Source organism: Mercenaria mercenaria, unplaced genomic scaffold (assembly GCF_021730395.1).
Source record: "Mercenaria mercenaria strain notata unplaced genomic scaffold, MADL_Memer_1 contig_3930, whole genome shotgun sequence".
Taxonomy (NCBI): Eukaryota; Metazoa; Mollusca; class Bivalvia; order Venerida; family Veneridae; genus Mercenaria; species Mercenaria mercenaria.
The window spans coordinates 1-72,037 of NW_026462118.1; the positions used below are offsets into that span (position 1 = coordinate 1).

The following is a 72,037-nucleotide window of genomic DNA, read 5'->3' on the forward strand; positions in this document are numbered from 1 at the left end:
ATTCTAAAATAATTGACTGGAAAAGTTTTATTTAAAGTGTTCACTAACTAACGGACGATCACGAATACCCGAACCCATTCTATATGAATTCTATCAAAAATTCTGCTTGTATTTAACAAGAAAATGTGAACAGACAGAAACAAAATTCTGTTTTGAACCTTTTGTATTATATGTAATCAGGCTACTTTCATGTAATATGCATGACCTAACGCAGTTCTGTAAATAGCGCACACAAAACCTTCACCCATCGACAATCGTTGAAGATTTTTTTCGATAACAAATACACAAGCACAAAGGAGGTATATAATAAAAGGGTCATTACAACAGTAGCTAGATCTTGGATTTTGTATTCGGCTCACGTGGATTTTGTAGGGACGGATCACACTCGGCCGTTGCGCTCCTCGTAAAATCAGACCTTGCAAAATTCACTCGAGCTGAATATAGCATCCCAATTCGACCTACTATCATAATTACTCTATTATATTACCACAAAAGCCGGAAGTTTTTAAACAATCGACTGTTACTTTATGTCATTTGATTATGAATGTAGCCTTATATACACGCTCAATTAATTTATGTATTTAGTAATGTTAACCTTATTTGATGAAGAGTTTCTACATTCCTAGTAAATATCTAAATATAAAATATTTTGGTAAAGATAGCAATAGGATATCTTTAATGTTAAACTAAATTTTGACATTGAGTGAAATACCTCCCACATGGTTTATGTAATGACGCGAAGCTCGTTCAGTTGTGGTATTCAGTATGTTGGTCAAACTATACGATTTTCGAAAATTCGTTCCCACACGAACATTCATACACAATGGGAAATGGGAACAAGTTTACTACCTTCTTTATATCAACACTAGTAAATCTGGCCATGCCTTTGATCAGGTCACAAGTCAGTCATTAGTGCAAATCATATATGATATCAACTGCACTTCTAGTGTTAAAATGAAAGGCAGACTTTTAGCACAATTCAAATAGATAAAACAATAACAGTCACCGTTTCTGTTAAGATTAAATGATAATATATCAAGATGTTAATATCTCTAAAAACCTTGAATATTAGAAAACGTTAATCTAGGTCTCAGTGGTAATATCAAGCATAAATGTAGTCTAAAGTCACTATGTCTGTTGCAGACGTTAATTTAATTCTTCTAAAATCTGATAGACACTCAATGCTTTCTTGTCTCACATCTTTAGTTGTTTAGTCTAGTACGTTATTTAAACTGGTCCTTTGAACTGTATCATATCTTATTCAAAGTTACACACAACACATTCACAGTCCATATATTGACACCGAGTCTGACCATGACAGATATTTTGAAAGGGACCTCCGTGGCCGAGTTGTTCAGGCCACAGACTTCAATAAGGCCCGTCACGATGGGAGTTCGGGGCCTACTTGGGGCGTTTTTCTCAGGCGTTAAAGCCATCCATCTGGCTGACGGTAGGTTGGTGGTTCTACACAAGTGCCAACCGGTGATGAAATAATGCTTGGACAGTGCATCTGAGGTCTTCCTCCACCATCAAGGCTGGAAATCGCCATATGACCTATAATTGTGTCGGTGTGACGTTAAACCCAACAAAACAAACTTTTTCTTCAAATATTCTTAAAAAGTTTCATGAATACCGTGTTTGCTTTCATCGATGTACCCAGTATATTTTGGATAGACGTATCATTGACTCTGGTATAAGCTTAATGTAAGTTATATTAGATAGTCATAAATCGTTTCAGACCTAGATGAACAAACAAGTTCCCTAATTACAGTAAATGTAAACGTTTCTGTTCAGATACAGGTCATGTGATCACTGTAAGTTTGATATTATTAAAGACAAGTGTATTCTTAATTCATTATTTAAAGAGTTTAAATACAGAATTCCTTCGAATCTTTATTTTGATGCTTGTCACAGCCAGATTTTAATAAACTTTTTGTGTTAAATGGTTCCGTCGTGAGAATACTGATCCGAGTGCATTAACGTCTTGGAGAGGTTAAGCTTTAAACATTGTCGTTTCTCGTTTAAAAACAAATGAATACCTACTTTCACCTTAACCCAATTTTACTTTAAGACATCTGAAAAAGGGCAATCCAGAAACTGCATTCTAAGTATATTTTAGTTGCAGCATACAAGACGGCCACTAATATTATCACCATTTGACGCCTACATTATATATGCTTTACCAAACGAACTTAATACTACTAATATTTATACACTGAGTGCTTCTGTTGAACAACATTTGGTTACTGATCACATAACTGAAGTTTGTTTATTCGAAAGTTTGTATACAAGTACTGGATTCTTACATTACATAAACAATTATATATAGCTTGTTTTATTGCTGATTCAAGCTCTTGTACTATCAAAAGTATTTTTCAGTGAGAAACGTCATGCCTTACTGCCGTAAAAGCTCATGTGAAAATATATTGCGATAAAGTATACGAACATTTTGGTAAACACTTACTTTGGTCGTTAAAATATTCTCGCGAAATCCTAAATTAATAGTTACAAGGTGTCTTCCGTCAGTACATACAATCTTTTACTTTCTATACCACTTTATCAAATAATTAAATACATGACAAACTAACTGCTCTTATTCAAACGATTTTAAGCAGGAAGAATGCTACATTTCTCGCTTGCAAATTTGATACAGATCTGGTTGCATTGTTAAAAATCACACAATGTGGACATGCGACGAAGTTTGTAAAGCCCTTTCCTTTTCATTTAGCTATAGTTGTATCAGGTCGGGGATGCAAAGTTCAGACAATGAGACAATGAGAACAATTATGGCAGATTGTTTATACATTGCAGTGAAAGAGAATTTTTGTTGAACCTTTCTCAAGATGCGTCGGCAGACATCATAAGTGCATTTAATAGTACTTAATGCAATCTGGATGATATCTTTAATATGGATCATCCGTTTCTTATGCAATTGATGGATACTAGTTTACGCGGGACCACAAGTTAACAGGATGGGTGATTTTAATTAAAATATTGTAAATTTCCCCCATTTGGTTCGGGATGTACACTAGGCAGCATCTTATTGGATATATATTCTCAGTTAATTCGGTTTGCCAAAGCGGGTTCTTAATGAAAGTAATCATTATATTACAAGTAAGCTTCTTCGGCAATGTTATCGTTATCATAAATTACGTAAATACTTTGCTAAATGCTACTTTGGTTTTAAAATGTAATAGAAAATAAAAGACTCTGCTGCGAATAGGTTATATGGGGATGTACATAGTAATTTTCCAGATGTATTTAGTAAAGTTATAAAACTAGTGTTCAACCTTTAACAGTTGGACGCTTCGCTTTCTCTTTGAATACATCTGGTAGGAATTTGACCTGGTTTAAGCTATTTTGATTTCGGTCTTCTGGCTTGATTTTTTCGGGCCCTTAAGGATGTTCCCTTGTTTCTCTAGTGTGTATGTTTGGTTGTGTGCACGTCAGCATGCTAGGATGTGGTTTGGGGAGTCTGCGTTTTTGGAACGTAGCTTTCCTTGTAGCATATTCATCCTTGATTTTCGATCTTACCTTCCACGTTTGACTTCGTTACATGAATATTTTAAATTACGTCAACGTAATATACGTTGCCGTTTACAGTGTAAACTTCACAGAAATTATCTCTCATCGTTCCTGACCAAAAATGGCCCGCTTTCATTATAGGTTAAGGCTATTTGATTCAGAAGATAAACACACTTGCCTGCTTGATATAACTACATTTTACATAATGAATCTTTTTCTTTAGATGAAATCTTATTTCAGAATATCCGAGCTGGATTTAAAATTGTCTAAAAAGGAAAACGTTATAAAGGAACGAGAGGAAGCCCTGAAAAAAGAAAAACTGTTGAAAAAGAATGAGATAGAAAAACTGCAAACGAAATTCAGGAAGGAAATGGAAAATTCCCAGAAGAGGTTTGCTGTCAATTTACGCAATTTTGATGTATTTACATGTTGAAGTCTATACAAACTCACAAAAAAATCTGTAATTTGTTAGAATATCTAGACATTTTATTGAATTAAATATCTACTAATATCAATTTCAATCCCATTAGACGTTTTTCAAATCCTTTTATTAAAAATAAACACCAGGCAGTTACTGCGGTATGGGAGAGTCAACAAAGTTATACCAAATTGGATGCAATCTAGCGTTCCACTTTTGAATTCTTTACGTAAACGTTTTAAATTACGTCAACGTTTTATACGCTGGCGTTTTGCAACATAAATCACAACTTAACATTTTATCACTTGAATGACGGCTCTGTTCAGTAGTCTTTTCAGGTTTATACGACATACACGTATATTTATTTTTTCTGACGACCAAAATTATCAGTATATCCGATTAAAACGAATCCGGAGCTGCATGAGCGGTTGGCATACTTCTTGTAACACAGAAATGCGTTGCTTATTTTGCATACTTCATAAACATATATATTTAGAAGATCTTCAAAGATGTTTAGATAAGGCATTTTTGAAGTCCTGAAATACACATGTAGATTTTTTCCAGACCCTTTTTTACTTTAAATATCTCGTACATGTAAGAGAATTATTCAATTATAAAGGTATTTTGAACAGTAAAGCCAACCATCGGCATAGTACAAATACGACATGCATTAATGATGAGTTTAAAAATGCAGGTGCAAAATGATTTATTACACACTTGAGGTTATATTATCCCGAAACACATTTATATTCTACGGTGTGTATTTCTACTTAAGCTATATAAATACTTTAACGCTTCTTCAAAATCGTTCTACAAGTCGGAATATCACACATAACGATTTACTATCATATCAGTGACATTATATAAAATCTCCAAGTTCCAGGCATGTTTCAGTTAAATATTTTCGCACTATTTAGAGCAAGAATATGTGGTCACTATAATATCATTAATTCCGTCTTAAACAATTCAGCTTTGTCCTTTAATCCCTTAAATAGACAAACATTGACCAAAGAGTCATTAGGAACTATCAGAAGTTCATGTGACATTGATCACTTAATTTCATCATAAGTTTTAACGGAGACACCTGTTTATTAGGAACAATGTTTAATTCTAACCAGTAGTTTTGACTGCATGTGCCTTATTCCAATTGTAGATTTTACCGCTGATAAATGTTTAAAAATGTAACAAATCATTTAGATTCTGATTTTTAAATTAGTTAACTAATTTCGACACAATTATTAACTCTGTTTATCAGAGAATTTGTATAATTCGAAAATTGTTAGTGGTCTAGTAAGAAAATTCTTTACACATAGTACATAAGCATGGTATTATTAGGTATTTTCAGATCTATATTTTGTTTATGATGTGAATTGTCAGGATGTTATTAAGGTTAGCAGCATATCGCAAAACAATAGAAATTTTTGGTTAACCAACAGCTTCTTGATAAACAACTTATTTGTCCAATTCCTGTTTTATTTTTCTGTCCCATAGAGTTTGAAACTTAAAATATTCTAAAGGAGTTGTTCCCCTTTTAAAAAGAATGCAATTTGTAAAAAAATGAATGTAAATAATTGTCAAAAACGAAGTTTTACCTAGTTATGTTAAGTTTAAAACAGGTACGTTGCCGTAAATGCTTCAAAACGAAGACATGTAACAACTTCTTAAAAATGGTAAGTGTTTAAAGGAACTGTCCAGACGTTTTGCCCCTTCATGCAATCCTATTCCGGAATTCAATATATATATGAGTAAATTAAAAATATTTTTGTAGAATAATATAAATGTTTTATATGATATTAAATTTTCATATAAAACAATGCTTTCTTCTATGATTTTATGATGTTCGAACTTTTTCTCCGAAACTTGGATCTAACTCTTAACCATGGTTGCCATTTGTACTATAAAACCTAGATAGATATTGTTTTAAAGTGGGACAATAATTATAAAAAATATTCTGATATCAGATCGAAAATGCTATACTTTGATCACTATTAAACATGAATAAATGTGCTTTATTCAAACAACCGTTATTTCAATATTAAGCACTTGTGTACGAGAATTCTGAACATTTTAATTGCCTTCGTATCTATAGTCGTATACTATCGCAATGAACAGATAAAACTCAGCTCTATATTTGAAGTCCTAAATATGTTGATAATTTCGTGATATACTGAAATAACAATTATCGCTTAATTAACTTATTTCAGGGCAGACAAACTTAAACAACAGAAAGACGATATAACAAAACAGAGGGACAGGTGTGTATTTTGTATGTTACTAATTATAATAGCGCGTTTCGATAATTAGGCTATTTTGTACACACAGTATATGCAAACTATAACGTAGTAAAATATTATTTTGTATACACAGTATATTTCAAACTACGTGTGAGTTATACAGTGTTAATAAATACATTTCAAATAATATAATTCTGTTCTATGGCACTACTTGATAAATCAATGATAAGAAACAGTATATAGGCATTTTACAGCATTTTGGGAATGACACTTAATCAGTGGAATAAGGAAAATGTTCTTGAAAATTGTCTTAACTAGAAAAAAATTGAATATACATAATGTAAATGTATATATTAAATATTTTTCTCTGCCTTATGTATGCAACGATTGAATGGAATTTTGATAATTGTCCAACAATATATAATTACTGATATTTAATAAAAGCCCTAATGTTTAATAATTATTTGGAGATTTTAAGTGCAAAATTTGGAAAAAGTACACTTTATATTTTGTTTATTTTTGCTTTTGTGATTGCCTTTATTAAAGCGTTATAGGAGAAAATTCTTTGGAATAGACAACATCATTTTGAGTCTCTTGTGAGGGAATATTTGTTATCTAAGTAATAATGTTTTGGATGTTTATGAATATATAATCTTACTTCAGTTCATTTTTGACACATACTTTTACTTTACTTGCATTTGAAAAGGCAAAGGCATAGATTTGACTTTAACCGGTAATGACAGATTTGAAACGGAAACAGACTTCCTTTCTATTTCACTATTTCAAATTTACAACCACTAAGATACGAACTGGTAAGCAGTACACAAACTGTACTTTCTAATCCAAAAGATATACCTTTCAAAACTTCATCGACTCATATAAGTACTTTTTGGAACGAAATGCAGATAGAGATTTTTATTTAACGTGAAAGCAGTAGTGAAGTATGACCTTTCTAAATAAACATTGGGAATTTGAAGACTGCTTAGCAAGAGCATCTAACAGAAAACTTTAACATTTCAGTGAAATAAAGAACCTTAAGAAGCAGACAACTGACAATAAGGCTTACATAACATCACTGCAGGAAAAGTTATATGATATAACTGTCAAGATACTAGTTATATGACCCAGGAAAGTGCCTACGCCTTTAGTATCTTGAACAATGGTTTGGGTCCAATCGCTAAGGTGACTATGTCTTAGACTAGCTGACAAACGATGTAGAATGTCCTTTGTTAAAACGTAGAGCTGGTGAGACCAAGTATCTCATATATAGAATTTTTCTCTGGCTACCTTGCCTAAACGATTCGTGTACCAATGATTCGTAAATGATTTTAATTATGAGCTAGACAATTTCAGGGATCAGGCAAATCACTAAATGTTTCAAACTAACAATCTTTAATTAAAAATGATTAGCTCAAACTCCTATAGGCTGGAGACTCTATACTTGACTGGTCTTTTTGTTGAAGTTCCCGTCAGACAATGTCTTTGAATCAACAACATATGAGTCCTATCGCATAGATGCTCGGCCTCTGTCCTCTCAAACTCTATATGATTGCCCTGACTCCTGGATGCTCAGCGCCTATATGCTATCATATGTAGCATTCAACTACCATATAGGTATATCCCCAATGCCTTGGCTGTACTTCGCCAATAATGCTGAACCGTCTATAAGCTGGAACTCTCCTACTATCTCAGTAGATTACCAAACTCTGGGTCTCTGTCTCAGCTTCCCGATGCTCAGCCTATATATGCTATCGTCTATAGCATTCAATTACCTTTAAGGTAAAACCCCTATGCACTGGCCCTATAGCTCGAAACCTTATCGAAATTCTGCTACTCTTCTTTAGTCTAAGAACTTCCAAAGTCTTCTTTTTAATAATTTATCCGCCCTGACAGGGTAACTGCAATAGTCTCCTTCTCAAGGTACTGGGATAAATTATTAGTTGAATCATCGATGTCTTCTTCGACCGCTGGATACCGAATGAGCTCTCTGTCATCCATCTACGTATTTATACCCCAGCAGACGTGCTATTTTTAGAACTTGTTTCTGATTGGACCAAATTTAAACATAACGTTTTACAACGAGTACTTGCTCTGCCCAATATCTGGTTCCCTTTAACTTTTGTATATGACATATTGTGTGATGCTGGGATTCAACTATCTATATAATGAACCAAATCAGCGACAAATGATCCAAATTCTATTAATAACAGCAATTCAACAATAATTATAGCAATGACAACATGACAAGGGAGTCAAGCACTATCTGTGCTTATGTGTTACGTTATCAATATATTAAATATACAAATTATTCTGACAATAACTTCCCAGAAAGCGTGGGACGACCGTCAGCACAAGGAAGAAGTCAAAAAGCTGCAAGCACGTGTATCTGATGAAACAAAAATCTTTTTTGACTTAAATTATCAGTATAATCAGCTAATGCAGCAAAATCAATCGTTATCTGAGAATCTCCCACATGTTAACCAGTTAACCAGGAGAAAAAGGAAATGGAACGTGAAAAACAGGAATTATTGTTAAGGTATGTTGAAGAAAATAGATGCTATTTTGTCATATACGCAATTGTGTCTCCCTTGTATACTCTGTATTTTTAGTCTATTTTACATCCCAAAGGCGCAAAGTCAAACATTCTTTGCTACAATATTTTATTAACAGAGATATCGTTAAAGTAAATAAAAGTACAGTTCTACATTTCTGTATTAATGCAGACGTATGGTGACTTAACTTCATAAAATCGTGCTGTTTGTGTGAAAAGCATCAACTTTTGTGCAGATGTAAATGTGTATAATTTGAATTAAAAAAAACGAAATTAAGTTTCTGAAATATCTAAAATGGCTGACTGATCGGCCATTTTGAAAATGATTTTTTTTTCTCTGTTCATTTTCATCATAAAATACATAACATAAATTTTATTCGTCTTGAGCATGAAAAGCTTATTGACACAACGAAAAAATATAAACATAATATTTGGCATGCATCAGTATTTTCAGCATGCATCAATGGGAACATACCTCTATTCACTTTATTTATCTATCAAAACAGTGAAAAGTAGTGACATCACAAATAACAACATGATCAAAAAGATGTTTAATGCTCCCCTGTGGTAAGAGTCACGTCACCATATATTGCTACTAAATTGAAGCATATGAAAATTGAATAGACGAAGTTAGAACAACCATGACTGCTTCGACTTACCTAAGAACTTGAAATCAGTACTGATTCTTAAGGTATACAATTATACAGGTTGTATTAAAAAGCCTTAAGAGTTTATTGAAATTACATACATTGATAGAGGACATTAAGGGGAAATGTCATAACTACACTATGTGTCAGTCTTATTCCCCTTTGTTATTTTGGTCCCATGTGGCTAACATGAACAAAGCTTGAGGCGGAGGAAACATTTTACTTTGAGTGATCTTAACGTTTAAGTAAATAAGTGCTTATCCATAAAGACTTTCTTTGTAACATTTCTTTGGAATCTTATATTTTAGCTCCAATTTGCAAGTCTAATGTCAATGACTTTCCGTGACCGAGTGATTAGGCCGCTTACAGATGGTCGGTGGTTCTAATCTGGTATCCGCCTATGACAAAATTTAGAGTCCGGAGCGACACCTTGGATCGTCCTCCAGCATTAAAAGGTCTTAATTGTGTCGGTGTTACGTTTAACATAACAAAACTCTGTGCTATTTTAAAATCAGATGCTGTCGATAATTCATATTACTTCTATAGGGGATATTTCAACTGGCACAATGTATCCCATACGAAGCTTGCATACATACGTAGAGGGCATTATCGCCGCATTTGGGTACGCATGGTACATTAAAGGCTTTGCGAAGAACAATTTGCGTTTTATTAGAGCGATTTTCTATGGCTTACTCATATTGTTTTGGCAGGTTGAGTCAACTCTCAGAATCGAACTTGACATATAATAGGTTTAGTGACGATAAACGACCTACAAAACTTGCGGAAGAATTCTCTGAGCTGTTTAGTAATGAATGGACAGATGTTTTTGAAGACATGCCAATAGAAGATGCAAAAGAGAAAACCACTACAATGTTAGAATTGTTATATGTAAGTACCAAATGATTATAAAAAGATCCAGAGGGATAATAACATCATGATGAATTTATTCCGCAATCGCTTACACTGATGATGCTTCTTCTAGTTCATGAGTATTTTGAATTCCTGTGTCATTTTTATGTCCCCCACATATGGGTAATAGAGACCGCTTAGATTTATACCTTAACCATATGTCTGTCCGTCGTCGGTACGTCCGAACATGTGACGTGCTTATCCCAAAAAATGAGAAATATTAGTCATCAAACTTGCATTTGAAGTAATGGACCTGGTGTTTAACCTGAATTTTACATAGCCTCACCAGAGTTATGGCCCTTGACTTCGTAAAAATATGCATAAAAAAGGGTCTTAAGGCTCGTCTACACTATTCAAGAAAACTTGCACAAGATATAAATCACAGCAACTTGTATAGTGTAGACAGTACATTGTGTCCCCCATTAGTGTCTTTTTGAGTGGCAGTTTCCAGATAATTTTCGGCTACAAGATCTTGTAGCGTTTAGAACTCATCCTATTTTTCTTGGATGGTAGTGCTGTCAAATGCTCTGATAAAGGGTTTTTGATGAGGAGCACCTGCCCAGTATGGTATTTTGTTTCCATTTTTTTCATTAAATGTGTATTGAGATCTAATAAAATCATCATTGAATGTTTGGCTTTGATGATTTAACAATAAACATGGCAGTGTGGACAGCAGAAAGAAATGGTGTTTTAACTGAATGAAATGCTCAAAAGCCAAGTTTATATAATTCAATAATAAAATTATATCTAGTGCTCCAGTGGAAGAGTAACATCAGCAAGTTCGGTGTCCTCAAAAAGTATTTTTACATTATCAATGATGTTTCTCACAAGGTTACATATTAACAAAATAAGACTGTTTTATCATATTTCCTGAAATATTATCTTTTAAGTAGCTTTGTTCTTCAACTGGATATGTATCACTTCAACTAGAGCTTTTCTCAATCAATGTTTTCACCAATGATTCATTTTTAGCTCACCTGTCACAAAGTGACAAGGTGAGCTTTTGTGATCGCGCGGTGTCCGTCGTCCGTGCGTCCGTAAACTTTTGCTTGTGACCACTCTAGAGGTCACATTTTTTGTGGGATCTTTATGAAAGTTGGTCTGAATGTTCGTCTTGATAATATCTAGGTCAAGTTCGAAACTAGGTCACGTGCCATCAAAAACTAGGTCAGTAGGTCTAAAAATAGAAAAACCTTGTGACCTCTCTAGAGGCCATATACTTCATAAGATCTTCATGAAAATTGGTCAGAATGTTAACCTTGATAATATCTAGGTCAAGTTCGAAACTGGGTTACGTGCCATCAAAAACTAGGTCAGTAGGTCTAAAAATAGAAAAACCTTGTGACCTCTCTAGAGGCTATATATTTCACAAGATCTTCATGAAAATTGGTCAGAACGTTCACTTGATGATGTCTAGGTCAAGTTCGAAACTGGGTCATGTGCCGTCAAAAACTAGGTCAGTAGGTCAAATAATAGAAAAACCTTGTGACCTCTCTAAAGGCAATATTTTTCATGGGATCTGTATGAAAGTTGGTGAGAATGTTCATCTTGATGATATCTAGGTCAAGTTCGAAACTGGGTCACGTGCCTTCAAAAACTAGGTCAATAGGTCTAAAAATAGAAAAACCTTGTGACCTCTCTAGAGGCCATATATTTTAGGAAATCTTCATGAAAATTGGTCAGAATGTTCACCTTGATGATATCTAGGTCAAGTTCGAAAGTGAATTACGTGCCGTCAAAAACTAGGTCAGTAGGTCAAATAATATAAAAGCCTTGTGACCTCTCTAGAGGCCATACTTTTCATGGGATCTGTATGAAAGTTGGTCTGAATATTCATCTTGATGATATCTAGGTCAAGTTTGAAACTGGGTCAACTGCGATCAAAAACTAGGTCAGTAGGTCTAAAATTAGAAAAACATTGTGACCTCTCTAGAGGCCATATATTTCAGGAGATCTTCATGAAAATTGGTCAGAATGTTCACCTTGATGATATCTAGGTCACGTTCGAAAGTGGGTCACGTGCCATCAGAAACTAGGTCAGTAGGTCAAATAATAAAAAAAACCTTGTGACCTCTCTAGAGGCCATACTTTTCATGGGATCTGTATGAAAGTTGGTCTGAATATTCATCTTGATGATATCTAGGTCAAGTTTGAAACTGGGTCAACTGCAATCAAAAACTAGGTCAATAGATCTAAAATTAGAAAAATCTTTTGACCTCTCTAGAGACCTTATTTTTCAATGGATCTTCATGAAAATTGATCTGAATGTTCACCTTGATGATATCTAGGTCAGTTTTGAAACTGGGTCACGTGCAGTCAAAAACTAGGCCAGTAGGTATAAAAATGGAAAAACCTTGTGACCTCTCTAGAGGCCATATTTTTCACGAGATCTTCATGAAAATTAGTGAGAATGTTTACCTTGATGATATCTAGGTAAAATTTAAAACAGGGTCACGTACCTTCGAAAACTAGGTCAATAGGTCAAATAATAGAAAAACCTTGTGACCTCTCTAGAGACCATATTTTTCAATGGATCTTCATGAAAATTGGTCAGAATTTTTATCTTGATAATATCTAGGTCAAGTTCAAAACTGGGTGACATGAGCTCAAAAACTAGGTCACTATGTCAAATAATAGAAAAAAACGACGTCATACTCAAAACTGGGTCATGTGGGAAGAGGTGAGCGATTCAGGACCATCATGGTTCTCTTGTTTAAATGTACAAATATTTGATCTTTATAAACACTTTGTACCAGTATCATTTCGGCCATCTTTCTTATTTACCTGTCATGATTTCCCTCCATTTAAAATTAATGTGTCTTACAAGTTCAAGAAATATTGCAAAGCACTAATTGCTTGTACAAGAAATAAATTATCTAGTGATTTATGGTCCCTACAAGATTTTCTTGAATAGTGTAGACGAGCCTTTAAAGTTTGCGTCACTTAAAGAATATTATTCAGTGTATGAAATTATGCATCTGAGATTTCATCAGTCAGACCAGAGTTATGGCTCTTGAATTAGTCAAAAATATGCCTAAAAGTGAATAAAAGTTTAGTAATGTAATGCACATAAGTAAAATGCCTGCTAAGTTTGAGGGTGATTGGTCAAGGGTTTCTCAGATCGTTCAGCACGACTTTTATGTCGTGTTACTAGTACTGTTTAGTTTCTCAGCATGAACATTTTGGCCTGGGTGGTTCCAATACTCCCGCTTTCATAGCTTTGGGTATTGTTTAATCACCCCTTGGATATGGTGCCTGCTTTTTAATTTTGTCTTTTGGCAGTTTCTGTGATATGCAGGCTCCATAACCTCAGATCCCCTTTCTAAATTCCAGTTTGTTTAGTTCTGTTCATTGATTTCTCGTTTAGGGCAAACCCATTTTTTTAAGTGGGGACCATACGCCGCGTTTCATGGAATTACACATTAGTGTAGCATTGAAGGTTCCATGTGCACCGCCGTATGAACACATCTGCGGATGTCTCTAAATGTTTTTTTTTTTTTGTACTTTTAGCATGTGTAAATGTTGAGTTCTGCTCAACCCGGGGCTAGAGGGCGTGAACGGTAGCATGCATTTTAACTACCGTCCACGAACAGGCTCAATCAAACCGAGCCTGCAACATTTTCATTTTTGTTGTGTTGAGCGACCTGTGGAGTTTCCACTTTTTCTATGTTACCAAGATATAGAACGAAATTGGTTTGTGTCCCACCAATCACGGTGCTTTTGACATTTGAAACGTTGAAATAAAAATCAATAGGGGTCATCCACTATGCAGTGATTAATGTGCATATCAGGTTTGAGAATCATGATCAAGCGTTTTGAAGATATTGGAAATATTTTCGTACCGACAATCAATGTGACCTTGACCGACTGACATAAAAGTCAATTTAATCTAGAATCATTCATTGCGCTTTTGAAGTTGGAGGATCATAGGTCCAGACATTCTTAAAATATTAACAGTACAATGTTTTTCTTTACCAGCAGTCACTGTGACCTTGGGCCTTCAACCCATTCGGATGACTTCAGTTATATACAGCGTTCGTTATGATGCTGCGTTGATTGTGGTTCTGTATTTTATTGTATCTTCTCATGAACGGTATAGCTCAATGGTTTTACGACTCTTCTCGACATCTGCACTTTGTAGTTCTAAGTTTCTGTATTTTTGATTTCTAAAACTAACAAAACGATCTGCACCTCGTCGACGAGATCCCGGCATAGTCCACCGCTTCTGGCAACTGTCTTCTGGTCGTTGGCAAGTCCGATTAGTAAGCCCAAAGATGTTGCTCCGGTGTCGATTCGTGGAGGGCCGGGGTATCGGGGTTAATGTCAACAAGATCACAACACCTCGGTTGCTAGGGGAACGTTCAACGTCATGAATTCTTCGCCGAGCTTCACAACACTCAAGTAATTTCCGATTTTAGGGCCGCTCCGCCTGGTTTTTGTCTTCTAGTGTTTACTGTACGCCAGACCTAGTTAGGGCGCTGACCGAGTTAGCGCAAATTTTGTCTCTCTATGACAGGCACCTAGTTGAAGGCTAGGAGAAGTAAATGAATTCTTTGCCGGGTGTTATTCCTTAGCACTCCTTTGAGTGGCGTTTTTGATTTTTCGATGTCATTGAGTACATACATTTATGGTTCCACCAGTTTGAGTAATACATCTTTACATGGGCATATTTGTCTTTTAGGATTTGTTCCTGTTGGCACGTATGAAAGAATTATTTTCGAGGAGTAAGTTTTATTTAAATTGGTTTGTAATATAGAGGCATGATGAAGTCTTGTTGAAGTCTTGACACCAATGAATCGGTTTTATCTGTCTGAAGATAATGAAAAATTGGAAACTCCATAGGTTGCTCAACACGACAAAAACGAAAATGTTGCAGGCTCGGTTTGATTGAGCCTGTGCATGGACGTTAGTGGAAATGCATGCTGATGTGCACGCCCTCTAGCCGCAGGTTGAGCAGACCATTTACACATGCTAAAAGTACAAAAAATAATTGAGACATCCGCAGATGTGTTCGTTGTATGTCTTCGGGTTCCTTCCCACTCACCACACCCCCACTCCCACCCCGGCCCAATTTTGCCCCTTACCATTTCCTTCCCCTCCATCTATATTTAGCATAAATTAATTTGTACTTGTTGGATGTTTGAAGCAACCCTTCTGAAATATTTTTCCATTACAGTTTCTTTTTGTTGTGGGCCTACTATGCAAATGCGTGGCTCTGGGGCTGTGTTCTTGGTGCTCTGTGCTTCTGAGAAATCTACCCTTACCTATTATCTTTCATACGGCGGTGAATGACTATAGCCTGGTGTTCCTTCTACCTTTTTTATGCTTGTGGCTCTTTTTTATATGTGTCTGGTCATTTTTCTATTCATACTTTTGAGTATATATGAGTCCATTATTCCATCTTTAAATGTAGCCTTTCCTGTTAAGATTTTTATCTTTGTTTCTGATACATTTAAAACTTTATACAAAATTAATATACGTCACATCGTTGAATTGAACAAAAAAGGAGTGTTCGATTTAGTGACAGATACTTAACTTAATGCACATATAATTTTGTTAAGGGTTGAACTGTCGTAAACGGGACTTGATTCACAATTTGTTATAGAAATATATTGCGTAACGTTTTGTGTTCCTTTTTGTCATGCTCCGATTGATATTATGTTTGTTTTTTTTTTTCTGTTAGGTCTAGTACATACATACATGTTTTGGTTAAGGAGTAGTTAATTATCTTTTCTTTTTCGTAAATATCTATTTTGGTTAGGGACGCTGAGACAAGTTTATAGGCCCAACCATGTTTATGTATATGTGTTTATTTTTCCTGGGTATTTTTTTTTTTACATTTTCTCTAGAATAAAATCCTCACAACCAATAAACCAACCACAAATCTGTTTATATGAAATAATGAAAATTGCATCAACACTTCCGCGGTCTAGCACCGGCTTAAACGGAACACTTTTAAAATTACATTGAATTGAATTGAATATAGTCCTAAAGTACCAACCAATATAACAACACTAAGCAATTGTGACAGCTTCTACACGGTACTTGTGAACTGTTATTATGATAACTAATACTGTCTATAAAATAAGATCCTCTGGAAGTGTATTCTATGGAACGTCACCAAGCAAACCAAATGAAAGAAATATTACCAAACATAAAGTCCCCTCTTGGAAATCTATTCCAATGACAATGTGTGTACACGAATATATATACAGTCGACTACCGTTACCTCGATATTCAAGGGACTGTAAAAATTGTGTCGACGTATCTGAAGTTCGACGTAACGATACCGACTATCTGGGACTACTTTGTACTTGTGTTGGACGTCTATATTCAAATATTGTCATTATATCCAATGCTTTTTTCAGAGGGTTTGAAAGGGGAAAGAAATAATATAAAAAGTAAATACGATTTTAATTTTATTTACAAACAAAATATCTTAATTAAATACATACAAACAACTTTTTAATGTTTCAAAATATACATTTAAACATTAGCATTTTTATTCCTTCCCTAAACAAGTCTGAATGCAGCGGTAACGTTCCTAGTTGAGTAGTCATTTTGACTGTGCTTCAATAACAAAAATTTGCCAGTTAAATACGCATATTGTTACTCAATCTTAAATGGCAGATTTTTACTCCGTCAAACAGAAAATATTTCATCCAAATTAGTTGTTATATTTGGAAACAGCTTTCCTGCTTGCACGGTGTTTTATAACACTAATTATTTGGAATTAAATGCAAACTCCTGACATTTAAATTGGATAAAAGATTAAATAACAAACAAAACAAACACACAAACTAACTTGAATATGATTACTACATCGCCGGACAACAATAGGTTGATTTTCACACCTTACAAATAACATGGATATTTTTTGACATGTTGTGATATCGACGAAACCAGGTGTAAAAACAGTACAGGTAAATTGACTAAACAAAATATCTAGGTAATGATAAATAATTACATTAAGATAAATAGGGAAAATTCGGGACCGACTAAAACACATCGTGCTTACCGGAGTATCGAGCTAACCGATATCGAGGTAACGATATTCAACTATATATATATATATATATATATATATATATATATATATATATATATATATATATATATATTGCTCTTTTTCTGATGTTGTTTTATTTGGAGGAGCGGGTTCCGTGTTCAGACAGTGTTACCATTGCATCGAGTGCTGCGTCCGCTCTGTATGTCTACTGACATTAATCCCACATATATATAACCCCAATTACGGATTCGATGTATATTTGATGTCTTGAAACTTGGACATGATCAAATCATAGACAAAAAAAGTTGTTTGACACGAAAACTGAACAGCTTATGAAAAAGGTATATTATTCTAGAAACCGATTGTCAATTCATCGATAAATGCTTGAATTTCCGAATAGGGTCCAAATTAAGGGACGACACTTCTGGACAGTGCAGCGCCTTTAATTTCTCACCATTGTCAAAGAAATGTTGCTCATCTTCGTTTTGAAACATTTGCAGCACTGTACGAGAGCTGAAATTTCAAATGACAAGGTTAATCATAGTTTTCAGTAAGTTTGAAAATTGTTTATTTTCATTGCTTTGCAAATGGAATTGTTTTTCAAAGGGGAACAACTGTTTGAAAATAGATACGAGACAGTACGGAACACAAGAACTAGAATTCCGGTAAAGACGTTGTTTGTTTGCAAAACACTTTGAGAAATTATTTTCGCGGTTTATAATTCTCTTTTTATTGATTAATCATTTCAGTTTCATGAAAGTGATTATGCACATTTGCTTACAATATTGTATTTAGTTGTTTCCCTTTGATTTGATTGCAAATGGCAATATGTCAAAATGTGTATGGTGAACAAATAGAAAACAATAAGTAAATCAATGACAATCTTACATGTTTTAAATATTAGGACTCGTTGTTCTGTTTGTCCGTAATATGCAATATTTCACAGTTTGTCATTTACAAACCTTGAACATACAATGGCTTTCATGAAACAGACATGGTTATCCCATAAAAAACGATATTATGAACCGTAAATTGAACGTCTCGCAATTGTCTTTAAATGGATAACATCTTTACCAATAAACTTGGTCCAATACATGTTATTCCCCTTTAAAATAGAATTCCATTTGTAACGAAAGAAAAACAATCAATTTTCAAAATTGCTAGAAAAGATGATCAATCTTATTATTCGAAATTTCAGTACTTGGACATCGTTGCAAATGCATCAAAACGAAGATGTGCAACATTTTCTAGAAAATGGTTATAGTTTAAAAGTTCTGAACTGTCTAGAAGTGAGGCCCCTTATCGTGACCCCTTTTCGAGAATTCAAGCAATAATTCCTCCCAGTGATAGTCGGAAATCGACGGCTGGGTGAAAGATGTAGATATATCATTAAATTGACACTGAAATTTGAGAATAATGTACTTATTTAATAAGATGTGCAATTTTCATGTAAAACAACTATTTCCTTTTATGATTTTATGATGTTCTAATTTCAAGACGTCAAATATTCATCGAATCCTTAAATCAGACAGCATGGTTGTTATACTTATGTGCGCATTTTATTAATTTCGAATTGATATTTCCTTAATGGTAGGTCGCAAAGGACTATTTCTAACAATACTCATTGAAGTGAACATCTTAAATTAAGCAAGAAATATCATTAAGAAAAAAAGACAGTCAGAGCATTTTAGACTAATCCATAGAACACCAAGGTCTATGGATACTTATATGATTAAAAATATCATATTGAGCATACATATAAAACTCAGCTGCAGTATTATTTACAAACATTAAAACGTGTATATCTACTCTTGATTGTTTTTTTTTTTCCGAGGTGTACCGGTACTTCGTATGGAGCTCAAACTGATCAACCAAATACTCGATATTCAACTTTGAATATTTGACACTGTCGGGTAATAAAACAATAATGCATATTATTTAATTGGCACGACAGGTAGTGTCCAATGAAACTAGCTTTGTATTGCTTAAGTTACTTGACATACTTGTCAACTTCTGGTCAAAAGCGAGCTTTATTCGGCTGCATTGAAAAAAAAGAAAGTTGAGCAAATATTGCTCGCTATCAACTATTCAAAAGACTAACAACTTATATAAAAACGAAAACAGACACGAAAACAGACACTAACATGGAAATGGCACACACAAAAACTATAGTTGCATAATGCCGGATTCGAATACTTCTCAGTTGTTTTGCTTTGTTGCGCATTTTCTCTTAAATGTAGCTGAAATCACATGACAGGTCTATGCTTTGCATTGTGTAGCGTTTTCATCATGAAATGATAGCAATATGAAATAAGTCATGAAACCTCATATCAAACACCACCACTACAATTTGGGGCCTTATTGCTGTGTTTGCTTGACTGAAAATAGTTTTCTTGCATCAACCTTGATCCCCAGTTTTCCTTTGATTTTTACCCATTTATATTCTTTGAGAAAATGTTAGTTACAGACATATCAAATGGGTCATGTGGGTGCTGCAGTTATGTGTCTGTCAATAACAGTACTTGCTCACTTATAATATAAAGGTTAGAATAAAAATGCTTTAAAGAACGTCCGATCAGGAAAAGTACGCATTAAGCATACACCGCTATTCCTTATTAATTACACAAAAGCGGCTTAAATTTGGTAATGCATCCAAGTTTTAAATCACACCCTTGCTGAGACAACTTTTTATCAGTGACAAAAATTTTCAGCCGATTTTTCATATTGTGTATTTGTTATTTGGATAACAAATAATGTATATGGACTTACTGCTATGCTTTTTATCTCAGACTGTAAGTATGCATTCATTCAATTTGAATGTACGCTGTACTTTACTTTCGTTTGTTTATTGCCCTTTGACATTCATATTTATTTTTATAAAGCATATTTAAAAGTACCAATTACAAAAATAATATATTGGGAATGTGAAATACTGTCAAAATATATGACGACTGTCTCATTTTTGTATCCTTTTTCACTAGACGCAAAATAGGTACTGTTATAGAGGTCTGAGATAAGGGTCTGGGTATTATGTTCGACACATTACCTCATAAGTCGAACATTTGTGTCAACCCCTCGATGGATGGCATTCTGGACAAGAATGGAACGGAATGAAGGACTGACAGATGGATGAGGCGCAAACCCGAAACCAGTTTTTAACCACAAGGGTCTAATAATAGCAAATTAAGTTTGAGGATTCGCCGACATATGAATACATTTGTGGATGTCTCATAATTTGAGTTTTGTATTCATAACGTGTAGAATGCGTAGACGACAGCATGCATTTCTACCAACGTCCATTTACAGGCCCAGTTAAGCCTTTTATTCTGTCTTGGACGAACTGTAGGTTTCCACTTTCTTTTTTTTTTTCGTTATCTCATCAGCGTTATTTATGCCGTGTGGCGGCCGTAAAACGTCTCCCCGTACACTCATTGAGAGTGATTATATTTTAATCTCTCAAGATGGTTAAGCTCGAAATTTATGTTGTGTTAGTGAAACTGTTAAGTTTTGCAGCTTCAAAATTTCAGATTGGGTATTTCCAATACTCCAGCTTTCATATTTCAGAGTAAAGTTTTATCATCTTTTGCATACGGTACAGGTGTTAAATTTTGTCTTTTGACCTTTTATGTGATGTGCATGCATCAAAACCTCGGACCCTCCTCTTCATTCTATTTTGTTTAGTTCTGCCCATTTTTTTCCTCGTTTAGGGATAGTCATTCTTTAAACTGTGGACAATACGCCGCTTTTTATGGAATTGCATTCAACAGTATCATTGAGGGTTCCATGAATATCGTATGAAAACGTATGCGGATATCTGTAGATTGAATATTGGTTCTTGTAACTTGTACAAACGCTGCGTTCTGCTCAACCCGGGGCTAAAGGGCGTTCGTCGGTAGCATGTATTTTTACGCTGCCGTCCATGAACAGACTGAATGAAACCTACTGATGATAAAAATGTAACCGTGTCAAATGCCAGTCTGTTTTACAGAATTTTTTTTCAGACAACTAGTATCATCCAAAATGCTCTGGGAGATTTAATGGGTATCTATTGCAATTAAATTACACCTAGATAAATTGGCCAGGAATTATGTATTATTATTATATTATTTTCCAGAAATAGATCTACCTCAAGTAAATAACCAAAAGATTGAGTTTATAAAAAGATTTTTTTGTCAAAAGGTTGCCAATGGATAAACCTTTCCTTGCATCAGTGATTAGAGTTTAACACTTTACTTGTAAATTAAAATATTGATCTTTCGAAATAAGACGAAAAAATCTGTAGTCTTTTAAACATGTCTGTCTAATCTGATTGTGGTTAAAATAGAACGACTTTCAAAATCCAAAGTTGTCTGTTATACATTTGATTAAAATCACTCTGAATACTGGAAACTTTGAAGTCTAAAAATCAGGCAGTTTTTCATTACAACACAAGATATCTTCTGAATACGAGACAATAATTTTCAGGGTTTTTGGTATTGTCCTTTTGATTTAAAATCATTATCCCAATCAGGTGACAATTGTTTAGCTATTGAATGAAAATATCTTAATCTGAGAGAGAGGGAGAGAAAGAGAGAGTTATCTGATTATAACTGGATCGGTTGTTGTACAGGTGCTTTTTCACAGAATGACGTTTGTTGCATATGAAAAGGATAAATATTCTTAAACACCAATCCATCATAACCCATGATTTGTAGGAGCTAGCCTATCCGATTGTCATGATAAGAGAAACATGTTTTTTTCATCGTAAAGGCACATGGTTGAAATGTTTCAAAAGATATTTTTGAAATAAATAATGTATTAAGATTTTCAGTTTTAAGGTACCATGCAGGTTTTTAAGACAAAATCTAAAAGACATTAGAAAAAATAACTGCAGGTAAAAGAAATCAGAACTGATATGCATTGCAAAACCCTCTAAAAACCTGAATCCTATGAAACCCGGACTTTTAACTTGGTCCGGACGAGTTCCGTTTTCAGAGTTGTTACTGTATAAACAAATCTTAATACCTCATTTTCAGTAATTTATAGCATTTGATGGTATGGAAACAATACCATGATATTAAATCTTGCAGCTGCTCTAATAAGTATCTAAACGCTTTAAAACATACATGCATGTGTTGAGGCTACCCAGAAACAGTGAAAATACGTGTCTTTATTAGATATAGTAGATTTATTTTCTAACACAATACACAGTGCTCATCGCAGTGCTACAGCATTGTATCTAGCTTACATGTGTATACTTTATAAATATTGCCTTACTGAGAGGGTGATATGAAAATTGTTCACCGGGAGATAGATGAAAATCGACGGAGGCGCTAAGTTAGTTATGTTAAAACACGCATGCGCTTAAATGACGTCACGGTAACGTGCGATGATATCAAAGTTTTTGTTGCGACAAAGAAAGAGAGCTGCTATATTTTTCTACTTCATGCGGACGTATAACCTCTTCTCGTGTAAAAATAACGTTAAAACACGGGTTTTCAATATATTATTTCTTAATTAAAAAGTAATTTCAAATAATGAAAACAGAATCAAAGAGTTTGTACTTGTTAGCAGTCGCATATTGTGGCGACTTTTCTATATAATAAGATATTTTTGATAAATTTAGTCAAGATTTACATATCGCTGAACCCTATATTTATGCGCATGTTTCAGCATTGCATCAATGCTAAAATCGACGGCAGTAACATTAGAAAAAACGGCGATAACTTTCTTATTTCTAAATGAAGTGTGGGCACTCATTTTCTTAGTTTGATCATTTCCAATCTGACGGTGATGGTTTCGTTTCAATATTTAATAAAAAAATAATAATCTTGAGATCATTGGCACGTGGCACAAGTCATTACAAAATGAAACATTGGCCGGTTTCAAACATGCATGAACACCAGAAAGGGTAATTTAACCTTAAAGTATATATAAGCGCCTCGGAATCAGTCTTTTAGTCAATGTGAAAGTATCAATCTCTCAACGGGATAAATGAAAAATAACATCACATAATGGATCATATCACATGCGAAGATATTGAAAATAACAATTTTGCGAATGAGATATAAAATCACTGGAGAATATAAAGGGGCGGAAACGCTATCAAATTAACTTGTTTGTATCAGCTACAGACAGAAGAATTTTTATGTTTCGGCAGGAAAGACTAACATGTGATAAAAAGAGTATTACATTTGTGACTTTCCACATTAAACTATTAAAATCGTTTAATCAAATTGATAAATGCTCATCAGAACTACGCATTTTATCTTTTTTTTTCAAATCGTTTAATAAATTTAATATAAAAAGTCACTCATGTAATATCCTTTGAGAAAAAAAATGGCAAACGACATCCAAGTCAGCATCGGAATGTGCTAGAATATTATTCATTAAATACATCCATGATGATTGTTATAATTGAAGCGTGATCGTTATATGTGTGCACGTGTAGCTCCTGATGTAGTTCACTATATATAAAACTCACAGCGAACATTGATGTTCAAGTTAATTACAAACTCATGAACAACCATTGTTTTCCTTAGTTTTTCACACTTTCCCGACTTTCATTAAGAATCGGTATTACATTTTATTCTTGTTAATCAAAATCATTTATTGAAACGCTAAAAGCGGCAATATCAGGCACCATCAATTTATTGTGATATAAGGGATATATTGCGATATAAGAGAAACACAGATCTTATCCTGAACAGGCTGCGGCTCTACGTTCCACGTTTAATACCACCACTTGAACATTTTAGATTACACTAACGTCAACTATCTTGGCGTTTCTTAACGTAAATACACTTTGTTTCTATAGTGTAAGACTGTTTTGTATTTTTACATGTTTTTAAAACTTTACTGAAAAGAAATCGACTAAATATGTTGCAGATGAGGTTGTGAACACACATTGATTTAGGAAGGGACTAAATTGGTCTCTTCTCACATTGTAGTAAAGCTGTCTTTTCACAATAAATCTCATGAACTTCATGTTTGTTTAGGAGAAAAGGTAGCTCACTAGGTTATGGTGGGTCTTTAAAGTTATTGAGTATAAGTCGGTTACTGCGTTCTTATTAATATCAAACATGATTTCTCATATAAAAACTTTTTTCGGTTCTGGTTGGACTAAAACCGTGAACGGTTCATTACTCCTATAAAATATATGTTCATGTGTATTAGTTATATGTTTACAAATTTTGCAAGTTTATTTTATTTTCATCCAGAAGGTCTTAGACCAATGTGGCACTAGCAACAATGTCTTAAAGTCTGTTCCACCTATTACGTTTACCTCGTTTCTGAATTATCAGTATCGGTAAAATCATCCAAAATAACATATTTATATACCATACATCAATATCTCTAGACCTTTTTTTCGTTTTTTCAATAAAGTGTATTTTAAAGATATAATCTTGGATTTTTCTTTTTTCCCCATAGACCGTAATGCTATATGACGTTAGGCCGACTTTCCAATATGGCGGCGCCCGTAGCGCAATAAACTAGGGGTCAACTCAAAATTAAAACGCCCGAGTTAATATTTGAAAAGACTGTTTTGGTTATCATTATATGTTAATTCTTGGGGAAATTCAGGTCAGGCCACCTCAACATGAAAATAAATAAATAAATAAGAAAATAGAAAGAAACAAACACAAAAGAACAAGGGCATTCTAAATAGAAAAACAAATGTGCGTGCGAACGTCTCGATATTTTAGTAACACATGGGCATTCTCCTTATATCATGTTTTCTGTCGTTGAAAGAAAATTATATATATCTTGACTTCAGTTGATGTGACCTAAATAGATATTTCCTCTCGGAAGTATCTTTATGGATTTAATTAATAAAAGTGAAAACTAAACTTTGCAGTCCGTCAGGATATTCCCTTTCAACACGTCGCATTACTGAATTTGAACGGACAGGGCAAGGAAAAAAACTATTTTAAACATAAAAGGGTTAGATGTCTACAACTCGAAATATTTGCGTTAAAATAAGTTCATACATACAAAAACCATCGTGACAGTTTAGAATTACAAATATTGGGTTTTCCTAAATAATCTTGTTAATATTTCTGTATTTTTAAGTTATATTTAGGACCCAGATCTAACAAAGAAATATCAGTTTATGTAAATGTTCCATTGAAACATCAAATTTTAAACTCTAACCAGTGAGTATTCGGAAAACATAAAGAAAAATAATAACTTAAAAAGATTTTTTTCTTTAAGACTTCATAATTATGTTGCATGTAAAATCCTTTAGTCACCACTGTGGATAAAAAGTGTAGAACGGACCATGGCCTCTTTTTCAAAGGTAACAATTTAACGTTTTGTATTGTTATTATCAAATTAACATTTAATAGCAACATTGGTTAATCATATCCATTTCGATCCGTATCTTGCACATGTTTGTCCTCAAAAACGGAGAGTATATGAGCTTGTAAGACTACGAGATGTACAGGGAAATATTAAACATTGTTCAGCTGGCAATTAATTTTTTGTCCGCCAGAATAAGTGAAAAGTCTTTTTGTGATTCAACTTGACGTCCTTTTTGAAGTTTAACGCATAATCAAAATATTAATATTTCCGCAAGAAAATTTTCATAAACATAGTCACCATCGTACAGAAACGAAATTCATTCACGCTCAGAATCGCGCATTTTCATTTGGTAAACTTACAGAATAATTCAAGATTACGTTCTATAATAAAATCAGAATCGTTTCTGTTGATATCAAACCATGACGGCAACATGAAACTATGCTAATGAACCGGTGGAGCGCAATAAAAACACGTGCAGTTTTCCCGCCAAAATAGAAACGGATAATATAAAACACATAACAATTACATATACATAGAGATATTAATTCCCGCGGAACTGCACGGCAAAAAGCCTGTATGATTATTTGACATACATTTTGCATGAGCAAAACTGTCCTTTTTAATCATCTTCAGCCCGATTTAGGCCCCCGACGTGCATGCTTTTATTTCTGTTTAAGTTTCGGCGTATATATGAAAACCTTCGTCAGCTATAAAGCATTCTATTTTTTCAGGTTCAGGTTTGGTATGCATAGTTATGTTAAATCTCTCTCTCAAAGTTCATTACATTAAAACAGTATGTTCCTATAATATTTGGACTATTTGCGTTGCATCAAATTCTTATGTAAATGCTTTCTCAAATGGACTTTTCTGTTACTTCTATGGAAAAACTTCTTGTTTTAATTAAAAGTGCGGGGAACGACGGGGAGTGGTGGAGGGGGGGGGGGGGCAAACAAAATACATGCTGTACACCATATTTGTGGGTGTCCTTCAGGTCCCGCTGCTCCTACGCCTATGCTTCACTTTCTGCTTATCATTTTGAAAATTCTATCATATTTTCTTCGATCGCGCGCCTCGTCACGTGCCAATTATGATACACGTCTGAGCACAGGCCGAAAAAAAAAGAATTATTAATCGGTCTCCGTGGACTTTATCAACAGCGGATGTTAAGTGCTGTGTGGCGGCCGTAAAAAGTCGCCCCGACTTCATCTCAGTGTTGTTTTATTTTCTGGTCCTTCGGTATCATTGATTTCAATTCATTTAGATTTGAAGATTGAATACTGCTTAAGCCGGTGCTAGGGGGCGTGAGCAGTGTTGCATTTTCCATTACTGCTCATGAACAGACTCAATCAAACCGAGTCTGCAATTTTCACTGTTTGCATTGTTCCCGGTGCTTCAGACGGATCTACTTTCCAGATTTTATTTGTGCCAGAGACAATAATTAATCTGTGCTCGTTTAATCCAGCAGAAAACTGAAGTGACGTAACACTTGCGACGATTACGCACATATCTTGTGGAATTTAAAAGCATACTCCTGCCTACATATTCAACAGAAATGTACGATATTTAAAGATAATAAACAGGAACAAAAAGAAGATATCAAACCTTTGTGTAAAACCCTGACTGGCAGTTTCAAGAATAATGTAAGACTAAAGTAAAACTTTAACGGAAAAAAGTGTCAGCTCACATTACCGTTAATTATTCACGAATGATCTGAAAATAGTATTTGAATGTTTAGATCTGTTTCTGGACATCGTAGCTCCGGTGGACAATAAAAGTTGATAAAATGATAGTTTGGGGATATATTTCATAATTGAAATCGGCGGTTATAAATAACAAATATAAATCTGACATAATAATTATAATAATAACGATGATAATAATAATTTAATAAACAGAGAGAATATGTTCGCGATCCGATTTCGCTTTTTAAAGAAATCTAAATTAGCAGCCTTCGGATCAAGAGTAAGTCCCAGGTTTAAAAAGAAATGCTTTCATATAGGCCTAAACAGCAAAATTAGATCTATAACTAAAAAAAACAGATAGGTTGATGAAATGATAAGCAATTAAGCATTTTTAAACATATATTTCAAAAAGTAAAGTTTAATTCTAGCGTGATGTACGTCAAGATGTCTATCTTCTATCGGCTGATTGTGTATCTATACCTGTGTAATTCTTCCCTTGTGCGCCTCGAATAAATCTGCATATTGCCAGCAATACTACGTCATTTATCTTATACGTCATAAGTTTCTTTCGGAGAAAAAGAAGCATACACAACCGGGACTCGATATGGCGAATATTGTGTTTTGAAAACTGAAACTTGATTGTGAAAGAAATTGGACTGTAAATACTTAAGGATGCTAAAATACAGGTTATCTTTGAACCATGCGTTTGGAAATAATGTTAAATTGAACAAGTCATCGTTTCAAGGGCATGGTGCGATTGATACCTGAATTTCATCGATGTGTAAAAGAGCTTGTTTGTTTACAACTGATTCACTGAGGATTGGATAGAGCTACAGAGGACTTGGAAGATATTTGGAGTGTTTACACCTTTGATAGGTTAAAAGTGAGTCAATTTACATTTTTGTTAAATCTAAATAACATATTTTTAAACACAGTTCATTCAATGCATTTACATGTAGGGAATTGTAAACGAAATGAGTTTTGAGTCGCTCCCGATAAAATTCACGTGAATTTTCCCGTTATACTTAAATTTAGAGAGCAAACTCCAATGGCGACAAGAAATTACAATGGGAGACTGCCATTGAAAATACAAATTTGTCATTTATTTGGATATTTGGCAAAGCAGAAAAAAATCGTTAAATTTCTCGAAGGTGACTTTTTTTTAGTTTATCAAACCATGTTTACTTTGCCGGTAAGTGTCGTAGTTTTGTCATATGACACCAAAGTTGAGGTAAACCTTTGGAATGGAACAGACTTTAGACCCATGTGGCATAAACATCAGTATAGACAAATATGGCGACAAATCTTCAAATAATATCATCATAAAACAAATACATATCTAATGTCCACATAATTACAAGTCATTTACTACACAAAAAGTTACATTTATTGCACTATACAATAAAAATTGTACATGCGTGTATATAATTGAATATGTATTATTCAAATAATTGATTGATCTTTATATGTATAAATAAATCAATTTCATTAGCATGCAAATCGACTTTGCAATGATCTGTCAACGGATCACATGAGGAAGATTCAAAGAAGTTTTTGCAGTCTTACCTTCCGCAACACAGTGCCAGCGGAAGAAGGAAAGACAGAAACTTACATTGAAGGAGCAGACGGAAGAACAACGGATACAACTGTGGTATGATTTATGTTGGTTTGCAACTATCGTGCTCAATTTCGATAATGTCGTTTTAAAGAATTACATGTAGTTTATTTGTTCTCGATATAGCTTAATACATAGCAATGGAAAACATAAAGTTTCTCTTTTTCAAGCAAACGGAAACTTACGGTGATATACTTTTTAGAAAATGTGCCAAAAGAATCAGTGTGTTTAGCCAGAATCCCAGCAAAAAATAATATATATGTTTAAAAAGTATACTTTTCAGTACTGCATGTTCTTTAAGAAATAATAAGTTCCCAAACGTAGTTTATCGTTCTTATGCGTACGAATATATCACGAAGGCCGTAGGCCGTGATTATTCTACAATAAATCACACTTAGGAACTTATTATTTCGATTCTAACACGACATACCATTATCAGCAGTGTTAGAAACAAATGGTAACTACTTCTTACGACCGTGCTACGCACCTGGATCAGATGACATCATTGCACGCGAGTGGTTTATTGCAGAATAACCTGAGAAAGATTTGGCTCTGCATGTATGTAGGTTATTTGCTGGTCGTGTTAGAATATTGTGTAATTATTTTCTTTTCATATTCGAAATGATATTATTTAGTTTTTATCTTATATTGTGAAAATAAATAACGCGTTGCCATGTTAAATTTTAACTTTGTTTCAACAAAGCCTAAGTAAGTTTCCTCATTTTAATCAACAATCAGATATCTGCTGGACGGAATGATCTCGATATTACAAAAGAAGTCTCTGATGAAGTACCGGGGAGACTTGCATTGGTAATATTTTTCATACGTTTCTCTGTTCATACTTCACAAATATTAATATTTATTCTACCCTTTCCGATGAAATATTTAAAAATATTGATAATGCATAATGCGTAATTTTATTATATTTATTTTTGAAAGATATTTTCGTGTACAACGGACTTGTTTTTCCGGTGATTTTACCCATACAGAATAATACAACTGGCTTCCCACATGCCAGACGACTCTCGTGCTGTTAATAAAACCTAACTATTCTTGTATTTGATTCTATACAGTTGCTTTTCCTTTCTTAAAGTATATTTCCCTATTCAAAGTATGTTCTTATACGAAATAAAACAACATAACGATACGCTACATACTGTAAAACTTAAACGGAACTTTGTTGTTGTACCTTAATGAAACGGCATGACGTCATTTCTGTTTACGGACGTTAATTTCCGAGCTAGCAGGTTTTTCATTTAGCTTTCTTTATTGCACAGTTTAGTAAATTACAGTATGCAGCAATTGTTGTAGATGCAGCTGGGAATATTTGGAATTAATGAGACTATTTGGCGATAACTTGGCAGAACCTAATTACAGTCAAAAACAGTTCTTTCCAACCATATTATCCTATCTGCACCAAAATCGGTGACAGATTATTGTATTACTATAACAATAGTTACTATTATACAGTAAAACGTATTTTCGGTATTTTCAATACATGCAACGAAACGTGTCTTATGCGTTTTGATACATTCCTGCATAAAACAACCTTTTTCAATGGATCCACCCATGTATTAGCGGGAGAAAAAATGTGTGCAAACAAGACACTTGCTGTATAACATTATTTTTTTAAGATGCTTTGCCGGGGACGTATATGTATTTCTGTGCAGATTGACATCTGGTATCTGCGTCTTGTTTCTTCCAAATTAACATCTTCTTGTAACCTAATCCATGATATGTTTTGATATATCAGTTACATACCCCACACGCACTGCCATTAACAATGATCGTACTCGTTTCTCCCCTTGCTTACTCCCCTTTTTAAGTCAGCATTGATTCAATGTTTGACGATAACCGTGAATGTATTAGACGTCAATTATGACGTAAAATTGCCGCCTGACGACCGGTCCTTAACTACTCGGATAAATGAAGCCCAACATAATTTTTATCAAAATATCTAAATGAACATGTAAGAGTGTAAACAATCAAAGTTTTCTTGTGATTTGTCGTCTAGTTCCTTGTTCAGATGCATAAATGTTAAACCACTGGGCTAAATTCCTGCGCATCTGAGCTATGAACAGTAATAAATTAGACGAAAAACCACTCGATGACCTTGTTATTTTGCTAAATAACAAAATCAAACTATTACATAGTGACCCATTGCAAATATTATTTTAAATGTGTATATCAATAATTCTAACATGACTCGATTTTGTAGCTAGTTAAACAAAGAAGGAAAGCAAGCCCTGTATATTCTGCGATAAACAATGGTTGACGTGCGGACCGGTAAGAGAGCATTATGACGTCAATTATGACGTCAAATTGCCGCATGACGTCCGATACATTACTCCTTGGGTAAATGAAGTCCAGCATAATATTTATTATAATATGTCAATGAGCATGTCAGAATGGAAACAATCAAGCTCTTCTTGTGATTGTTCAAATGCTTCAGTATTTAACCACTCGGGCTAACGCCCTCGTGGTTCAATTCCTAAGCATCTAAACTCTGAACCATGATAAATTAGACGATAAACCACTCCACTCGGAGACCTTGATCATTTGTTAATTATATAAAAAGGAATAACGGGGCGTCTCAACGACATTTATAAATGCCAAAACATGAAATTACATGTCAATATAACGTAGTGTACCCAAAGACAGACGGAAAAGAGAAGTGATTGCTACCAATGTTGTATGTATTTTTTTATTTTGAAATCACCATCAGGTCTCTGAGGAATTAAATGATATCGAGACAATAACTGAGGTATACGATGAAGTGCCTGGCAGACTTGCATATGATAAGGTATTTTGTTCTTTTCATTACAACTTGTATAAGTTGATATGCATTAATATATATTAATACTTTCCGATGTAATTATTACAGATATTGATAAAATGTAATGCGTAACTTTATTTTATCATATTTATTTTGTTCAATGTAGTGAAACGTATGTCCTATGTTTTCACTGCTTTTTCGGATTTTGGAAGTAGAGTCACAAAATGTACCTGATCAGTGATCTCGTCTAATTTTGTTTTTGTTAATGGCAATATATAGAAGACATTTGTTTGTTTCAAGTGTGATATCGAAATATATCGTTTCTTAACATGCCATCCGAATGTCGAATTATTATTTATACTTATTTGTAAAATCGTTTAATTTCATTAACAACACTACGAAGCAAAACGAATTTGGTATGATTTGTTTTTTTTAGTTTTTTTTTGTTTTTTTGATATTTGTTTTTGCTGTTTTTGTCTAAAATTGATCATTCGCTAATCAGAAAAATGTACACATAATATTAATATATTTCAATTTGTTAATAAATAATAATAGATCAAAATAACTCTGAACGTTGTCGTTACGTTGCAAGAAATTTCAATATTTCTGTTGCGTGACCTAATTTCCGAAAACATATCATACATATGGGGAGACTGTCATTTGTTATGTTTTATAGATAATTTATATGGTACGAATTATACAAACGAAAAAAAGAGATGCCACAGCCATTCACAAACTCGTAAAGCACTATGAATAAATGAATAAATAATTCATGTCTTTTAGCGATTTATCTTAAATGCAAAAATAAAAAAAAATCATTATGTTATTTATTACTAACATAATGTTCTTTTATAATTTGAAAGTAATATGAAATGTGTTACTCTTTGTTAATCTCAAATCACTCCAAGGATTTCCGCAGAGTGACGTCACAGAAATCCTCGGAGTCAGAGAGAGATGTTCATTGACGGAAAATGGCTGACTCGAAATAATTTTCTCTCGAGCTCATCTGTACAGTTTTTGGGACTACATGTTTGTGATTTTTCCGTCCGTCGTTCCGTCTGTCCACACTTTCGTGTCCGGTTCAAAACTTTGTCCATCCAGTAAGGGAACTGGATATTCTTTCAAAAGAGAGATGACGTTATATTTATACAATTATTATTAGACACATAAGCATAAACATATCTGACGGGTTTAAGCTATGTATCCGTTTTGTGACCTTGACTATATTAAACTTTTAGCATGGTACTTAATTGTTCATGTACTACTCTTTCTATATAAAACAAAATTCTCATATGATTTAGTCAGTTTCAACTGAGGCGTGTTTAAAGAAAACCTGCATAAACATATATGGTATATCCAAACAGATATTAGGCAAAACTGCAATTCAATACATTTTAACGAATTTAAAATGAAATATAATGTATAAAAATCACTTTGGGTTGGTCGAAACAATGTACGGCTATGCATCTTGAGTTGAGACGGTTATTTTGGTATATTTGATATTGTGGAGTGAACTTCTTGCCACAGTTTTGATACCTCATGTACATGATCACAATGACTTGTAGATGTGCGTAATACATATTTTAGACTCCGATGAGGTTTTGTAGAGTAATGCCGTAGACATGAATGTTTACTGCATGTTAGTGCATAGATATTTTTTTGACGCGAACAGAGAGACAAAGCAGCAATGTGGGTTTATATCTAATAATATGACTGTACAATAAAAGCATCGCTAATTACTTTTCTGGAAATATTTACAGGGTCGCGAAATAAAAGAAAATGAAGAGCCAAGTCAAAAGGTAAGACATATTATTACAACAATTTATCAGTAAACACTTGAACAATAATCATATGCAGATTCTTAAACTGAAACGGCAAACAATGGACACGATAAACTGTCTTTATTTCTAGCTGTCCAGTATGTTGGGCAACATTAGATGTCATAATGTATCAATTCCTTATAATAATTACATGACATATCCTTGTTTTTCGCATTACTTCTTTAAAAACAAGGATGAAAACACAACCTCCTCAAACGTTAACTCAGCACGCGGACCCGCACACGACCAACACAGACAAACTCGCACTCAGAGCAAACACACCAGGAGAAAACAAACAAATAAAGGAACACAATGCGGCACCGCCTTGGAACATTTAGTGTCAAAACCACCAGTGGGGACCTTAAAACGGTCTATAGTGCATCTAACTTCACTCTTATTCCACACCAGGTACCAAAGTCACAGGTATCACTTAAACTTTATTCTTTTTTTTATAGAAAATAAAGCTTGAATCGGACTTCGAACTGCTCCGAAAAGAACTGAAGAAAATCATTATGGAAGCAAGGAAGTTTTTTGAATTGCAGCTTTCGGAAGAAGTGGAAAAGGTATAACGTAAATTTGTCAATTTTTCAAAGCTAAATATACTATACAATGCATTCTATAATCTATATTCTGGACATTTCACCTTTTCTTTTCAGCATGTACCTTAACGATATGGAGCAAGAGTTTTTATTAAAAGGAATTGAAGGTGTAGATATAGGCTCTTTTCAAGTTTTACTGTTGTTAAACGCAGACGATATAATTTTGTTCTCAAAAAATGCGGAAGGCTTACAAAAATCTCTGGATGCTTTAGCAGAATATTGTGAAAGATGGAAATTAGCAGTCAATGTCAAGAAAACAAAATTCGTGATTTTTAGAAAAGGAGGGCGTTTAAATAGAAATTTAAAGTTTAAATTCAACGGTAAGAAGTTAGAAATTGTCCATAAATTGAAATATTTGGGGTTTTTATTCACTACTGGTGGTTCTTTAAACGAAACTGATAGAATGTTATGTTAGCAGGTCAGGCCTTAAAAGCAATTTTTAAGATGAATCAATATCTTTATAAGTTCACTGATATCAAACCAAGACACTTTTTAGACCTTTTTGACAAGCTGGTCATGCCGATTTTGAATTTTTCTTCAGAATTATGGGGATTTAATAAAGGCACCCAAGATGAATGCACATATTTAGGTTTTTGTAAAAAGTTGCTTGGTGTCAAAAAGTCGACACAGAATTCATTTATTTACGCGGAGTTGGGTAGAAGAAATCTTCAAACATACAGAAATTACAGTATAATTAAATTTTGGCTAAAAGTATATAAAAGCAATGAAAACAATATATTAAGCATGTATTTAACTATTTACTAAGATATAATGAATCGCATCCTAGGAGAATGAATTGGGTTTCGCAAGTTGAACAACTCTTAGCACGGTTAGGTTTTTACGAAGTTTGGCTATCACAAGGACTATTTTTAGCAAATCTTAAACAAGGGTTATGGATATTTTGTACAAGATTTCAGCTCTGATATAAATGAATCTAGCAGAGCAATTTTTTATAGAACCATTTTTGAATTTAAAATCAGCGAATATCTAAACATGTTAAATTTGCAGAAATAAAGATTTCCATTTTCACGCTTTAGACTATCCTCTCATAGACTGACTGTTGAAACGGGCAGGTGGAGAAAGCCAATAAGCATCCCTTTTGAGTAACGTAAATGTACATCTTGTAACGTCCTGACGGACGAATGTATTGTTTTCGTTTTTTTGGTACCCGAGTGTGTGTTAGTATGATACGAAAAGCCGGGAAGCTGCCGCAAACCGAGATCAATATGTTACGAATTCAGTGATTTGTTGCAGCAACAAGTGACCTGTGACGTAAGCTACGCAATGCGGAAATATTGGAAGTTTTCCGATTACAGTTGCTCTTTTGTTTGTCTATTATTAAAATGGGGGTGTACAGCAATATGAATATAACTATAAAACATAAGTCTGTACGATAAACTGACAACTTCTCAATTTTGACGTTTACATTATTCATGATTGAGTTTACATTTATCCATTGTAGTAATTGTTAAAAAGATTTAATGGACAGTTGTGAAATTTGTTAGAGAACACCCCCCTGAAAGGATGTAACCTGCCAAAAAAGGACTATTTTGGTTGGTTCGATTATTGTTGTAGGGGTGTTATTAAAACAAGTTTAGGAAGTAGCTCTGCAAGGTATATTAAACCAATTTTTTTTCACAATACCACCATATTTTGTATATCAGTGTTTATATTTCTGTGTTCGTATTGTAATTACTGGTGAATGTCACGGCAAATCTGGGTTGTTTTTCGTACGTGCACCCTTTAGAAAGGAATAGACCACACCCTTAGAAAAAATGGCGAAGGACAGTCGGACGGGTCATATACCATAATCTTTCAGCCTGGTAACTATAGAACCGTATAACGCATAGTCTTCAAACTTCAGCGGATAATTGGTCTCATTGAGTAGAGAACCCCTATTGTTTTTGCGGTCACTGAGTCGAAGTCACAAGGGCCTAGTAAAGGAAATTGGTTTCCGCCCAATACCTAGAACGCTTTGGGCTAGAGTCTTAAAATTTTATACGGAGGTTGGACACTAGTAGTTCAAAACCCAAAACGCCAAGAATTGTTCAATACCCTTGCCTCTAAAGTTAAGACTGGCGTTCTCATGGGAACAGCAGTAGAAAATCGCAATCATGTTTTGCATAGAATCTTATGTAATGACCCCTACCCCCACTTGTCCAGTTATGTAGACGATGCCAAAACCAGCCAAGCCTTTCCTTTTTAAAAGGAAACTTTATTTCTCATTTACGTCGGCAATATATAAGAAAATACTATTGGCAAAATCCGCGTAATTTTAAGTTTTTGCAATTATTAAAAAGTGAAAACGCAACAGAAATCCGAAATCTCTCAATATACATCTATAAAGCTTTTCAATTGAGAAATGGGTAGTCGAATGAATATTGTTAGAAACAACATGGATATTTACACCTAGAAAGTTTTATTGAAGACTCTTGTTGTTGTCAAAATATAATCTATTCTGTTTTTGTTATATTGTATTGTATTGTGAAAGGCAAAACATTTTCATGTTATTTTGTCTCTCCCACAAAAAGCAATTTCTTCATTTTTGAAACTAAATGATTTTGGAGTTTGAATTTACAGGGTATTAAATAGGAAATGTCTTGCCATCTTGTCACGATTTTTGATTTTTAGATAAATTGGATACATGTATTTATCATGCTATGCTCATAGATTTTATAAGATTTAATGTATAACAAAGATTCTTCTTCTTATCATGATAACGAATCATTTACTGTTTTGGAAGACCAGTTTGCATACTAGTCACATAAAACCAGAAAACCAATGTTTTAGGTGTTGATTTCCATTGAAATACTAAATGATACCACTGACATAACACATCAAATTTCAGCGTAAAAAAATATGTTTTATGTTTATGCATCCCTAGCTGTTATCAGTGTATCATAAAAACAGTTATGATTGGAAATTGTTTATTGTAAATCAGCTATTTTTCATAAAAGTAGACGAAATGCAATATGTGTTTGAATTTTCGCAGTGTAATCTTTGGAAAACGTATATTTTTGGCAATTTCAAAACAGATTTAGTGATCAAACAGTAGAATGCCATATCTTTAATTTTCTTTTCAGGCCGGAAGTGACATCATTGTACAGGAACTAGGTATTGATCAGCAGAAACAAGGGACTGTTGTTTCGTATATTAAGAAGTGCGTGAACATCTGCTGGTCAATGTGCAGACATGAACCACCCGTGTATGTTGAATTTATGGATGTGGGTGACGACATTCTTTTCGATACAAACAAATACAAACCATATACAAAATCGGGGAAACTTCTGGATTATATTGTATGGCCGGCAGTTTATCTTCATAAGGATGGGCCCATACTAGCAAAGGGAGTAGCTTAAGGAAAAGCATAAGACGAACTGAAGATGAAAATAATTGTCACTGGCACAATAAATGATAATTCGCTGTTATAATTTAACACGTTTATCATTCATCTTAATTTGATGTTTTAATCTTACTGTTTAGATAGATGCACGTGTAATGAACTCAGATATATAAAATTTTCAAATCAATGGAAGTAGTGGTACTAGGATTGACTGTGTGTTATTTAAAAGGATATGATTTGAGTGATTTATGTTCATTTTATGTAAATAAATGTGTGCTTGACATTTACGCATTTTATGTACAAGAAATTGATTGATGTTTTTAGATAGTAAAGTCTGTAAAAAGATCCTTTGGAAGCAAAGAATGCAACCAAGAAAAATAATAGCAGACCCGGTTTGATGGAGTCTGTTCATGAGATGTAATGAAATGTGCAACACCTCTCACGCCTCCGAGCACCAGCTTAAGTGGAAATCTATTACACATATGTTGGATGGACTCCATGACCCAAAAGGACCAGAAAATATAAGAACACTGAAAGACTTGCTTCAAATTTACATGTTCAGTAGTTGATTAATCGTTCCGTTCTGCTCTGTGCACACACCTTTAAGTATTTTAACTTGTATAGAATTTACTGAATTAGGACAATGTGAAAACCAATATGATCAATTTAAATAAAATCGCATACTTCCATTTTAAAAGGAAACAAAATCGTTCCACACACCGTGTCAGGCATACAATCTGACTAAAGTTCTCCATCTTCCTAAAAGTAAGATCTGATGACAGACGATTCAATTTAATCTTTCTTTATGCAAGCTCCGTAGTATCAGCTCCATATAACCAAGGTATATATCTTACACTCACTTTATGAGCTCTGTTTGATGGTGTAGTAAATTAAAAACCAACACATATCTTTGATTGAAATCTGTCATTTAATATGTAAATGACGACTTTTAAAACACAGTAAACAATAAATGGTTCTGTTACAGCATCATACATAATATGTGATAGGTGACTAGTTTTATCAAGAGAAGACAAATATTAACAGTAAATATGCATCATCAAAGGTGGGGATCTAACCTTTATGCCATATATTGTAAAAACATAATACATGGATTTCATTTATTAAGTTATTAGCAATAACCCTATCCGAAGAAAGTGTTTATAATCGGATTTCCAATATTGCTATTTTTCATCCACCAATCTATTTAATTTGAACTAATCAGATGACTTGCTTTTAACAAGCATTTTGCTAAAAGGGACTGTTGAAATAATTTTTCTTTAGAATGAAAGTTTCGTCTATGATCAAAAGAACTTAGACTATCTTTAAAAATGTGAAATTAAGGGGGGAAAACCCGCCTGAGGTCCCGAATGCAGCTTAATATGAAACGTAGCCGCTAACTGTCCGGGTAACTGTCACCATCAATCATTTTAACAATTATTATCATTATACATAATTATGTATACTATCAAAGCATGTGAACAGAAGAAAAGTGTCTTATAACCGTTTATTTTTTCCGCTAATTTGACCTGAATCTGGATGGATTGATGACCGTTTCCGTTTCGTCTGGCTTCCGTTACCTCGGGTAAGATTTTAGACCCGGTCGTCCACACGGTGCTAGAAAATCGATAAGTATTTATTTATTTTACGCAATACTCGTCCGCAGGAATCTTAGTTCTATAAACTTAACATAAATGCCTTTAAACTATATCGACCTATTTTATTCCGAAAACGAAACCGGCCCTAAATTCGAAACTGGCCCATACGACTTTATGTAAAAAGGAGTAAAATATGATTGAATAAAAACATTACTTTATTTTTTATTTAAACTACACTATCAAAATATTAGAATCAGTCTATGAAATATTTTAACGACCAGTCAATATTTGATTTCTAAAAATAATAACGTTACCTGATATTCTGTGGTTTACCTTTTGTTTGAAATGACCTTAAAATTACACTTCCTGTTTGGTTTAAGTTAACTTTATAACAATAATCGGTTATGCGTTATATTGATATTATGGACAGAAACGACAACAGGTAAGAATTGAAAATATCGAGATTTATTTTGTTTTTAATCTTCTAATTCATGTCAACTGTCTTGAAATGTTGTTATAATTAGAGCCTACTTTTGGTTTAGGACATATTGTAGCCTAGTCCGCTTTCATAAATATTTGCTTATTAAAAAAGTTACAAGCCTTTTGTTAGTGTTTGGTCTAACATAATTTTTTAACATATTTTGGGTATGCTGAATCCAAAACAAACTTATTTGTTGGCCATCTCGCAAATGCCTCTGAACAGGGCAAAAATGTAAACAAAAATGACCACTTTTTTTCTTCTTTTTTCTTTAATTTTATTGATATCTCTTTATAAAAATGTTTATCTTTAGATTCTTTCATATTATAAGAATATCTGAGTAAATATCTATCAATAAAATATATTATTTGTCAAATTGTGTGTTTTTCGGGGTTTAAAATGGGTAGTTTGAAAACAGTTTTAAAAGGAAATTAAATAAGTTATCAGCGTCATTCATAAAATGTAAACATGAGACTTAGTATTAGAATGAAAACTTCTGTTGAAATTTTAAAATCAGTAAGTAATTTTTTCTATGAAATGGTTTTGTAGTTTTAAGATTATCATTTAATACAAAAACAATGGGAAATCAAAACTCGATGAACATCTATAATATGTTTTATACGGGTAAGATCGTTTTATTGAATAAACTATTTCTTCATATTAATCAAAACTGGTGAAAATTAGGCGTGACAGGGATTAAGATTAAGGCTGTTAATTAGTATAAACAATCGGGTCGAGGTGGGGTGTAGGGTCTCTATTTCATAAACAGTCTGAGCCTGGTGAAAATTAGGCGTGACAGGGATTAAGATTAAGACTATTAATTAGTACAAGCGGGTCGGGGTGGGGTGTAGGGTCTCTATTACAAAAACAGTCTGAGTCTTAAGCCCTTATTTTAACCCAGAGAATTTTCTTGTTTTGGACAGTTTTACCTGTTAATTAATGTTTATTTTACCTGCTAACATTAATTAAGGGAAAAGTACTCCAGTGTTTCTTAAGAATATTGAATTATAACTAGTTTATGGTGTAACAGGGTCTTAGGGTTCACGCTACTAAATATCAGCAACAACAACAACTGTTCTCCTCTATAACTACTATTTAATATTGTACTAAGTTATAAGATAATATATACATCAATGTCTTTCTTCGTAATTCTCTAACTTAGGTCTCTAACGTATTCTCAGTTATTAACAGAACTTCTATTCTTCGACATATTTACTTCAGCGTTAATTGCCTCCATCCTAATCTAACTTATTCATTTTGCGTGTATCGGGCATACGTATCTAACCTAACGGAGTACCAAAAGTGATACTGAGGTTCTATCTCAAAACTTCTTCTTATTAAAGAAATGATTCGTGTCTTGAGTCATGCGAAGTGACCAAAACACCGGGGTGTTTATAATTACTCTGTCATTTATCCATTTAGTCAGCTGTCAAAACGATTAGTAATTTTGAAACATACATTGCTGGACAATGCATAAACTGGAAGAATGTAACCTGTCAGTTATTTCACATGACTGATTTCTAGACCGGAAAACTAAGTGTGAAAAGGAATGCAAAAATATTCTTCAAGTGCGTGACTTATTACCGACCGAAAAGCTACGTAAAAACTGCTTGGTATTATGGATTCTTATAAAACAATTACACCACAGTTCATCAGAAGTATCTTAAATAAATTCATCAAAAGAAGCAAGAGCTCTTGATATGACAATTCATCTGTTTCGGAATAATGCAGATATTTGTTGGATCTGGTCAGCTTTAGACTAATCTATCAATGGAACTGACTCAAATACACTAAAGTTGGCTACATGCTGATCATACTGGCAAAAGCCCATATCGACATATGGAGTGTATGACAAACATCAGAAAGACTAGGGCAGTCTTATACAGTTATAACTGTACCCCAGGATTTTTCTTTAATCTTAGTGATTTGAAATTGACAATGCTTGCAAATAGGGACAATGTTATACTTGGAATGGGTGGTGGACCGAGTCTGCAAGATTTTCGTTTACTCTCGCTTCACAGCTTTGGTTATTTGGTATATAATCACCCCTTGGATATGGTGCCTGCTATTTAATTTTGTCTTTTGGCAGTTCCTGTGATATGCAAGCTCCATAACCTCAGACCCCTTTCTAAATTCTAGTTTGTTTAGTTCTGCCAATTGTTTTCTCGTTTAGGGCAAACCCTTTATTTTAACTGGGGACAATACATCACTTTTCATGGAATTACGCGCTAGTGTATCACCGAAGGTTTCATGTACACGGCCGTACGAATACATCTGCGGATGTTTTTAAGTTGTTTTTTGTACTTGTAGCATGTGTGTAAATCTTGAGTTCTACTCATCCCGGGGCTAGAGCATTTACACTGCCGTCCATAACAGGCTCAATCAAACCGAGCCTGCAATATTTTATTTTTTGTCGTGTTTTCTATTGTGTATATTATTTGAAAATAATAGGTGAGCTATGAAAGGGTCTGGTTTAAATGAAAATGGACTGAATCCAATCTTTTGGGCTCTAAAGCTGCAGATCAGTTACTGGTTCGAAACACTACAACAGAGGAATGAGGGCTCACAAGATAACAACACAGGCTCTCTGGACACTGTTTCTTCCACAATTACTGAATTATATTGATTAGAGAGACATTAAATTACATGGAATATAAATGGAAATGAGACTATATAAAATCTCAGTGCTGAATTGTAAAACAATAACTTTAGAGGCCACTTTGAGAATGATCAAAATACTAACTTGCAGTTATGTTGGGCATACCTTGCAACGGTTTCAGTGCTTCTGCCGTTCACGCAAGCTGTGGTATCTATATCTCTAAGCATTTCGGTGCATGCTGCTTTTATTTCATAGATATGATCATACAAATAATGCACATTTGGGAACTGTCTATCTGGCCGATGCACATCAGCTGCCTCAAGAAGTCTTGCAAGAGTTCTGAAGTGACAACTTTGTAGTAAAGTGGCGAATCACCAAATTCAATAGGGTGCCTCCTGATCAAAGCCAAGAATGGTTGCATTCAACAGGGAAGAAAGATGGTGGAATAATTCGTATAACGTGAACCTCTACAGCCTTCATCAGATGGTATTTATCATAAAACCTGAGGTCTCACATAAGTCTTCAGACTAGGTGTATGTACAACGTTAATGATGAAGACATACTTGTACACACGGAAACATCAAAGCGCATGCAAGCTCTGGACAAACAATCTTAAGAATCAGCTCTAAATATGTTACAAAATTAAAATGTGGCTGATCCATATTTGCAAAGTGAAAGTTTGCTGAATGTAGAAACTAAAGCCATTGCCGCTCACACTAGAGAAAGGTCTCTATTGTCTACCTGAAATTAAGCAAAGAGTAAATTGATAACTTTGTGAGAAAGAAACCAGTCATAATATATAAAAGATCAGCTATGTGATAAAATAAAAAAGACAAACCAACTACATTTGCTTTGTTTTTGTTTGTTTTGGGTTTAACGCCGTTTTACAACAGTATTTCAGTCATGTAACGGCGGGTAGTTAACCTAACCAGTGTTTCTGGATTCTGAACCAGCACAAACCTGTTCTCCGCATGTAACTGCCAACTTCCCCACATGAATCAGAGGTGGAGGACTAATGATTTCAGACACAATGTCGTTTGGTAAATAGTAACAGAGAACATACGCCCGCCCGAGGATCGAACTCACGACCCCGCGATCCGTAGACCAACGCTCTTACCTACTGAGCTAAGCGGGCGGGTAACTACATTTGCTTCGTTTTACATAAAGCATCAAAGTTTAAAATGGCACACTATTTAAGGCAGATCGAGCGAGTGACTGCATATAAGGCAAGTTGGGGTGTCAATATGGAGGAAACACCTGAACAGAAATTGTTGCCATTTTCAGTTTCTATTTCTGAAAGAAATAGAACTCACAAAACGGACAAGAACTCCATATTGTTAGATGAAATTGTCAAGGACATTGAGATGAGTGACCAAATAAACATACAAGGAAAGCCTGCATATATAATTGTGGATGGCCAAGCGTTAGTGCAAATTCTGAAAATAGATGTAGAAAACAACATTTGGTCAGTATGCTGAATTACAACTATATTGATGCAGTTTTGAACAAAGGAAAAAAGAAATATGAAAATAAAGATCAATGTAGTGTTTAACTGGTATAGACATCACTAAATAAAATCACAAACTCCAAGAAACAGCGCACAGGGACATATCAACCAGTGAGGAGAGTAATAGAAGGTAGGGATGTACCATTATCAAAAATAAAACAGGCACATTTTTAGCACTTCCTGCAAATAAAATTGATTGGCAAGATTTTAATCAGAAGAACTGATCATGCAAGACCCTACAGAAAAGACGTTGGTTGTTGGTGGTGGTTATCAGGGAGAAGAGGCAAACCACGAGGAAGCTGACACAAGAATCATTCTAGATGATATTCACGGTAGTAAACGATCAAATTGTAAGACTTTGTTTGTATCTGCTGGAGATACTGACGTGTTTTGCTCTTACATGTACTATGCCACCTGCAATTAATAAATGCAACAGTATGGATGAATGCTGGAACAGTGGATACATTCATGTCAACACAGTGTTAGAAAGGTCATTAATAACTAAAGAGTTGCGTAGAAATTTGATTGTCATTCATGCACTCACAGGCTTCGACAAAACATCATATTTCTGTGGCATCTCTATAAAAATCTGCATTAAAAGTTTTAAAAGCTAATGCATAGCCGATACATGTAGAAGGTCTTGGACATGGACAACTGTCTTATTAGGACGTAATGTAAAACTGTGGATATTTTATTTGCAAATGTATGGTCGAGATACTATAAGCTCTGGTATGGTATCAATCAACTTTCCCCATTCCAGACCTGCTCTCGTTTCCTCAAACTTGCATGGAAATTATTGCTTGCAAGTGTACATCTGAATGAAGGAGTCTCAGATGTAAATGTAAAAAGACTGGACTCTTGTTCACAGATATATGTCAATGCAATAAAGGAATTACCAGCATTTTGAACTCAAGGCAGTAAATAAACAAATGAAATGGGACTGTGAAAGCATGCCTTACCGTTCATATTATTTCAGTTTGCATTATTTTGAAATTGTTATATAATAAAACAGTTTATGAATTTAGCTGCTAAAATTGAAATTACAGTAATGTATACAACATTATATGTGCAGTTATAACCAGCGTGAATAATTTTTGCTTATCATCATTTCATTTCGGCAAAGATGGTCATGCTATGGGGTTTTTCTGCACTTTAATGAGCACACATTTAGAATAAAAGCTATTTATCTTTGAAACGTGTTGTTTATTTAATCTATTACTATGTTAACATTACTTTGATTAAGAAACTTAAATATTTTTGGGTATAGTTTTACATAATTGTATTAAAAATATCTTAAATTGGCGGCCATTTTTCCCCCGCCATTTTAAACTATAAAATTATTTGTCAGATGACCAACATATATTTTTGAATTCAGCATACCCACATTATACTACAAAAGTATATGGGACTAATAAAATGTCTGTACTACTCCTATTTATTGCAATTCCATGATTTCAAAAATAGATAATTTGATGTAACTGCAACTAAGGGTCATATTTTCTGTAAAATGTGCAATGTGTATTTTCCGTAAAAGAAACATATGCATTTAAGGTTTGTCTATTATAAAATGTTTTAAAACAGTAATGCACATTTTTTATGCCCCCACTTTGGGCGGGGGGCATATAGATTTGCTCTTGTCCGTCCGTCCGTGCGTCCTTCCGTCCGTCCGTTTGTCCGTCCGTCCGTCCTTCCGAAAATGTTGTGTCGCGCGTAGCTCTGAAAGTATTTGACGTAGAGTCACAAAACTTTACAGGAATGTTGGTCAGCATGTGTAGTTGTGCACCTGGGGTTTCGCGTCCGGATTCATTCAGTCATGTAGAAGTTATGGACCCTGATTTTGTAAAAATTGGTCATTTTAATGTTGTGTCGTGCCTAGCTCCCTCCAAAAGTATATGACCTAGAGTCACAAAACTTTACAGGCATGTTGGTCAGCATGTGTAGTTGTGTACCTGGGGTTTCGCGTCCGGATTAATCCAGACATGTAGGAGTTATGGCCCCTGACTTAGTAAAAAATTGGTCATTTTAATGTTGTGTCGCGCATAGCTTTAAAAGTATTTGACCTAGAATCACCAAAGTTTACAGGAATGTTGGTCAGCATGTGTAGTTGTGCACCTGGGGTTCGGCGTCCGGATTCATTCAGTCATGTAGCAGTTATGGCCCCTGACTTTGTAAAAATTGGTCATTTTAATGTTGTGTTATGTCTAGCTCCAAAAGTATATGACCTAGAGTCACAAAACTTTACAGGCATGTTGGTCAGCATGTGTAGTTTTGCACCTGGGGTTTCGCATCCGGATTCATCCAGTCATGTAGGAGTTATGGCCCCTGACTTAGTAAAAAATTGGTCATTTTAATGTTGTGTCGCGCATAGCCCCAAAAGTATTTGACCTAGAATCACCAAAGTTTACAGGAATGTTGGTCAGCATGTGTAGTTGTGCACCTGGGGTTTCGCATCCGGATTCATTCAGTATTGTAGGAGTTCTGGCCCCTGACTAATGTCATGTAGTGGGGGCATCTGTGTCCCATGGACACATTTCTAGTTTAAATAACTGAAAAGCAAAAAAATTAAAAGAAACAAAACTTTTGTCACACAACTGTACTTCAGTTCCATCATAACTGATGCATTGATAATAGCCAATTGTCTGTTTTTCTATACTCTATTGACACATGCAGTACACATGTTCAATACTGACCGGGTATTATAGTGAGAGTTATATACTGTATAATGCACTTTTATAATAGCTAGCAAATAAATAAATGTGGCTTGTGTTACTCCAATACAAAAAAAAGAATAAAACAACATATAATCGTAGGAGAACACTGAACAACGACACAGAACCTATCTAGCTGTAGACGATACTTTAATATTATGCTCTTGCATTTGCAAGTTATACAGAAAAAGAAAAAAGGTTAGATAGTGCTGCCAGTTGCGTCGGGGTTGGGATAAGTGTTTGCAACATCGGGGTTAGCTCCGGTGATGTCGGGGTTACTTCAGTGGGTGTGGGTGTTAGTGCTCGTGACGTTAGGGTAGGTTCCGGTAAGTTCTGGAGGCATTGATGTTAGTTCTGAGGGCGTCGATGTTCATTTTGGGGGCGTCAGTTTTAGTTCTCTGGAGGTCGGGGTTAGTTCTGGAGGCGTTGGTGTTAGCTCTGGGTGTGTCAATGTCAATTCCGGGGACGTCGGTGTTAGTTCCGAGGGCGTCGGCATTAGTTCTGGAGGCATCGGGTTAGTTCCGGAGGTGCCGGAATTGGTGGAGTTCAGTATGCTAGACCCAGTAGTTATTTGCTTAGAATTAAGCACTGATGGTGCATGATATCTCATACAAAGTGAGTGAGTGAGTGAGTGAGTGAGTTGGGTTTTACGGCGAATCGACACAAAATGGTCATATATCGCCGAGAGGTTCCCACTATTCTCATAGCAGCTCGTCTAGATCTTTTGGTCAGGTTTAGGTTGCTGACACATGCATTTAGCTGTATATGTCTAAGCCACTTGCTTTGTTCATGACTTGCGGTAGATGGAGTTGTCTCCAATTTTAATGACATTGAATTGACGGACTTAGATTGTCAACAGGAAGCAGACCTAATTGAAAATTTGAAAAGACATACTTCAAAGTATCAGTCTGCTTTCAAGCTTGACTTTCTAAGTCCATCGTTTACAGATAAGGACACCGCTACGTTGACCGGAGGGGCAAAGCAGCAGTTTAGTTTTTATGATGGACTACCTGCCTAAGCATAAAGTTTAGCTGCAACCGGGATAGACATAATGCCATGCTCATTTTCTGGGTGAAGCTGAAAACCATCCTCAGTGTTCAGAAAATAGGTAATCTGGTCATAGGACACCTAAATGACCCGCAAAATGCTCACCGGTTCGCAGCTAGATCATTCAGATCTGTAGCTTCAGACCTAGATAGGAGACCAGTTGTTAGCTCCTGGCATGCTTCGATCTCGTTGTCAGTCAAGACATTCTAGCTCGAAACAAATAAAATATATAGGACACGCTTTAGCATGACGTCGGCTTTTCATCTACGAAAAAAGTATTTGCACTCAGAAAAAAACACAACCCCACAGTGGTTCGTAATGGATAGGGGTATATGGAGATTTTGGAACGTCAAATCGTTCAAAATATCCTTTCTGATGTTGTCAAAAAAGTGTCAATGTATGTCTAGGATTTCGGTATTTGAGAGCTGCAGCCATAGACATTTTAGAAATATTTTCAAAATTATTTCGTGTAATAAATGTGGATTCCACGGAAGCGTGAAAGGGTCGTCAGACGCTAGCACGTTTTATTATGTTACGGGTGCGCAAAGGACATACAAATTGAACAACATTTTTATAAATATCTCACGTATCCTGAAGTCGCATTAGTCTTGACAGCACTGAAAGGACCAGTCCTATGTATTTATTACTATACCATAATTTCCGTATCTAGATCACAGGATCCAAAATATAAGTCGATTAAAACAGTTTGCATGCAGCTAGTTTAGATTGTCTTTTCCAGGTTCAGTTTTCCATATTTCGGTTTGGGTCTTTCTTTTGACTTTTTATTTTAAATGTACATGTATATTAAAACGAGAACCAGAATATCTTATTAAATGTAAGTAAACAATGTTATTCTTTCTTCAGCATTTAAGTTCAGTATCGCTGTTGTTAGACATCTGTCATATAGACCGGAGAGTATGGCTGCGGGAAACAACGGCGAAAAAAAGGCAAAGGATGAGTAAGTATAATGTAACGTTTTTGTACAGCGCTTTTGTTCAAAATGAGATTGATGGAACAGAAATTATATCGAACCAATTCATTACCTAGAACTAATGGTTGTTTGAAACCTTAAATGTGTTAAATAAACACAATTTTCCTTTCAGGGTCTTAAAACTTCACATTTTGAAATATACTACTAAAACATTACGATATCCGTGCAATATTCCGTTGAAGTCAAAACATGTGCAGAGAAAAGAAAGCTTTTTTGTATTTCCTTTTTGTCTTACTTTCGTGTTTTTGCGTTTCCGTAATCTGTCGGAAATTCTTCGGGATCACGTAATTTCAAAATTCAGCATTACGTGCTAATCATCCGAGAATTTTTGACAGTGACGACACTTTGTCAACAAACTATAAATAAGCATGGCATATCCCCCAACGGGTACATACTTATAATAGATAGAAATATGTCCTTATCAACTGAGATATTCCAAGTAAGTATGGCCCAGCGGATGTGTTGGCTGCATGTCACGCAGGCGATGCTAGTTCGAAATTTGTGGTAGACGAGGTATATTTATGTACATGTATTTGTTTTTGTAGCAAAAATTATAATATAGTTTGAAAGACCTGTTACATTTGCTTTCCTTTTTTTTGGAAAAATGTTGTTTTTTATATGTTTTTGTTGTAAAATAATGTTGAAAAAAAATTACCGTGCGGTAAAAAAGTTCCTTTGACCGGGTTCGAACTCCGTAACATTACTACGACAGCGCCGTTATCTTCATGCAGGCTATAGGTAAAGAAACGTTATTTATAAATTATAGCCTCATTTTGAAGCATTCTCTCGAAAAAAATCCGAAGATGCGCGACGGGTCCGTAAGCAGTTGGAAAACATACTTTACTTTCGGTTTGAAACAGGCAAAAGTTATTTGTTTATTTGTTGATTATTCTTGGTCATATTCATGACTATTTGGTCAGATCCGATGTAATGGGTCAAATTTTTAGTAGCTACAAACTCTAGTTTTCATATAATACTCGTGCGGACTTTAGTAGTGGAACTTTAAAAAAGTCTCAAAGCAATAATTGTTTCGAAAGAAAATGCCAATATTTTATTGCATTTTTAAAGAGGTATTTTGGAACAACGATTGGACCAACAAATTTCTGTGCAAATGATTATTCACAAATGACTAGTAATCGTAATAACTATTTACTGATAAATCAAGGTTTAAAACTACCATATAGGAGACCTACGACCCGGACCACATCTCAGTTTCAGAGAACCGTGCAGCTTCGAGCTTAAACAGCATTTTTGAGGATTTCTACCGCTAAAGACATTTAAAGTAATAAATATATAACCAGTGATTATTTCTAGGATGTTCTTTCTCCCATTACTACCAAAATCTGATGTGTCTGTTTGTACCGAAGTTTATTTATAGTCTCATATAGGAGACCCGTATAGAAAAATATTAGTTATTTTGTGTTTTGGAGGATACGAATTTCAAAGTATATTAAGGCGGATTATACAAACATGAACCTGATGCATATCCTGCAGACATATAAGTCTGTTAAGGTCAAGATCTGTTAGTTGATTGCAATTTTCTGTGTGGAACCGATTTATCCATAAAAATAGCTTAAAGGTGGTCATTCACATTTGAGCAACATTTTATGATATTTTTCAGTATTTATATATTCTGTTAGAGATTTTTAAAGGAACAAAAGACTCATTACGTAGAGTTAGATCCCTACTAGAAAGGTATATTTTATAACTTTTCGTGATTTTTTGTAATTACCTCCCTTTAATGTAAAAGTATTTAGAAAGTGGAGTACTACTTCAGCTTTCGATAAAATTTCTAGTTTTACTTTTGCACTTGATAAATATTGGAATATTTCAACTACCTGAAACAAAAGGCAAATTTTAAAACAGCGTATAGCTTCAAAATTTATCTATTTTCAATCTGTCTATCGCGCAACCGATATAATCAAAGGGAGGCAATAATGATTTTATAAACTTGCGTTTCTATTGAATTTTGGCAAAATAAATACTTGTCAATGCAAATCTTGGAGAAATTTTATACAGTAGAGCTTATATTCGTATTCTTCCTAAGGCAAAATATGCTCACTAAATTTATACTTTTAAAATAACGCTTTAAAATCTTTGTTGGACAACTAGGATTTGAAAATCTTATTTTAAAAATACTTCTAGTAAAAATCTAGCATAATAAAGAAATTAGTAAACAGGCACATGTGTAAATGATTGTTACACTTTTGAACAAATCCGTTAGTTTACCAAAATCTGATTAACCACCTTAAATAACAGAGTTAGAGATAAGAGGTGTGTAAAAATATTCAGAAAGCACTGTTTAAGGTGGAATGCGCCCCAAATGTTTTTGCGAATTTCGTCCTGAAATTTATACTGTACAAAATTCAAAATATATGCGACTGAGCTCCGGTTTTACTTTGTCGCCATATTGTTCGTGTTTTTTGCTATTGCGTCACAAACATGGTCCCTGACGTTAGTTTACGTACAACGGTGAGTTCCAAGTCTTTTCGGCATTTTTCCTTTCCTGCGCTCTGAATGTCATATCAATGAAAAATACAAAATAATTGTCACTTTGCATTCAGAAAATGCTACTCAATGGTATAAATTTCAGCGAATTAAGATTTACACTTAGGACGTCAGAGACGATATTATGACGTCAGAACGGAAAAACTAACACCGAGTTTTGTTACAAACTTTACCCTTAAAATCCAGTTTATTAAAAATCGACTGGATAATAAAAATGTAAAATTTTGGTATGTTGTTTGGCTATGTGTGTACGTCTAGAAGACACATAAATACGTAGGGGTCACTGACTTTAATTTTTCAATATTTGACGATATTTCACCCCTACCCCATTAAGAAATGACACGTTTAATTGTCACTTTTAACAAAATAATCTAAAGAATTTATGAAGCTGCATATATTAAAGGTAAATTCGGAATGAATTGATGAAATGATTCGACATGAAAGTATTGAGAGACATATGGCGAGATTTGCTAAGAAAGTGTGTTAAAAAGTCGATTTAAAAAAGAAAAAACGAAAAACGAAAAAAAAACATGTAATAACATTCAGGTGATTACGGACCTGTTCCGAAAAAAAGAATTGACGATATGAAATATCTTAATGAGATATTTTATAAAGGGTGTAAATTATGTAAACGACATTTCGCATCCAAGGATATTATCGAAACAGCATTTGATCATTGGTGAATCAACATGTATTATGTGTGTTGATTCCTAGATATGACTCAATTATCTAAATTCAAGTGTTCAGAGTTCTACATCTATATCCTGGGCATCCGGAGAAACAGATATGGCTTTTAATTTTCCGTACTTTTTAAATCTAGAAGCTGCAACTTGTGACGATTTTATGAAATATTTTCTTGTATTCACTATTAAGAGCTTGTAATTGCACTTTAATTATTTGCATCGGACCAGCAGTTGTGCTTGATTGTTATAAAAAGACACTGTCTCATGAATAAATTATTTGCGTCTGACCAGCTGCAATACTTTATAGTCATGTTAAGATCTTTTTATTTTAAGAATAAAATCTGTTCTCTGGACTAGCTACTCTGCCTTACTATGATCTCACTGTCTTTGTCTCTTTGTCTCTCTCGTGCGGAAGGTCGGGACTTTGATTGCTAGTCGTTTACCAAGGATGTAAAAATGATATCAGTTGCTCAGCATTATGCATATAAAACAGAATTCTCTCAACTCGTAATCTCGCACGAATGAGATGTGGAGATTGATGTCAAAATTGATAGAATTTGTTTCATGATTCAAAATAAATTAATCGGTGTAAAAAATATTAATTTCATATCAGATATAGTACCTTTTTTCGTGCTGATTATATATACATGTGATATGGAGCAACAGTCCGACATGCGCCGATAAATATTTCTGGTAAAATCCGGCAAACCCTCATATCATAAATTACATATGAACGAAATTTCTAAATGTTTAAAACATGTCTAAGTACCTATTTTCACTTAATTACATCGTCAACTGACCGCATACTAGCTTTTTTACAAAGCAAAGTTAGCATTTTGCATTCGACTGAGAAGCTTAGTAACAGAAAAGACAACTATTCTTCAAACTTTGAATCTGCATTTTGACACCATCAATTGGGATAATAAATGGATAGTAAAAAGTGGATATATTGTCCATAAGTACTGACCTGGCCCTCAATAGAGAAATAACTACTAGTACTACGTAAGTATTCTTTATGATTAAAAAAATATCGCATGTGCAAGTGGCTGCGGGGACAAAACGATTAGTCATCAATCTCGAAATTGTGGGTTGTAGTCTTCAGTCTAACATCTTTATTTTCAAATTTTATCTTTAAATTTATTTATTTTTTATTGTTCATTTATTGATAGAAATATACTTGTATTAAAGATATTTTGTAGTAAGTGTCGAATAAAAATCACTAAAGGTATCTTAGATAAAAGACAAATTACTCCCGAAAATAGATACTACAAGACAAAACAATTAAGATTCGTGAAAATCGTTGCAAAAGACATTGTAAGAATAAAAACAAATACTCAGTACGGTAACACTAAATTATATTGAATTTAGAAAATGTTCTGCGGTAATTTCGTACCCGTGGTAGTGTGCCTGGAAGGGATACAATATTGCATAAAGTAACGAAAAACGTCCGAAAATATTAGCGAAGATTAATGAGTGTCAGGTCAAATACTTAAGAACAATTGTACAAGATATTACGGTGCCCCTAAAGTGACATGTTACACACTTTTTTTCACTTAGATAATGTGAGTCTTTTTTTATTTCGTTTAAACGAAATCATTTCTTTACATGATTTACAGGTAGAACTATGAATTATGTATTTCTTAATTTATGAAGGTTATTGTTTTGAGCAAAAATAACTATATTCCCTTTCATGTATAACATAAATTTAAGCTCAGCTCACATTCCATGCCTATTGAAATACTTTATTAGAGCTACCACAAATGTGATTCTGCCTTCACCTGGAATTCGTTAACATATAGAGCAAGAGTCTCTAAAATATCCTTAATGCACAACTAGGTATCAATATTTAACATTGCTGCTGAAAGTTTGAATAAATAATATGAAATAATGAAACGGGAATTCAGGTCACAAAAAATTCTCTATATAGAGTGCCAGCTTTATTGCAAAAACGGCGTTCTATAAAGCGATAAGCCAATCGCATATCGGTAAAAAGTCACGTGAAATCACCCAGTCCCCATGTGCTACACTACTTGTTGCATTCCAACATACCTGCGGCCTTTAGGCAAGCAATTATTTTGTATTTTTCATTTATATGACATTCAGAGCGCAGGAAAGGAAAAATGCCGAAAAGACTCTGAACTCGCCGTTGCAGGAAAACTGACGTCAGGGGCCATGTTTGTGACACAATATCAAAAAACACGAACAATATGGCGAAAAAGTAAAACCGTATCTCCGTCGCATAAATCCTGAATTTTGTACAGTATAAATTTCAGGACAATATTCGGCAAAAAAATTTGGGGCGCATTCCACCTCAAGAGGAGTCGAACGACTGATGTCTAATAATCGGTAGATCATTCTTGTCGTCAGCACGAGTACCCAGCAGCACGAGGACACAACTTAAGTAGGATGACGACACTCTCATTTTTACTATCGTGTTGGTGGTCTATTATGTTATGTCTATGTGCATACGATAATACAAGGACACACACGATGAAGTGGCATTTTGTCGTGTTGTCGTTCTGTCGTGCTGGCTGGGATGACCCTCGACAACACGAGTAGAGGACAAATAATTTTGTCGCTGTTCTTCTTCCTTTGACATGCGCAGTAATATTACTTATATGCAGTTTTTCAGTAACTGAGGTAAATGAAAGTAAGTATACGCCGCTTAGTACACCACTGAGCCAAGATCGCGTCGTCTACCGCATTAGAGAGTGATGTTTAGGTGGCTATATCGGCTCTTCTGCGCATGCCATTTTAGTGGGATACCGGATGCGCCCGACCCATTGGTACGTTAAGTCTGAGTATGGATATGCCAACACTTGCAGATATGGCATGTTGTTAATTATAACCATCTTATCGTCTTTTTCAGGTTTATATCCATAGAAGTCTTAGAAGCCGAGTTTAATAGGTAATTGCATCACACTCTCCTAAATAATTACACAATGATTTATTTTTAAAGGAGCCTGATCACTTGTAAATATCAATATGAAAATAGATGACTACATATTTTACTGTTCATCTCTTCATTTTAAGAAGAGTTGCGATTGATTTTAATTCAACTTATTCCGGGGGTTAAAGATGAGCTATCGCAAACAGGTGTAGTTTATCGTTTGTGTGTCCGTACCTCTACACTTTCTTTAAAGAAGAATGAGCTTGAGATGGTATTCAAACTATAATATACCATAGCTCCGATAGCCATCGTTTTATAAAATATTTCTATCGAAGAACTTCACCTCAAGAAATACAAGACGGGATTTAACCAAAGGTAGTCAGAAACATACTCTTGTAGAATGGATATATACTAATATAAAGGTTGATCATTGACCAACTTTTGTAGGGGATGAGCCAACAGTTTGTAAGCAGACATCTCACCAGTCTGGATATATACAACTAGTTTAAAAATGTCATATCTGATACCAGTGATGCTATAAATACTTTGTTTATTGCCTGGTTATCTCATGGTAATGCTGGTGTAGCGCATTGTTAAGTGCTGTTTTTAAACTGCAACATGTCCAGAACGCTGTTGCCGCAATATCACGTTCCGCCACAGTCATATTGCCCGCGTACAGGAGGAGCTCTATCGGTTACTCGTGGACTACAGAATACAGTCACCTCGTCTTTATAAGGTTCTACATAATCTTTCCTAAGCCTATATATTAGGTTTGATCTGTATTAGATCAAAATGTACATATCGTGTGATTATGTTGACTATAACCGTGATGTATGGCAATCGGAGCTCTGTGTACTCTTCACATCAAGGATAATGATAACGATACGCTGGGTACTTTAAAATACAACACTTCACAAACTGACTTATTACTTTCTTCATATCCGAGATATGTGCTTTCTTCATTATGTATTGTAAACCTTTTCTTATTCTGAGCATTCTTTATTATACAAGATAGATTTACTATTGTATCAGGTAGCATTATCATTACATGATTTACTTTTTTCATCATATTAAGAATATGTGTGATCATACATTGTATATATGACGAATTTTACATCCGTTTAAATTAGTTTTACACATATCAGATACCGAAAAAAATATCTGACTACGAAGTGGTAGTTTTGGAAAATGTTGCAAAAGTTGTTTTTTTCCTAAAATTAATCGTTTAAACCTCATACTTAATAACGGATGCAATTTACAGCTCATCTCAACCTTCTAAATAATTGTTCAATTTGATATTTCAGTTTTGCCGTAAAGATAAAAAATGAATTGCAGAAAGCACATACTAGGTAAGATTTACATTCAAAACAGTAGGTCGTTCGTACGTTCGTATACAAAAGAAATTCATTAGAATTTGAAGATGCATTGATTTTTTAAACAGTATAGGTGATTGTTATGAAAATTCTTACAGTTCACGTGCTTTCTAAAATTATATCAAATAGTGAGGTAAATGAGTGTACGTGAGCCTATTATTTGGGTCTGTGTGAAGTTAGCAGAATAGCAGAATGGCAGAATAACTCCAGCAGAATAGCAGACTAACTCCAACAGAATAACAAAATAACAGAATAACTCCAGCAGAATAGCAGAATAGCAGAACAGCAGAATAACTCCAGCAGAATAACAGAAAAGCAGAATAGCAGAATAATTCCAGTAGAATAGCAGAATAGTAGAACAGCAGAATAGTTCCAGCAGAATGGCAGAACAGCAGAATAACTCCAGCAGAATAACAGAATAACTGCAGCAGAATAACAGAATATTTTGATATACTTTTCGGGTAAAACATAGAATAGTCCTATAAAACTCATTTGAAAATGACCTGTAAGTTCCAAAAAAGGAGACAAAAATATTAAAAATAGCCTTACCAAAGCAGCAATATCTACTTTACATAAATTGCTATTTTCTGCTCATATAACTTGTCATACAAAATTTTCAGAGTCTCACTTCTAATATTAGGTGTTTATTCACTAAAATTTGAATATTATTAAAAAACAAAAAAAAAAACTTTGTTGCGGTGATTTATATATGAAAGAGAAGTTTGTATTCACCATACAGTATTATCATAAAACGCCATTTAAATGTCATAACTTTTAAGGACACTCTAGTAGTGAACTATTCTGCTATTATGCTAGAGTTATTGCTTTTAAAGTACTCATGTTGCAAAAAATAGTCTTTTAGCGTTGATGTTAAGGTATTAGAGCACTAATAGTAATGTTTACAAAATGGCCTTTGCTTGGTATATTCTGAAAGGTAACCATATCTTGCACTATTTTGCAATTTTTAAGCAACTTTTACCGTGCCGTTTTTTATAAATTTTGTATAACTTATGGTATCTCCTCAAGCTCAAGTAGAGACAAATTTCAAAGTGATAGCCACTATCCAAAACGTTTGCAGAGAACTCATTTTACCATTAATTTTAATAAAAGAAACATCAAATTATTGGTAAACAATTATAAAACACAAAATAAAAATGTCAATATCATTTTTTCTATGGTGCCTCAAGTAAACGGATTTAATGAGACAGAATTCATACTTCAGCATTGAAAAAATAAGGTCGAATGCTGTGTTTCTGTTTTGAATTTTCCTTACTCCATTTCAAAATAATCTTAGGGCAGACGTAAAACCTATCTAAATTTCTTTCACAATATATAATCTGAGAGTGAAAGCAAAATAGAGAACTTTCACCCTGTGTAACTCAATATTTTTAAAGATGTGTAACTCTACCCCTTCTGTTTAAGTAGTAAATTCACTTTGAACACCAAGAAATCGCTTATAAGATTCATCTTTTTCCATTTTTGTACAAGAAATCAATAATAAGTCTTGAAAAAAGTAAAATCTTACTAGAAAAAAGAAAAATAAGCAAAAAAAATATTTGGTCCCAGTGGGGTTTGAACCTATGCCCCCCCCCCCCCCCCCCCCCCCTCTAAGAATTGCAGTAAAAGTAGGTAGGTTTATGGTATACTCTTCAAAAAGGAGGTTCTCTATAAGTGATCTAATACCTTAACTGTCGTGCAGATGCGAGTCCAAATTAAAAAAAAAATTAAAACTCTTTTATTCTTTTATATTGTCCTGCTAATCTTTTTCTTTTTCAATGTCAAAACTGGTTTTCTAACACATTATGGTAAACTGTTTACCACACACATAATCTTAGGCTAACTTAAATTGTCATTCAAATGCGGGGTAAACACGGTGAGGATGCGTACACCGGATATTGCCACCAAGTGATAAGGTATTTTCCGAAAACGTGATTATTTTTCGTCAACAAGGTAAGTAAAATCCCGATTTACTATTGTATTATACTACTACAGAAGAAAAGAGCATTACTTTTCATAACTAGATACTATGTATATGCTCTCACAAGCGTAAAATGGGTCAATCTTGAGTAGAAATGCTAAAATTTTTGATAAAATGACAAGTTTATCATTTGATAAATGCATGCCGTAAAAACATTTGTCCCGATACCATAACCTATTTGCATTGTGGGGAAAATCTGAATCGTACGATTTATTTAGACACATACAAAGAAAAAATGTGCAAAATTTCAGCTTTGTAAATGTTCAAATTACGGAGAAATCGGTGATAATTGAGCGTCGATGGTGTACTGTGTATTGAGTTTTCAAAGTAATATTTGTACTGTGTATTGCAGTTTAGTGTACTGAGTATTGATATTGAAAAACGTGCATATTTTCAGCATTTATGGTCATTAGATAGACGAGGCATGTAATTACATTGGCCTAAATGATTGAATGTATTTTTCTGTTTGCAGATGAAATTAGACTTCACAGCGAAAATAACAAGCACCAGTTTGAACACTGATATTACAACTTACAATTACAGCGGCATGCCAATAGTCACTCCGAGAAACTGTCTAAAGACTAGCCGTGAATTTAAGTTTTATAATAATGGAACACAGGATATGATGACGACAAGTGTGGAAAAGGTCTCCCCTTATAAGAAGAGCAAACATGAAAATATGTTATCCTTTCGCTTTCATACTATAAAGAGACATAAACCTTGGTCAATAGACGACCTTTATCGATTATGGTGTCAATAGAACAAAGGTCAATATGTTAGGGGCTTTGAACGTTTAAAGTGGTTTCTCCTCAATAACCCTAGACTCATTTGAGGTAGAACATTCGAACTAGTTTCACTTGAAATTTTCTTAAATAATATAGTCAAAGCTATTTTTATTGGTTCAAATGCATTGTTCTGAAAGGTAATTAGCTCACCACTTGCTTCATACGAAACAAAATGGGTGTCATATGCACTGAGCAATTTGTGTTAAAAGTAGGAGGAAACAGTGCCATGTGTTATTCTTGAAAGTATTTTGCACACTTCATTTACAAGATATATGTCATTTCTATGAAAACAGTTCGTTATCACTTTTATGTGATCAACTTCCCTGTTGACCAAAATTGTATATTTATTGTCCAGGTCAACTTAAAACTATAAAAAACGATCGGGAACTCACTTGAAGATCATTTCGATTTTTTTCGTGTATTCAAACTGTTGAATGTCAAATGTTTATGATCTTTGGTTTAAACATATTTATTCCCAACAATATACATAACTATATTTATATACTAACATTACAAGTACAGCTGGTGGAAAGGATTAGAACGAAAGACAAATCTTATAGAGTTCTTCTACTATCTTATTATTATCTTTGCTATTTTATGTATTTGTGTTTACGTTTCGAGTTTGTTTAATAAATATTTCAATGTACATGACTTTTTGTTCTTTATCAAAGTAAAACATGACTTTTACAATATTACTTGGTGGTAAAATAAATCTGTCACAACAGAACCTATTTCAGTATCAATGCCCAATCTTATGTGGAAGTAATGTACACTCATCACATTTATGCAGTAACTAGCTGCTTCTTTTAATGTCAATAAGTATTCGTCTGTCTTGCTTTTCTCTTTCCTCTTAATTTAGCGTCAGAAATGCGGTCTCTGTTATGCAAGAAGTTGTATAATTGTAAAATCAGTGGAAGAGTTATAAGCCTGCTCTTCAAAACAACTTGCAGTCTTCACTATACCTCATATTAACCAAGTTGTCGATGAAAAAATTTTGCGACGTCAAGAAATATAGGAAACTATAAAATCGAAGAAAACGTTTCTTGGCAAACAAACTGATTAAAGGCTATTTATTCATCCATCTATTTTGTCACATTCTTTCATAGACTGTATAACAATACTCTATAAAAACCTTGTCTGTCCATGGAATTGACTCTGTGTAACATTGAAAGTTCCATGTACAACGCCGTGTATGTGTCTCTAGATTATGTTTTTGTACTGGTAGCATTGTGTAAATGTTGAGTTCTGCTAGTTTTTTTGCCGTTTTGGTCGTTAGCGTACTATAATATTCTCGTCAGTTGGGTGGTGTTCAACAAAATGACATACAATGGCCTTAAATTTGTTCGTCGAGCCAGCCATAAACACAAACAAGTTGAATCTGCAACGAAAAAAATCACAATATAGTATTTATTAGTAGGGCCGGGCTTTCTGCTAGATATTGAGAGTAAGTCTTAGTGGCATCCAAATGCAAAATTATAAAAGATACCTTTAACTGTTTTTGAGATAATTCATGTAAAATCAACTTAATCAATGCTCAATGGAAGAATAGAAAATATATATACATTTACAACTGCTAAACGTAACAAAAAATATTGCCCGCTGTTGCACTATGGTGACTGAGAGTTACGTTTAGAGCTTATTACATGAATTACAACAGAGTAAACGCTATAAATATCAATGTAAAACATCACGTATCTTCAGGGCTAAAGAAATTACTGTTTTGTACTTTGGAAAGGAAATGATAATGTACATTTTGTAAGATTAATTCTATAAAACTCAGCGATAATGTAAACAATACACAGTACAGTAAAATGTGATACAAGTCAATACTCAGTACATATATTTGCAATACACAGTACACCATCGACGCTCATTTATCATCGATTTCTCCGTCATTTGAATATTTACAAAGGTGAAATTTTGCACATATTTTCTTTGTATGTAACTAAATAAATCATACGATTCAGAATTTTTATCACAAGACAGTAAGTGACGATATCGGGAGAAATGTGTCCCCGACCTGCATTTATCAGATGATAAAGATGCAATTTTATCACAAATTTTAGCGTTTCTTCACAAGATTGACTCGTTTTACGCTTGTGAGAGCATATACACAGTATCTAGTTATTAAAAACAATGATCTTTTCTTCTATAGAAGTATAATACAATAGTAAATAGGTGTTTTACTTACCTTGTCGACGAAAAATAAACACGTTTTCGGAAAATACCTTATCACTAAATGGCAATATCCGGTGTACGCATCCTCACCGTGGTAAAGTGAACAAAAATTATTCCGCTAATCTGCTGGAGTTAGTCTGCTATTCTGCTATTCTGCTGGAGTTTTTTGTTCTGCTATTCTGCCATTCTGCTGGAGTTATTTTGCTATTCTGCTATTCTGCTGGAGTTATTCTGCTATTCTGTTGGAGTTATTCTGCTATTCTGCCATTCTGCTGGAGTTATTCTGCGCCGGAGTTATTCTGATATTCTGTTGGAGTTATTCTGCTTTTCTGCTAGAGTTATTCTGCTATCCTGCTATTCAGCTGGGGTCATTCTGCTATTCTGTTATTCCGCCATTCTGCTGAAGTCATTCTGCTATTCTGCCATTCTGCTGAAGTCATTCTGCTATTCTGTTATTCTGCTATTCTGCTGGAGTTATTCTTCTATTCTGCTGGGGTTGTTCTGCTATTCTGCCATTCTGCTGAAGTTATTCTGCTATTACTATTCTGCTGGAGTTATTCTGCTATTCTGCCGGAGTTATTCTTCTATTCTGCTGGAGTTATTTTGCTATTCTGCTGAAGTTATTCTGCTATTCTTTTGTTCTGCTGGAGTTATTCTGCTCTTCTGCTGGAGTTATTCTGCTTTTCTGCTATTCTGTTATTCTGCTGGAGTTAGTCTGCTGTTCTGCTATTCTGCTGGAGTTATTCTGCTATTCTGCTAACTTCACACATATTGAGATATCTGCAAATTATAAAATTATAGAAGTTGATTTTATGACATTCTTTTGTTACCATTGTATTTTATATTCGTATTAAGCACAAGAGGTTTTAACGTTGTTGTTCATATTGGATTTTTGTTCTTGTTTATTTTGCCGTTTATTCTTGACCTAGTGTTCGTTTCAGTAGGCCGGACACGGACGCTATTCTAGTGTTTCCGGATAATTGTCGCAAACATGCAGACATACCTTAACAATAACATTTTGTAATTTAATGTTTTTTATTTAAGAAATAATAAATCTGTTCGTATATTTTATTAGTTAATAAAATATGGACAGGAGTGCGTAATAATTAGATCACGAGTGCGTAGCACGAGTGATTTAATTATTCACATCCAAACGACTGCCCATGTTTTATTAATTGATAAAATTATTGGAACATATTTATTATTTGGCAAATAATTCGCATTTTACAGTACTATATTTTCAGCGTAATACGTCATTTGGGTCATATGCCGTTACAATTTACCCCTTATGGTTAGAAAGTGTTGCATAGCCAATGGAACGTATAGATATTTGTTTCTTTTTATCAGAATTTTGAGAAGTATTCATAAATTAGTAATCTAACAGCTCGCAAACTAGTTATGAACAGAATCATCAAATTAGGCGAGTTGACCCTGTGTTACGAGTGACGAGCTTAACTGTTTTATGACATCACATCATTATGACGTCATACTTTATGTCATACATTTATGACGTCACCCCTGAATCACAGTTGAGCTAATTGAATTCGCTCGTAGAGATTAGAACGTGTTTTACAGACCTACACATAAGTCAGTATGACTTTTTATTATATTTATGTTTTTGAATGCTGTTTTCAACCATTTGGCCCTGAAATAATTCGTATGTAATGGAACTGAAGTAAAATCTCTTATGTTACAATCATAGGGGGTGAAATGTAACAGCCAACCATATTTTATCGTAGTACATCTAAATTAAATTGCTATTGTTTTCGAATGATAAACGATCTAGGAAAGGAATTATCAGCCAAGGAAGATGCATTCTTTCTTAAGCACTTTGAAACAAAGAGAAGACAAATAATACTTTCTTTACAAGATATTTGAAAATAACTTTTCAAGGACTAGCCATAAACATGAATGACGAAACATAAGCGGTTTTACATTTAGATTTTAACATGGTCAGATTTAGGTTTACAGACTTCACGCAGTTACTTCATGTACCGCAAGCACTGTAAAATTTAAAACAAGTGATAGCAAATGTGTACGCGTAATAGGAGACGAGGTCAAAAGTTTCATGCTTTAGGGGGAAATGTTCTACTGTATAAAACACATCGTGTGCAGGAATTCCAGTCTATGTTTTTGCAAACTACATATATTTAGGTCCATTTGTGTATAGGATCTTCAACTACGACTACGCCTGGTACTTTCTCTCGATCCGAAAGATCGTTGTTAACAATAGAAAATTGTGTGTACCTTATGAATAAGGCATTGCGACAAACATGGTATATATGTTATGCATGGAGGTTCAGTTTTATTTCTGGTTGCTCAAGTTTAGACTTTAGTCACCTTTATTTAAAATTGGAATACGTTTCGGCAGAATTCCTTCAGTCGTAGAAACAAAAGTTCAGCAGCATTTTCGGTTGCTTTGGTCAAGGTCTTGGTCATTTTTTTGAAAATAGGGAAACTGGCTTCTGTTCGAAATGCTATACATGGAACGTACGTCCCATGCATAGAAATTATTTATTTACATCATAAAAGGTTCTAGCAACTGATTCAAAGGTGATCACATGGTGATCCCCTGTATTTCTGTGGGGGGTAAGTAGATTTTTATGTCGGGCTGGGCTAAAAATAAGCGGTCGATAAAGCAAATAAGTTATTGGGTTGGTTACTCAAAGAAATATATGAGGTTTAGTATGATAGATACAGCGACTCCACTAACGTCACACCCCCCATTTGTCTTACTAAATCCATATATTTCCATAGAGGATCACTAACAAACGCAATAACTAATAACGTTTGGTTAGCATTTTGTGTGGATTCTATAATATTCTATAATATAGAACAATATTGAAGCGAAAATTGCATGTTGTTTTCGTACTCATGTAAGCTACTATTCGACAAAGTGGCATCAACATTTTGACAAATGAAAATGCATCTTGCATTCTTGTATATAAAACAATATTGAAGCAAAAATTGCATCTTGCTTGTTTCGTATGCATATGTCTGTCTGACAAATTGACATTTTAATTTTGCCATTCGGAAAAAATATCTTTCATCCTTACATGTCTATGCCTCTGTTTGGTATTAAGTTTGGTTTGATCGTTTCTTCGATATTCGTCTAGCTTTCGCATATGCCGTAATCTGACATATTAATTCATCATACTGACTAGTGGTTACATATATCGTGCCTTCTTCGAGCGTGAATAATGTATACTTATTGATGACAATAACATAAGTGGTTTCTTAAATGTGTAATTTCAAAGAGCTTTAATGCTTACATACTGATCTTGCTGTGTTGACAATTTCGTTTTATAATACATTCTCAAATTCTTGTTTAGGTGGAGATAATCCCTTTGTACTGAAACATGGAAACACACGAACAGTACCAAGAGTGTTTAGGCTACACGTCCGGTAACAGGACTAACAACATATATTTCTATTTGAACCCAAGTGAAATGAGTATTTTTTCGAAAAACTACCTTTAATACAGAGTAGTCAGCAGATAACTATAGCGTCATTGTCAAATCTAAATCCAATCAGTATTAATTCCTCTCTTCAAAGCTTATATATATAATTTTCAAATCCTAAATGTAAATCCTTCAAAAGTTAAATGTTCAAACTTGTAATATTTTGTTATTGATAAATACAGGTAGATTTTTTCAATAAGATCTTACTGTAGGTTCTCCCCTTTCCTCAGACAGCTCCCTATTTAAAGCATCATGGAATGTTCCAGCACTCTCATGTATAATCAAAAATAAAAAAGAAGATTCCAATAAAAACTAAATAATCCAGACTTTAAAATAATTGTAACACCTTGTTAATTAGTATTGTGATAGAACATTCTGAAACACCATAGAATATTAATAATTTATTGACATAATGATGTCTCGGTCAGTAAACGATGAGTTATCAATAAAATAAATCGTAAGGGAAATTACATGTACATAACGCTTCCCCACTTGAAGTGAAAGAAAACTTTCTTCTAATTTTACTACATAATACAAATGAAACATACATAGTGCATGAAGAAGAAATCGAATGATTTAATAGATCATATTTACAATTTATTTTAACACATTTACTAAATAACGTTCACTTTTATGAAGTGCAGAGCATTTTAGTTCAAATCCTGGATAGGGCATCTGATATAAGGTTATGTTTGCCCTTGAAATGCAGAATGTCTGGAACAAAATAATTCCATCTCAACAATCTCTGATTTATATTTTCCATTTTTTGTTAGAGGTTTATGTCATCATATAGAGGATTATGGTCAGTAAAGACAACAATAGTGAACATGGCCACACTTAAATATACTTCAAAGAGTTAGACACTCTTTTTCAAAGGTAGAGTAACTTCTCTGATGTTTATCAAACTTCTTTGAAAAATAACAGACCGGACGATTAATTCCAGAATTGTCTTCTTGTAGCAATACACCAACAGCACCAATATCACTAGCCTCTACTGCTAACTTAAATGTTTTTTCAAAATTGAGTGCGTACTGGTTCTGTCTTGAGTATGGCCTTCAGTTTTTCAATGTCACACTTAGAAGTTTTGGTTTTCCACTTTTGAGATTTATCATTCCAAATAAATTTTGAATTTTTAGTAATTAAACTTATTAAGGGTTCAGCAATAGAAGAAAAACGATGACAAAATTTTCTGTAATATCCTGCTATGCCTAGAAAACGCATAAATTGTGATTTCTGGCAGGAACTGGAAAGGGGCCTCCTGTAGCAGAATTATTAAGTTCATTGACCTTGAATCCCTTGTCCCTCACCGATGTGCGTTCGAGGTGGTTCTACCCAGGTACCCGCCTGTGATGAAATTTTGTATGGAGGGGCATCTGTGGTCTTTCTACAGAATTAAAGCTGGAAAGTTACCATATGACCTGGGATTGTGTCGGTGCGACGATAATCCCAACAAAAACAAAAAAGGAACTGATAAATCAGATAAAGATTCAGCATCAAAGGGTTTTAGTTTACCTTGTTCCACAACATGACCTAAGAAAATAGCACATTGTCAACCTTTACAATTTTACTTTATGTCCCCCGCCTTTTTCGAGGAAAAAAGTAAGTAGAAATATGCTGCGTCTTTCTTCGTTCAGAGTCCTTATCTGTGTACTTAGGTGGCTATAAGAACAATAGGTAACTGTACTTTGTCTTTGATGTCATTCATTCCGTAAGACTTTTATGTGGCTATTTTTCTTTTACGTGGCTAAAAGAACAATAGAGGGAACAAAAGTGTAGCCATATAAATACCCATATGTAGGAACGTCCGTCCGTTTGTCACACTTCGTGCCCGGTCCATAACTCTGCCATCCATGAAGGGATTTTAAAATAACTTGGCATTAATGTTCCCAATAATGAGACGACTTCTCCTGCGTCAGACCCAGTCCCCTAGCTTCAAGGTCAAGGTCTCACTTACAGGTCAAATATTAACAGGGTCTATTTCGTGTCCGGTCCATAACTCTGTCATTCATCAAAGGATTTTGAAATTACTTGGCACAAATGTTCCCCATAATAAGACGACATGTCATGCGCAAGACCCAGGTCTCTAGCTTTAAGGTCAATGTCACACTTAGAACTTAAAGTTAATATGGTCTGTTTCTTGTCCGGCCAATAACCCTGCCATTCATCAAGGCATTTTAAAATTACTTGGCAAAAATGTTCCCTATAATGGGTTGATTGCTCATGCGCAAGACCCAGACCCCTAGCTCCGAGGTCAAGATCACCTTTGGTGGATAGTTTTGGATTTTTTGTCTGGTCTGTTTCTTATTTTATGCATTGGTATATATTCAAATAATTTCGCATAAATATTCACCATTGCAAGATATTGTGTCATGTGCTAAGGTCAAGGTTACAGGTACCTGAGTTAACTTTCTATTTTTTATATGAGATTACTTCCCTTCTATATGATAAAGTACAATATATGTGATTTTATATCAGTTTTTCCACTATTTAAAAAAAGAAATTATGTTTAAAGTCAGATTATTGGTGTTGATAGATATAAAAAGCAGTAAACAATAATTGTAGACTTGTAGAATACAAACCCAACCCAGGAACAAGTTATAAGTTGATGATATGTATATAGGTAAATGCAGCATTACTATGATTGCAACACATTAGGTTAATGTGTAGTGTAGCACTGTACCAACAGTAAAATTAACTTTTCCTGGTATGTAATTGTTATTATCGTGTTAATATCATGCATTCATTTCATTTGTTTATTAATTACCTCCCTTTAATAGGATAAAATATTTCATTACATTTTTATTTATATTTCCTCACAAATTTAAAAATAGAATCACATTTAAAACACAAATATAAATATTTGAAAGCATCCACCTATTATAGATTTCCAGACATCTTCATAATGTCTTCATGAATTATATGGTATATAGTTATGACTTGTGTATATTATTAGTAAAGTGCCCTATTACTTAGAGCATGTTGTATTGGCATGCAATATGTTTTCTGAAAAATATCCCTAGGCGGGGGACGTTGATAACTCTTTTACAAATTCTTGTTGATGGATTAATTATCAACTTTGCTAAACTGCCTCTTCTGAAGACATCCTTGATCGCCTTCAGATGACTGCCAAGTGTAATGATATATGATGACATCATTTAAGTCCAGAAATAATGGAATTTACAAGTCGCTGAAACGTTGCTGGTGATTTTTTCATTCCAAATGGCATGACTATGTTGAAATAATCTTTCAGGTATAACCATCGCTGAAACTTGTTTAGCTTTATCGATGAGAGGAACTCGCCAAAATCATTTTTAACAAAATCAAATTTTATTGCAAATTTTGCATATCCTGTTTGTCAATACAGTCGTCAACTCAAGGCATTGGATATGAATCAGTTTTTGTAACTTGCCTGTAATTTGTACCCAACCGGTAAGATTTGTCAGGTTTTAGAACGCCTTTAGAAAATTTTTGAATATACATAATAGGACCGAGCGCTACATAATAGGCCAAATAGTATAAAATTCGTTCCGTTCCATAATATTCCGGATTCCTGTCAGCCGTCATCGAAAAAGCATTTATAAAAATTTTTTTGTGTTAAAATCATGAGTGAAAAAAAACAACTAAATTTTAATTTAAAATTAGCAGTTTTTTACTGGTTTTTACTGCTTATAAAAAAAATCCCTTTTAATTGGGTTTTTATAACTTTGTTCGATCGGGGATGCTGTTTCGGCTGAGGGGATTTTGCCAAAATCGGATTCACGAGGGCACATGCCCCGAGTGTGACCCGTCCTTAAAAAAATCCACGAGAACCGAATAAAAATTTCCCCGATCTAGCTTCTGTTGTAATGACCATTTTTTTAAAAATTCCCCATTTTTTTGTTTTTTTTATTTGCATCAAAGGGCAAAAAATTGGCCCCAATTTCGGACTTACTTTTGCATTTTTTTAAAAGGGAAAAAAACCATCAAGAAAAAAAAGATGTAACATTAAGAAAACATAAAATTAAAGATAAATTTTAATTTTTTTTTAAATTGCCCCATTTCCCTGTTTGGGATTTAAAAAAACGGACTACAAGAAGACGCTCCTTCCCCGACACACAAACCCTTAAGTAACTTTCCTTTTTAACATCCTTGAAAAAATCCTTGCTAATTAAAATTAACACTACTGAAGAGTATTTCGGCCCAAATTTAAGAAATAAGGTGAAACATGTGAAAAAATTTTGACTACAAAAACGCTTCCTCTTAACCCGCGAAACCAAAAATTTAACATCCATGTAAAAACCTTGAAAAACCCTTGTTCCCTTTAATAAAAACTTTAAAAAAGACGTTTTCCCCCCCAAATTTTTAAAATATGGGTGTAACATGGGGAACATTTTGACAAAAAACCCGGGCCTCTTCTTAAACACGCGTAACTTAATCAACACACATGTAACACCCTTTGAAAATCCTTTTTAACATCTATTTTAAACACTACTGAAGGGACGTTTTTGGGGCCCAAATTAAAAAATTTGAGGTGAACATGTGAAAACATTTTGACTAAAAAATGATTTCCTCCTTTCAGAAAACATTTTTCAAAAGAACCCCCAGGTAACACCCTTTTTAACATTTTTGTTACCTCTATATAACTTTTAAAAAAGGACGTATTTGGGCCCAAAATTTAAGAAAAAAAAGGTTTTAACATTTTGTAACATTTTGACTACAAAAGGACGTTTCCTCTTAGACACGCGAAAACAAAAGTAACATCCTTTTTAAACATCCTTGTAAAAACCTTGTTACCTCTATAAAAACATAAAAAAGGAGGGTTTTCCGGGAAAATTTTAAAAACATGAGGTGAAAACAGGTGAAACCCTTTTGATTTTAAAAAGGGCCCCTCTTTTTAAACACGGAACAAAAATTAACACAATGAACACCTTTCAACACCCTTTTGTTACATCTATAAAAACACTACTGAAGAGTTTTTTGGGCCCAAAATTTAAAGAAATAGGTGTAACATGTGAACATTTTGACTAAAAAATTTACTCCCCTTTCGGGACAAAAGTAAAAAAAATTAAACCCAAAGTAACATCCTTGTAACACCCCTTGTAAAATTATATAAAATATAAAGGGACGTTTTGGGCCCAAAATTTTAAAAAAATAAGGGAAACATGGTAACATTTTGACTAAAAAAAGGACCCCTTCCCCCTTAGACACGCGAAAACATAATAACATCCATGAAACACCCTTGAAAACATCCTTTTTTACCTTATTTAATATGAATAAAAAACGTTTTCCGGCCCAAAATTTAAAAATATGAGGTGTAACATGTTTTAACTTTTTGACAAAAAAAAGCCGCCTCTTTTAAAACCGGAAAACATAATTAACCCCACTTTGGTAACATCCTTGCAACATACTTGTTACATCTATTTAAATACTGAAGACGTATTTCGGCCAAATTTAAGAAATAAAGGTGTAACAGGTTTTAACTTTTTGACTACAAAAAAAATCCTCCTTCAGACCCATTAAACATAAAAACCTCCATGTAAATCCTTGTAACATTTTGTTACCTCTATAAACTATTTTTAAAGACTTTTTCCCAAACCTTTTTTAAAAAACCCGGGGTGTAACATGCTTTAACTTTTTGGGCTTTTAAAATGACCCCTCTTCTAGACACATGTAACATAATTAACATCCATGAAAAAACCCTTTGGAACCATCCTTTTTAAATATCTTTTTTAAAATACGGGAAGACTATTTCGGCCAAATTTAAGAAATGGGTGTAACATGTGAAAACATTATGGCTACAAAAAAACCCCATCTCTTAGAAAACACGAACTTAAGAAAAATCCATGTAACGCTTTAAAACATCCTTTTACATTTTTTAAAACATTTCTAAAGTCGTTTTTTTAGGGCCAAATTTAAAAAATTTGAGCTGTAACTTTTAAAAAACTTTTTGATTTAAAAATTGGGGCCCTCTTTAAAACACACTAACAAAAGTAACATCCATGTAACACCTTGAAACATCCTTTTTTTTCTATATAACACAATGAAGACGTATTTCGGCCAAAAAAAAGAAATGAGGGGAAAACATGTTTTAACATTTTGGCTACAAAAAAACCCCTTTTTTTCTTAGACACACGTATCATAAGTAACAAATTTTAACACCCTTTTGTAACATCCTTTTTTCATCTTTAAAAACACTACAAAAAGTTTTCGGCCAAATGAAAGAAATGAGGTGTAACATGGTAACATTTTGACTAAAAATAGACGCCTCTTTTAAACCCCTGTAACAAAAAGTACACCCATGTAAAAACCCTTTGTAAAAATTTTTTACCTTTTAAATAACTTTAAAAGGATTTTTTCCGGCCTTTTTAAGAAATGGGTGAAAACATTTGAAACATTTCGGCTCAAAATGACGCCTCTTCTCAGAAAACCGGAAACATAAGAAAACATCCTGAAAACACCCTTGTAACATCCTTGTTAAATCTTTATAACAAAAGGGAGAACTTTTTAGGGCCCAAAATTTTTAAGAATGGGGGTTAAACAAGGTAAACTTTTTAAAATACAAAAGGACCCCTCTTCTCAGCACACTAAAATAAGTAAAAATCCAGTAACACCCTTTTGAAACCCTTCTTGTTACATTATAAAAACCTACGGGAAGACGTATTTCCCCAAAATTTAAAAAAATTTGGGGGTGTAACATGCGAAACTTTTTTGACTACAAAAAAACGCCCTTTTTAGAACACACTAAACATAATTTTTTTTCCCAGTAAAACCCTTTGTAACAACTTTGTTTCTATGGGGGAGGGTTTTCCCGCCCAAATTTTAAGAACGAGGTGTAAATGTGAAAACATTTGACTAAAAAAAACCCGCCCTCTTCTTAGACACGGGGTAAAAAAAGGGAAAACACATATGTAACATCCTTTTTAACATCCTTTTTCCCTCTATAAAACACTACAAAAGACGTATTTCGGCCAAATGAAAGAAATGAGGAGAAAAATGTGTAACATTTTAAATAAAAAAAAGGCGCCTCTTTCAGACAACGTAACAATTTAACATCCATGAAACACCCTTTTAACATTTTTTTTAAAATTTTATAAAACACTATTTGAAAACGTTTTTGGGCCCAAAATTTAAAGGGAAAATGGGAAAAAATGTGTAACATTTTGACTACAAAAAACCCGCCCTTCTCAACACACTTCCCCATAAGAAACCCCTTGTAACATCCTTGTTAAAACCAAACATAAAACTACTAAAAAAAACGTTTTTGGCCAAATTTTAAAGGGGAAATGGGGTTAACATGTTAACATTTTGACTACAAATGAGGCCTTTTCCAGCCACACGTAACATAAGTATAAATCCATGTAACAACCTTAACCACCCTTATTACTTTTTTAAACAAATTTGGGCCCAAATTTTTAAAAAATGGGGTTGTAACTGTGTAACTTTTTGACTAAAAAAGGACGCTTCTTCTAAACCCAGTCACTAATTTAACCCCCAAATGTAACAACCCTTTTGTAAGATCCTTGTTACACTATATAACACTACTGAAGACTTTTTTTTTGGGGCCAAAATTTAAGAAATGGGGCGTAAAATTTGTAACATTTTGGGGGGGATCCCAAAAAAACGATTGGTTCGTTCTCGCTTCGAAAAGTTCTTCTCATTACCCAGTCACACATAGGGCAATGGGCTACGCCTAGCCAGGGGTTGGGAAACGTAGTAACCCCGTATCGACCCCTACCTAAACCCCATGTGGTTGGTAGGGAATTTAAATTAAGGAAGCCCTCAGGTACGGATCGAAAAGGGTTTACTCCGTTTTCTATCCGGGGCGGGAAACGAAGTATCCGCGCCGAAATATGTGACGGGGGTAAA

General features: G+C 34.1%; 2 protein-coding genes and 2 long non-coding RNA genes across 4 annotated transcripts; all 4 read left to right on the forward strand.

The window, feature by feature from the left end:
* Positions 1 to 3,810: 3,810 nt before the first annotated feature.
* On the forward strand, positions 3,811 to 7,656 carry LOC128553541 (uncharacterized). The gene is made up of 3 exons (XR_008369365.1): positions 3,811 to 3,915; positions 6,148 to 6,198; positions 7,198 to 7,656. It is a non-coding gene; the product is annotated as an uncharacterized LOC128553541 (long non-coding RNA).
* A 1,025-nt stretch (positions 7,657 to 8,681) lies between these two features.
* Positions 8,682 to 30,055, forward strand: LOC128553539 (uncharacterized). The gene is made up of 4 exons (XM_053534724.1): positions 8,682 to 8,713; positions 10,086 to 10,263; positions 28,751 to 28,909; positions 29,612 to 30,055. The coding sequence occupies exons 1-4, from the start codon at positions 8,682 to 8,684 to the stop codon at positions 29,786 to 29,788; spliced, it is 546 nt and encodes a 181-aa protein (XP_053390699.1). The 3' UTR covers positions 29,789 to 30,055.
* Positions 30,056 to 33,928: 3,873 nt separating this feature from the next.
* LOC128553540 (uncharacterized) lies at positions 33,929 to 37,598 on the forward strand. Its single transcript, XM_053534725.1, has 2 exons — positions 33,929 to 34,032; positions 37,152 to 37,598. The coding sequence occupies exons 1-2, from the start codon at positions 33,982 to 33,984 to the stop codon at positions 37,425 to 37,427; spliced, it is 327 nt and encodes a 108-aa protein (XP_053390700.1). The 5' UTR covers positions 33,929 to 33,981; the 3' UTR covers positions 37,428 to 37,598.
* Positions 37,599 to 39,314: 1,716 nt separating this feature from the next.
* LOC128553542 (uncharacterized) lies at positions 39,315 to 55,766 on the forward strand. Its single transcript, XR_008369366.1, has 4 exons — positions 39,315 to 39,448; positions 48,210 to 48,303; positions 54,397 to 54,435; positions 55,722 to 55,766. It is a non-coding gene; the product is annotated as an uncharacterized LOC128553542 (long non-coding RNA).
* The last annotated feature ends 16,271 nt before the right edge of the window (positions 55,767 to 72,037 follow it).

Excerpts from the sequence above, each read along its gene's own strand:
- LOC128553539 (XM_053534724.1), top strand. The coding sequence starts at position 8,682 with ATGGAACGTGAAAAACAGGAATTATTGTTAAG. Across the intron at positions 10,264-28,750 it reads CAATGTTAGAATTGTTATAT|CATGCAAATCGACTTTGCAA; the intron begins GTAAGTACCAAA and ends CAATTTCATTAG. Across the intron at positions 28,910-29,611 it reads GAACAACGGATACAACTGTG|ATATCTGCTGGACGGAATGA; the intron begins GTATGATTTATG and ends ATCAACAATCAG.
- LOC128553540 (XM_053534725.1), top strand. The coding sequence starts at position 33,982 with ATGGAAGCAAGGAAGTTTTTTGAATTGCAGCTTTCGGAAGAAGTGGAA. Across the intron at positions 34,033-37,151 it reads TTTCGGAAGAAGTGGAAAAG|GCCGGAAGTGACATCATTGT; the intron begins GTATAACGTAAA and ends TTTTCTTTTCAG.